Raw genomic sequence first — 69,044 nt, forward strand, 5'->3', positions numbered from 1 at the left:
TAAGTGAGTAAACTGTTCCACGACATCTAGTTTCACTCCAAAACATCAGTGCTGCGAGGCTCCAGCTCCCCCTGCCTGTACATGTTTGGGCTGCAGTTTCCCAGCTGTGGCACTGGGGCTGAGCACAGACTCGTTACAGATAAACATGGTAACAGGGACCCAGGACTTCACTTTGCTTCACGTGCTGGAGTGTTTGGCAGATGGTGATGCAACAAGCAAACAAATTGCCCACAGCCTGCCTTGCAGTCTCCAAGGCCAGAGAAACAAGGCTGGACAATGACACCTGGTCCAGAGAGGCATTTGGTGTAATAAACACCCACAACATTATCCCCCTTCGTAACTTGTGCCTTTTACCCATAAGGACTCCACTCATTCTTTGTACCTCCCCAGAGTTCAAGACATTTGAGTTGCTCTCTCACATAGAGCGCAACTCCTCCACCTCGCCAGTCACGTGAGCTGTCCCACCAAGTCTCTGTAATAGCAATGAGATCATGGCCCTGCAAATGCACATAGATCTCTAATTCTTCCTGTTTATTCCCCATGCTACATGCACTGGTGTACAGACACATTGGAGAAGTACACAAGCATGTGGGTTTTTCATGAGGGGTGCAGAAAGATCCACCACAGCCCTATGTACCCCTGAGGTGGTTGGCCTTCTGGTTCTTATCTTGGGAGGCAGCTAAGGAAAATTTGTCACTGCTCTGGTTGGCCTGGCTTATTCCCCAGTTGGACATGATGGGACCAGCATCACCACTTTGGACCCCACCCCCTAAGCTCGTCAGTTTAAAGCCTGCTTCACCTCGTTCCTCTCTGCTTGGTGTCTCATGCCACGGCATGTCACAGATGAGCCTGGTATCATCCCACTCCACCATCATGTCTAGTTTAAAGCTCTGTCAGTGAGCCCTGATAGCTTGTGTGCAAAGACCCTCTTCCCCTTACGTGTAAGGTGAACTCCACCTGACTGCTGCAAACCAGGTGCCGTGTAGGCCATCCCACTATCAAGAAAGCTAAAATTGTGTCAGTGACACCTACCACAGGGCCGTGTATTAAAATAGTGTACCCATCTGTTTCTTCTTATGTCACGGCCCACAGCTAGAAGGAGAGAGGAGAAAATAACCTATGCTCCCAGTTCCCTCACAAACTGCCCCAAGGCCTGAAGTCTCTTTTGATCGCCCTTGGACTACAGATCGCAATTTCATCACCACCTGCAAGATCATCGTCCCAGTATCAGAGTCTTTTTTTTCCCCTCCAAGCTGCAATGGCCTTTACTAGTGGAAGCAAGTTGGTCTGAGCTGGCCTTTGAGACAGCTCAGCTCTTTTCTTTTTTAACTGCATGCCAACGCTTTTCCTCTTTTCCATGTTTCCTTTCTTCCTCTGGTTGCATTCCCTCTTAAAGGTAATTATGATTTGGCTTTGGATAAAAGCCTCCCTGAATGTGTGCTGGATTCAGAGCAGTGTCATTGAGGGTAGAATTGGCCCCTTCTTTCTGAAGCAGAAGCAACTTGATTTGGCTCTTCCATTAGCAATCCCATGTAGTAAAACTTTCTCCTCTCACCCTACACACACAGCCCATCCTGCTCCCTCCAGTGCTGCAGACATATGGGGAAAAGTGAAGAAAGGAGAAAGAAAATCCTCTAGAAATGTTTTACTCTTGGGAACTAGTCCTAGCTCCAAATCTTTTTTCCTTCCTAAATGGCTACAAGCACACAGACTCCCTAGGCTGCCAATTTCTCTGGCTACATTTCACACAGATTTTCTTGTGTTTTCCCAAGAAACCGATGTGGCAAATTTCAGATCAGGTGGCAATCCAAACACTCATAATCAGAAAGGCTTAGCATCTCTAACTTCAGCAGATTTTTGTTAATGTACTTGCATTTTTTATCTTTTTATAAACATTGTTCTAATTTTTTGTTCCAGACTGAGATACCTGTCAAGTGCTAAAGACAACATAAACCTAGGGAACCACTATTTTTCAGGAGCTAACAAGATACCAAACATCGCTTGACCCGTGCTAGTACACAGATGCCAGCATCAAGAACTACTCCCTGAATACCTTTATTTTCTTCTTTCTGCTTAATAACATATTAGTGTAAAGCAATAGCAAACAAAGTGTGTTGCAGACACTGAGGTCCCTCAAATGGGGAAGCCAGAGCAACTGAGAGCTTTGGTCTCTCACTTCCTCCTAACATTAAGATCATGACACAGACCTCCTGGAAAAAACACCAAAAGGCACAAAGCACAAAGCATTTGACTGCTCTGCAGGTCAGGTTAGGGTATCTCTCATGCTGGCAACTGCAGGCACAGCAAATGGCTGTTACAACTGCTTCGCAACATGTATTCACATCTGGAGTAGGGTCATTTTTGTAGTGTTTGTTCAACAAGGTAGGAAACTGGAGTGTTTGCCCTGGCCAGCAGCTAAGCCCCCGCCAGCTGCTCACTTGCTCCTTTTCTCTCTGCAGTGGGATGGGGGGGAGGAAATAAAGAGCAAAAGCAAGGAAAAAATGAGGGTTCAGGTAAGGACAGTTTAATGATTCCAGGGCAAAAAAAGGAAAACGATGCCATAGCAACCACTGACTGGCTCTCACCAGCAGACTGATGCCCAGCAATCTTCTGGCAATGGTTATCTTGGAAAGACTCACCCTGGTACAGGTTTTCTTGCTGAGCATGACGCTACAAGCTATGGAGCATGATACCTGTTCAGTCAGCTTGGGGCAGCTGTCCTGGCTGTGTCCCCTCCAACATCCTGCGCACACCCAGCCAGCTTGCTGGGGCAGCAGAGTGAGAAACAGAGAAGACCCTGGGTCTGTGCAAGCACTGCTCTGCCATAGCTGAACATCAGAGTGCTGTCAGCACTTAAACCAGCACCACGCAGGCTGCAATGAAAAATTACCTGCATCCCAGCCAGGCCCAGGACAGAAACCCTTCTGCGTCTGCTCACAAGGCTTATTCCTACGAGAAACCCATGAAAAATAGGTCATTTAACTGATCAGGGAGTAATCTGAAAAGACTCCTGATCTGAGGCTGGCATCTAGCTTTCCTTGCATAACCCAGAAAGTATGCACAAGTTTGCGCAGTTTCTTCTGGACCATGGAAAGGCCTCTCTTGCCTCTGTTTCCAAGGAAAAACTCCCAGAAGTGGCACCACAGAGGTATTCTTCAACCCTGCTGAGAGCCCCCAGCAGCAAATTCTGCTTCCTAACATGAGGCCAAACTTGCCCTCCCCAGGCAGAAAAAGAAAGGGAATGAATGAAGGGACATCTGGAAAATAAGAAACAGAAATTCCAAATGTTCAAATGTCCATTCATATGATTATGTAAGCCCAACAGTATAAGAACGTAAGAATGCTGGATCAAAGAGAAAAATCACATCAGTTTTTCCCTCGTTGCATGTTTCTGCCGTGCAGCCCTCATGGAGGTCTGGCCCTGCAAGCTGGACGCCCCCAGCTCCCAATCAGCTGTAGGATGCAGCAGCAGGTGTGACAGGCAGCAGGAGCCCGGATGCTGTACAGTGCACTTCACAATGAGCTAAGGGCTCTCCCCAAAGCACCTGGAGCTGACACCTCAACATCTTATGCCCTGGGGAGCGCTGCTGCCCTCGCCCTCGACACACTCTGCGACCAAGAGCTGCAGCAGCTGCCAACCTCATCCGCACCCACTCCCATGTCCAAGGCTGAGGAAAGTGAAGCTTTGCTGCTCCTCCTGGAGATGTGTCACACTGTCCTCTGTCAGGGAGGACACAGCTAATGGAACTGATTCATTTGAAGAATCTGAGCAACACAACCTCCAAGTTGAATGACTCAGCTCCCTCTAGTTCTGCTGTAAATAAAGAGATGCTTGAAAATATTCTGGATGAAGAACCATCTTTTTCACCAGAGGAGAAGAGAATCAGCAACATGGTGGTGGAACAGGCCATCCAGACTGATGTGGTACCGTCTAGCCTAGATGTGGCTCATTCAGAACATCTTCAGAGCTCTAGGTGCCTGTCTTTTGATCCCACCTTCTTCACCAAAGGAATAGGGTGTATTTTCTCTTGGAATCTGCAGTGATTTAGTATCATAGTAGACTTCAAGTGATCCAAAGTCTGTCATCCTTTTGTCTCCTATGGAGTCTCTGTGCACAAGGTGGAGCGCAGAGTCAATGAAAACCATTTAATGAAAGAACCTGACTTTACAGAACCTCATGATGATGAAGCCTTTGGGTATGTCAATACTGTCTTTCAGCCGCGGTCTCCTCAGAGATTTGGCTGTAGCAGCCCCTGTTGTACCAACTCTCATGCGGGTTTTCAGTACTCCAAGAGTACTCCAAGATTCCATTTACAGGATCAGGGCATTGCTTTGTGGTTGTGGCCTATGGCCCCACCCTGTTTATGCCATAAACCCTTCAATATCAAAACCTGAAGTCCACTCTTTCCCTGGGCACTGGCTGGCTGAAGCAGAGAGAAAGAGGGATGAGACATCATAAAAAGTTACTGTATGTTCTGGCAGAGTCCATCATTTTGCACTTGGCTATTTGATTTGCACTATAAATCGGTTTGAAAACATGTTCCTTGTTTCAAAATGAAAAAGCTGAACCCTGTAGCTCTATGAGATGTTTTTAACTGGTGTTTCTAACAGTACTGCTGCTTACAGAAATAGTCCTCCTGCTCCCAGGCACCGTGTCCCTCCCTTGTGCTGGTGTCTTTGTGATGCCAGCACATCTGCACAGTGAACACGACCAGGGAAATCAAGGAGAATTACAGCGAGTGCTCTGTGTGTTTGTTGAATCAGTGTTCAGCTCCATCAGTTGTGCTGGCTGGTTCACTGAGCAAATGTATAAGTGCTTTGCACTGACTCAAGGGTCACAATGGGAACAAATGGCCAGAGAAAGGGAGGGTATTTCTTTAGGCAGCACTAACCTAAAACATCTGTGAAACTACAGTGCTAACTAAGCGAGAGGGAGACTCGTTCCCACTGCGGGTATCACTCATGTACTCCAGAAAGCATGCTAGCATGTTCCATTTGTTGTCCAAAATGGCAATTCAATTTAGAGGTAAAACGCATATTCCCCAGGCAGGTTCCAGCTCATTGTTCATGATGGTCTCACGCAGTGCTCATTGGCTTTGGTGGGATTGTGGTTCAGGTAACCTCGGAAGAACAGCACAAGAAAGGCCACCTGTACACAACTGCATTTCAAAGCTCCTTTGTAACTGCAGGAGACTGAGCTGCCACACTCACAAAATTTCCTTCCTTTTTCCTCTTTTGCCTCCAAGAGCACTAAAGATGAGCTACACAGTGCCTTGTAGAGCCAAAGAGTAAATCTCTAAGCATAAATGGCTGAGTGACTGCATCGCTAAATAATTTTAAAAAGAAACTGGGACTCCTGCCAGCCTGGTTCCAGTGATAACCATGGAGAAAGAAAAGAAAAGTAACCTCAAAAGTATTTGGTTTGTGTAGCAAGGTTTTAAGAGTAGGGGGACTACAGGAGTGGCTTCTGTGAGGAGTTTCTAGAAGCTTCACCCATGTCCAATAGAGCCCGGGCCAGCGGGCTCCAAGATCATCAGTGATGGTGGTAGCACCTCTGCGATAACATATTTAAGAAGGGCGCGGAAAACTGCTGGACAACAGCAGCTGGAAGAGAGGAAGGAGAACATGTGAGAGGAACTACTCTGCAGACACCAACCCAGGTCAGTGAAGAAGGAGGGGGGAAGGTGCTCCAGGTGCTGGAGCAGAGATCCTCCTGCAGCCCACGGCGGACCCCGCGGATCAAGGGGCAGCACCTGAAGGAGCTGTGACCCTGCGGGAAGCCTGCGTGGGGGCAGGGTCCTGGCTGGAGCAGGTTTGTGGCAGGACTTGTGACCCCGTGGGGACCCAGGCTGGAGCAGTCTGCTCCTGACGGACTGGACCCCCAAGACGGGCGCGCGGCGGAGCAGCTGGTGAAGAACTGTGGCCTGTGGGAAGGACTCGCTGACTCCGCACTGCCTGGCTGATCAGAGTTCATGCACTTCTTACTGTCTGCCCTGTGCTCCCTTACTCTTCTGTCGCTCCAGTTGCTCGACTGTCCTCCACGCAAGAAAACACAGTGGTGTTGCTGGTTCTTAGAACACGAGGCTTCCCAGATGCACAGGGGCAGGTCAGGGAGTTGCTGGGCCGGGACAGCTGCGGGGGAGCGGGCTGGGGGGCTCCGGGGCTCTGGGCTCGGGGGACCGGTGCCTGCGCTCCTCACGGGTGGGCCCGGCCCCACCTCGCCCGGGCCTCAGCTGGAGCACAAACTGTGTGTTCCAAGAGCCAATGGCGCCGGCAGCCCCGCGCCCAGGACTGCAGCTCCCGGCGTGTCCAAGCCTGCGGGGACACCCGCGGCCCCGGGGACAACGGGGCGGGGAGAACAGGGGGAGCTGGGCAGGGGGGCGGGAAGGAGAGTCCTGGTGAGGAGCCGGCAGAGGCGGGAGCGGGGCCGAGCTGGAGGGGCCGGCGCCAGGGGGTGTCGTGGCGTGACCCTGGTGAACACCAAACCCACCCGGATGCTCCAGCCCCGTCCGGACCCGCAGGGTCTGCGGAATCGTGTCCGTTCCTGGCCCTGAGCCCCAGGGCCCACAGCTTCCTCTGCAGGACTTGGATGCACTCTGCGTGCCAGGAGGAATCCTCAATTCCTGTGTCTGAACAAACATACGTTAAAAAATTGTTATTGTTTAACACCTTTTTTTAAAATATAATTTTCACAATCTGATGATGAATTTTAAATGTCATTATTCAACTATTTTACTACCGGCCACCTGTCACTTTCCCGAACAGGATATTTTCAAACGTATCAAAGATTGTGTCTCGTTTGACATAATTAGGGCTACGAAAACCTGTTGCTGGGAAGAGAGGCTTTTTACTTTTCCGGGCCTGGCCCAGGACCTGCGCCAGTGCTTTGCTGCTTGAATCCGTAATTAAGGCTCTGAAATTTAAGGATGATCTTTTAACTGCTCGCTGCCCACCACCTAACATTAATTTACTATTTTTGAATAGCAAACCAGAGTGGTTTCATGTTGAAGATGACAACAGTTGTCAGAGCAGGGCTGCATATTGCTGCCCCATCCTAGCTGGACCCACGCAATAGGAGTTTTGGGGATCTTGCCCCAAAATATGGCTCAGGGCTGTGTTTTTGCCCTGTCCCATTGAAACAAGGAAGGGAAAATAATTGGCAGAAACACTTTCCCTTGGAGATGCTCCTTTTCTCTCTGTCACTGCTGTTCCCCGGACCTTGCTAAAACCCTGTGCCTCAAATCCTTTTGAGGCTGCTCCCCACTCTGGGTGTTCCCTTTGAGTGCCCCCCATGTGCCTATGTGCCCCTCTGGGTGCCCCACATGTGCCTCCATGCCTCTTTGGATACCTCTCAGGTCCCTTTGGATGTCCCCCAGTCCCCTTTGGGTGCCCCCCAGCTCCTTCACACCCCTTTGAGTACCCCCAGCCCTCTTTGGGCACCTCATCCTCCTTAAGGGCCCCCGGCCAGCGCTGGCACCGTGCCCCAAACCTGATGGGCGTCCCCAGCTGCTGCTGCAATGGAGGAGACGTGAGTGCCCCCGGGGCTCCCGGCAAGCGCCCCATAGCTGGACCCCCACTGAAGCCCCACTGTTTCCCCAGGGTGCCCTCGGTGGAAGCCTACGAAGCAGCCATGGTGCTGAGCGGGGTGGGGGATGCTCTTGGGTACCGGGCGGGCCTCTGGGAGTACTGCACCTCGGGACCCCAGATCCACGCCGAGCTGGCTGAGCTGGGGGGGCTGGAGGCCATCACCCTCAAGCCCCCCGAGTGGCCCGTCAGTGATGACACCATCCTCCACCTCGCGACTGCTGAAGGCCTGGCCACAGGTGCGGGGGAGGGGAGCCAGGGTCTCCCCTGCACTGCACAGACACAGGCGAGGGTCCCCAGGGGGGTGGGGTCCCCACTGGATGCCAGGCCCACAGTGGAGTGTTCTGGGGCTGTGGGGTGTCCCTGTTACTCTTTGGGTTCCCTGGAGGGGTTGAAGATCCCTGTTATAAGCTTTGGGCGGCATGGTGGGGGTCCCTGTTATACCCATAGGCTATATGGGGAGGTCTCTGGGGAGGTTTGGGGGTCCCTCTTATACCTCTGAGCTGCTATAGGGGGTTCTTGAGAGAGTTCAGGAGTCCTTGTATACTTGGAGGGTCCCTGTGAGGGCTTTTGGGGGTCCCCAGCCAGCCCAGGAAGGGTGCTGGGGGCATCCTAATTCCAACCTCTTTTTAGGGCCTCCAGTGAGGCTTCCTATTTCCCCTCCAAAAAATCGGGGGCATCCCCATTTCCCCTCAGACGAGGAGGTCTTATTTTTCCTCACAGTTTGTAGAAATTTGTGTTCTGTTTCCTCCCATATTTGGTGCTGGGGTGGGGGGTGGGGGGGCAGTACATTTCCTCTTCCCAATTTGGAGGGCTCAGGGGCCAGGTTACCTCTTTGCAACCCAGTTTAGGGTTCTCGGGAGGATTCCCCAGTTCTCCTGAGTTTTGGGGTGTTGATGGATGTTGTCCCACTTCTCCTGTTGAGTGGGGGGTGCATGGGGGATGTCATCCTTCCTCTCCAGCTTTAGAGCACATGTTGGGATGTCCCCTTTTCCCTTCAGTTTTTAGGTATTCATGGGGGCTGTCACCCTTCCTCTCAGGTTTTGGGGGTCCATGGGGGTGTCCCCTTTTCCCTCCACTTCTGAATGTCTATGGGGGGTGTCCTCCTTCCCCTTCAGTTTTGGGTTGTCTATGGAGTGGTGTTCCCTTTCTCCACCATTTGGTGGTAGTGCAGTGAGGCTCCTCCTCTTTCCCTTCAGTTTTGGGGGGTGCATGGGACCTCTCCCTCCCCTCCAGTTCGGGTGGCCCAGGGGGTACTCACTAACCCCCCCCTCAGGCCTGGAGGGGGAACCCCTCCTGCAGGAGCTGGCTCGCTGCTACGTGGCTGCCATGGGTGACATGGAGGGTCGCAAGCCAGGACCCACCAGCATCCTGGGTGAGTGGGGTCCGAGGGTTTGCAGGGAGCCAGGCTGTGCCAGGAGGTCTCACACCCCCAACTTCCCCCAGGCACTTCGCAGCTGCGACCTGGGGAGCCTGAGGGCTATCGCATCCCCTTCAACCCCACCGGCACTGGCTGTGGGGCTGCCATGCGCAGCCTGGCCATCGGCCTCAGGTAGGGACAGGGACATGGAAAAGGACAGTGGCGGGGTGGATGGGAACGTGGGGGCACACATAGGGACAGCAGGACAGAGGTGTCAGAGATGGGAACAGGAAGGGGTTGGGGACATCAGAGCTGGAGGCATGTGAGTGTCAGAGCAGGTGGAATGGGGGCACAGGGGAGTCGGGGACAGGGACATGGAGAGGAAAGGGACACAGAGGGGCCAGGAACAGGGAGACAGGTGTCACAGCTGGATCAATGGAGACATGGGGATGTCAGAGCTGGGGCAGGGATAGAGACAAGGGGACAAGGGGGACAGGACTGGAGTGTCAGAGATGGAGAGATGGGGACATAGCGGGGCTGTCAGGTAATGGGATGTCAGGGTCATGGGATAGTCAGGTACAGGGACACAGGGGTTCTAGAGTTGGAGGGATGGGAGGGGACATAGGGAGATGGGGCCACGGGGTGTGGGGACATTGGGGTGTTAGAGCTGGGGGAGTGGGGACCTGAGGGCATCAGAGCTGGAAGGGACAGGGACATGGGGAGAACAGGGATTGGGACACAAGTCTCTCAGACCAAGGGGGCATGGGGACATGGGAGCCAGGGACAAGAGGGCATAAGGAGACATGGTGACAGGGAGACATCGGTGTCAGAGCTTGGGGGATAGGGACGTGAGGGTGACAGAGCTGGAGGGAAGGGGACATGAAGTGTTAGGGATGGGGTAACAGAAACATGGGGGTGTGAGAAGTGGAGGAGTGGGGACACAGGGGGATAGCGTCATGTGGGTGTTGGAGCTGGAGAGGACAAGGACCAGGCATTGGGGATATGGTGGTGCTGGAGCTGGGAAGCTGGAGACAATGAGGATGGGGGATCCAGGGTTGTCTGAGCTGGGGGACTGGGGACAGGGTGTCATAGGGGACAGAGAACATGGGGACATCGATAAAGAGGATGTGACATAGGGGTCACAGAACAGATGAGAGGGGGACATGGAGGTGGCAGGGCCAGGGGAGATGGGGACAACAGGGACAAGGACAGTAGGGACAAGGGTGGTGGGATGGTGATAGGGAACAAGGGATACAGGGACAGGGAGGGGACAGGAGAGGACAGAGACAGGGCTGATACCAATGCAGGTACCCGCATGCCTGGGAGCTGCCAACGCTGATCCGGGTGAGCATCGAGAGTGGGCGCATGACTCACCACCACCCCACTGGTAGGTGCCAGGCAGAGTGGGAGAGGGGAGGAGGGGACACTACAGCCCCCCTGAAATCCCTGTCCTTGCAGGGTACCTCGGGGCTCTGGCAGTGGCCCTCTTTGGGGCACTGGGGGCTCGGGGAGAGCCCCCAGAGCGCTGGGGGGCTGAGCTGCTGCGAGTCCTGCCCCTTGCATGGGACTACGTGGAGGGAGCTGGCATGGCTGTGGAAGACAATGCTGCTGCCTGGTCCTTCTTTGGGGATGCCTGGCACCGGTGAGGGGGTACTGGAAGGGGCTCAGGGGGTCACTGGTGTCACTGGTGCCTGCAAGGCCCTCTCTCAGTCCTGGAGATGCAGTGCATTGGTGTTAGTGCTCTGGTCCAGTGCCTGGATGTCTCCAGAATCCTCTGTCCCACTGTCACTGATGTCATTGCTGACCCTGGTGCCCAGTCTGTCTGCAGGGTTATCAGTGCCCATCCTGTCCCTGCTGCCCTCAGTGTCCCTGACAGTCCTGCCATCCTCAGCTCTGGGAATGTGGCCCAGGGCTACCCCACACCCGCACTGACCTCAGTGCCCCTGGTGCTCTAAGTTTCCCTCGTGTTCCAACTGCACCCACTGCCATGGTGCCCCCAGGTGTTCTAACTGTCCCCAGTGTCCCCACAGGTACCTGGTGTCACATAGGCTGCTGAAGAGCCGTAACCTGGTGACTTCCAGTGTCACTGATTACCCTGTAGTCACTGGTAACACCAATGACCCCGATGGCCCCAGTGACACCAGCGTAGATAGTGACTCCACTGTCACCATGTGTCCAGTGTCCCTGCTGACCCCAATATCCCCAGTGACCCCAGTGTCCCCATGTCCCCAAATGTCTCCAGTGTTCCCAGTAACCTCAATGTTCCCATATCCCTGCAGGTACCTAGAATCCCGGGGGCTTCTGGAGGGTCATGGCCCACCACAGGTGCCATCTCTTCCATCACCAGCTGAGCGGGATGTGGCCTACATGGGCTGGGCACTGGAGGGGTGGCCAGGGCGCAGTGGCCATGACGCACCCATGGTGGCTCTGGAGGCCCTGCTGGCAGCCGGTGGATCCTGGGGAGACCTGTGTGCCAGGGGCGTGCTGCATGGTGGGGACAATGATTCAACGGGAACTATCGCTGCTGGGTGCTGGGGTTTGCGGTGGGGGCTGGCGTCCGTCCCCCCTGGGCTGCACAGCTGTCTTGAGCACCGCAAGCGGCTGCACAATGCTGCCCACCGCCTTCATGCACTGGCCTGGGGGAGACACTGAGCCCCTACCCTGTCACCTGCTGTCCCCCTGCTGGTAAACACTCTGTGGGTCCCTTTCAGAGACCTTCATGGGGTCCTGGGAGGGCCTGGGTCTCTGGGGGTCAGCAGGGAGCTTCTTGGAGTGCTGGAGGGCTCAGGAGGGTCTGTGGGGCTCAGCTGTGACCTTCACAGGGTCCTTGGGCAGCTCAGGAGAGTCCCTGGGAGGGCTGCAGGGAACTTCACAGGTGCTCAGGAGGCCCCTGAGAGACCCTGGGAAGAAGCAGGGCCCTTCAAGGGGTGCTGGGGAGCTCAGGCAAGCCCCAGGGAGAGCACTGTAGTCACATCCAGGTGACCTGTTATCCCTCCACAGTTAGAGACCCCAGAATTTCCCAAGGAGCCTCAGTCTCCCTCACAGTAAAAAAAGTGTCCTGAATCACTCTGTGTCTGGATTTGTGCCCTGCACCTCTTGTCCTGTCACTGCCACTGCTGAGATCCCACCTGTGTGGGACTCCCTAGAGTCAAATGTCCAGGCTGAACAATTCTGGGTCACACAGCACTTCCAAGAGTCTCTCAGACATGAAGCATCTCAAGGACCTATTACTGGACTCTCTCACAGCCACTCACACTCTCTTGTACTGGTAGCTTGGGACTTGGATCCAGTGTTCAAAGGGTGGGCTTATCAGTGCTGAGAGGAGAGGATGACCCTACTGCCACACCCCTGAGTGCTACCCAGGATGGTGACAGTTTCTACTCATGTTGCCACTTATGGTCACCTTAATGCCCACAGACCAAGGTCCTTCAAAGCAAGAAGTGATGGTCATCCAGGGTGATGGGCCCCCAGGGTTAACAACCCCAAGGGCGATGGGCCATAAATGTGATGGGCCCAAAGGCTAAACCAAGCTGATGAGCCCGTGGGAATAACCACCCCAAAGATGATGTGCCTGAAGGGTGTTTTGCTCTGGCTTTAACTGCCCAAGAGCGATGGGCCCCCAGGGTTAACCACTGTAAGGTTGATGGGTCCCACAGTTAAGCACGCCAAGGGTGAAAGGCCCAAGGACTGATGGGAACCCAGAGTCAAACACCCCAAGGGTGATGTGCCCCAATGTCACCCACTTCAAAGAGTGGTTGTGCGCAACGATGTTGGCCCTGGAGGTTAACCACCCTGAGGGTGATGGGCCAAATATGTGATGGACCCCCAGGGTTAACCGCTCCAAGGGGTATGGGCCCTTGAGGTGATGGCCACCTGGGGTTTACCACCTTAAGGGTGATGGGGTCAAAGAGGCGATGGGAACTTGAGGGTTAACTAGCCCAATGGCAATGGGTCCACTCACTGATGGGCCCCCAATGTTAATGACAACAAGGATGATTGTTAACTACCCAGAGTGGGTTCTAGGGGTGATAAGCCCTCAGTGTTAATCAGCCCATGGTTGATGGGCTGCTGAGGTGACAGTCCCATAGAGTTATCCACCCCGAAAGTGATGGGCTGAAATGGTGTTGGGTCCCCAGAGTTAGCAACCCCAAGGTTGATATCTGCTGAGTTGTATCACACCAAGGGTGATGATGAACCTCAGGGCAGTGAGACCCCAGGGTTAACAACCTAAAATTTTAAGAATTCAGAGTGCCACTTCTCATAGAATCATACAATAATTTGCATTGACCAGGACCATCTTCACCAGCTCAGGCTGCCCAGAGCCCTGTCCAGACTGGCCTGGGATGTCTCCAGGAATGGGGCATCCACCACCTCTCTGGGCAACCTGGGCCAGTGTTTTACCACTCTCTCTGTAAAACATTTCTTCCTCATGTCCAGCCTGAATCTTTCCTCTTTTAGTTTAAAACCATTAATGCTTGTCCTATCACAACAAGCCCTGCTCAAAAGTCTGTCCCCATCATTCTTATCAGCCCCTTTAAGTCTGGAAAGGCCGTACTAAGGTCTCCCTGGAGCTTCTCTTCTCCAGCTGAACACCCAAACTCTCTCACCTGTCCCCAGCAGAGCTGTTCCAGCCTCGGGTCATTCCTGTGGCTCCTCTGGCCCCTCTCCAGCAGCTCCATGTGTGTCCTGTGCTGAGAACCCAGAGCTGGACCAGCACTGCAGGGGGTCTCACCAGAGCGGGGCAGAGGGGCAGAGGGGCAGAATCCCCCCAAACCTGCTGCCCATGGGTCTGGGGATGCAGATGTCCTTCTCCACCAAGTGGGATTAGGTTAACTCTGAATATGACGCGCACCCTGTGTCACCAGGTGAGATCAGGTGTGAGTTAACTCTGGGTGTTTCTGTGTGGTAATGCGAAGTGAAAGACAGACAATCCCTCCAGAGGTCAAATTCAATGATGAACTTACTAAAAGCACTTAGTGGAATACAAATGACAGCAATTAGTGTCTTGGCAAAAATATATTAATATACCACAAAACTTAACAAGACTTTAGCAGCAGAACTTACAATGATGTTACTTTTATATGTTCAAGAAGAAGGAAAAGAGAGAAAGAGAAGGAAAACTAAGATATCAGAGAGAGAAAGATATCACCGCTCCACAGGTTGACCGGTCCCATGATGTCCTCTGGAGAAGGGGTGGACTTGTTGAAGATATTGGTATATACCACCACCTCACGTCATGCGTGAGGTCATTTTATATGCAAGATAAGAGGGGGCGGTTCATCTCCTCTCTCTGTTCGCTCTTCATGCTAGTTAGGAAGACTCTTCTGGGAATGGGTCTGGGATCTTCAGATTAGGGGGAAGTTCACAGTACTGACCAGAAGTGAGTTGTTTTGCCCAAACCCTCCCTTCTGGGGAGTGCAACCAACCAGAAGCACGGTGAACAGGGCCAGCAAAGAGAGGTGAGGTAGTTAGTGCAGCAGTTTGCGCAGGCAGGGCAAGCAAGCAGGGCAAGGAAGCTCTGCAAGCTCCTGTGAATTACCGCACTTGTTTGTTGTCACCGTGCAGAAGGAGCTGACTATGGTTTCCACTCGGAGCAAAGTTAAGTATTTGGCACTCAACAGGAAAGAGGTGGCAAACCAGACACAGGAACATGCAGCCACCCAGACCTCAGTCTGCAGAGAACGTCAGAGCCTTTCACTGGTATGGAGCGGCAGTAAACAGCTCTGTGAGGTGTGAGCAGGTGGATGACCTGCTCAGCCCGGTAGCAGAGCTGAGGGAGGAGGTGGAAAGGATGAGAAGTATCAGGGAGCTGGAAAAGCAAATTGACCGGTTGGATCAAGCTCTGGCCTCCCGGGGGCAGGTAAGATCACCAGCCAGAAATGAAAATCAGGGGATTCTTGTATCCTCCCCTTGCCTGACTGAAGAAGGCAGGTCAAGGGAAAGGGATGAATGGATGAACGCCCACACTCGGGGTGGCAGGAGAAACACCCCCTCACCCATCCTGCCCTCTCAGATGCCTCTGTTCAACAAGCATGAGGCTCAGGATGTGGAATGCAGTGACTTGAGGAACAGGGGGAAATGGCAGCAGGTTCCTGAGGAGAGGCCCTACTGTGACCACCCCACCTGCTCAGGTTCCCTTGCAAAACAGGTGTGAGGCTCTGCAAGTGGAACCAAACAACAACGTTGAGGGAGGCAGTTCCACTAAGTTGGAGGTGCCGCAGAGGAGCAGTCACCCTGCACCCTCCATCAAAACATCTCCCACAAAGAAAAGAGACAGGTTGTGGTCATAGGAGACTCATTTTAAAGGGAACAGAAGCCTCTATATACAGGCCTAACCCACTTCTCAGGGAAGTCTGCTGTCTCCCTGAGGCCAGGGTTAAATACATGAAAATAAAATTTCCTGCCCTGGTTAGGCTCTCACACTGTTATTCCCTAATAATGATTCAGGTAGGCAGTGATGAAACTGAAAATGGAAATCTAAAGACAATCAAGAGAGACTTCAGGGCCTTGGGATGACTGCTCAAGGGATCAGGAGCACAAGTCATGTTCTCCTCTATCCCCACAGTTGCAGGGTAGGATGAAGAACAGTGCAGGAAGACCCAGCAGATCAATACCTGGTGCAGGACTCATGTCACTACACAGGATTTTTGTTCTTTTGATGATGGCTTGGCTTACATGGCACCTGGCCTGCTAGCGACAAATGGGATGCACCTGTCTCAAAAGGGGAAAAGGATCCTGGGGCAGGAGTTAGCAGGACTCATTGAGAAGGCTTTAAACTAGATTTGAAGGGGGAAGGGCAAGAAACCAGGTGTGGCAGAGGTGATCCCAAGAGGGGCATGCCAGCATTTGAGGGAAGTGCTGCCAAGGCCTTTGGGTCTGCTGTCCCAGTGGAAGCAGGGGATGGAGAGCCACGCAGTAAGAGAAATGCAAGAGTTATTGATGTGTCAGAAGCCGTGGAAGCACTTGATGATGGCCACAAAGGAATTAGGGCTTCTCAGCAGAAAAAGGTGGTGGAATCAATGGCCTGGCTGAAGTGTATCTATATGAATGCACACAACTTGGGCAACAAACAGGAGAAGCTGGAAGGCATTGTGAGGCAGAAAAACTACAATGTAGTTGCCATCACAGAAACATGTTGGGATGACTCTCATAACTGGAGTGCTGCATTAGATGGCTATAAACTCTTTAGAGGGACAGGTGAGGAAGTAGAGGAGGTGGGGTAGCCCTGTGTGTTAGGGAGTGTTTTGACTGTCTGGAGCTTGATGAGGGTGATGATAGGGTTGAGTGTCTATGGGTGAGAATCAAGGGGAAGGGCAACAAGGTGGACATCCTGGTGAGGATCTGTTACAGACCACCCAACCAGGATGAAAGAGGCAGATGGAATATTTTGCACGCAGCTCGTAGAAGTCGCTTGATCGCCAGCCCTTGTTCTTATGGGGGACTTCAACCTACCAGGTGTCTGCTGGAAATACAACACAGCAGAGATGAAACAGTCTAGGAGGCTCCCGGAGTGCATGGAAAGACAATTCCTGACACAGCTTGTCAGTCAGCCAACTAGGAAAGATGCCCCATTGGATCTGTTGTTTGTGAATAGAGAAGGACTTGTGGGCCGCGTGTTGGTTGGAGGTCACCTTGAGCACAGTGATCAGGGAGTGATTGAGTTTTCTGTCCTCTAAGGAAGGAGGGTGGTCAGCAGAGCTGCTGCTTTGGACTTCCGAAGGGCAGACTTTGACCTGTTTAGGAGGCTGGTTGGTAGAGTCCCATGGGAGGCAGTCCTGAAGGACAAGGGAGTCCAGGAAGGCTGGTCTCTCTTCAAGAAGGTGACCTCAGAGGTGCAGGAGCAGCTGTCCCCGTGTACTGGAAGGTGAAGTGGCGGGGAAGAAAGCCGGCCTGGCTGAATAGAGAGTGCGGCTGGAACTTAGGAATAAAAGGAGAATTTATAACCTTTGGAGGTGGAGCAGGCTACTCAGGAGGAATACAAGAATACAGTGAAGTTATGCAGGGAGAAAATCAGAAGAGCCGAAGCCCAACTAGACCTGAGCCTGGCCACTGCTGTGAAAGGCAACAAGAAATGTTTCTATAAATAGATCAGCAACCAAAGGAGAGCTAAGGAGAATCTCCATCCTATAGTGGATGCGGGGGCAACATAGTGACGGAGGATGAGGGAAAGGCTGAGGTACTAAATCATTTCTTCGCCTCAGGCTTTAATAGTCAGAACAGTTGTGCTCCAGGTACCCAGACAGGGATGGGGAGCAGAATGAAGCCCAAATAGTCCAAAGGGAAATGGTCGGTGACCTGCCACACCACTTGGGCACCCACAAAGTCTATGGAGCCAGATGGGATACAGCCAAGGGTGCTGAGGGAGCTGGCAGAGGTGATCACTAAGCCACTTTTCATTATCTATCAGCAATCCTGGCTAACTGGGGTGGTCTCACTTGACTGGAAGTTGGCTGAAGTGATGTCCATTTACAAGAAGGATCAGAAGGGGTATCTGGGGAATTACAGACCTTTCAGTCTGACCTCAGTGCTGGAGAAGGTCATGGAGCAGATCATGCTGAGTGCCATCACATGGCACATACAAGAAAACCAAGTGCCAGCTTAATATTAGCCAGCATGTGCCCAGGTGGCGAAAAAGGCCAACAGCATCCTGGCTTGTATCAGGAATAGTGTGGCCAGCAGGACTAGAGAAGTGGTTGTGCCACTGTACTTGGCACTGGTGAGGCCCCACCTTGAATTCTGTGTTTAGTTTTGGGCCCCTTATCGTAAGAAGGACATCGAGGTATTAGAGGGAGTGCAGAGGAGGTGACAAAGCTGCTGAGGGACCTGGAGCACAAGTCCGATGAAGAGCGTTTGAGGGAACTGGGGCTGTTTAGCCTTGAGAACAGGAGGCTGAGGGTAGACCTTATCACTGTCTACAACTACCTGAAAGGAGGTTGTAGCATGGAGGGTGCTGGTCTCTTCTCCCAGGTAGCAAGTGATAGGGCAAGAGGAAATGGTCTCAAGTTGTGCCAGTAGAGATTTAGATTGTATGTTAGGAAAAAATTATTCCTGGAAAGGGCTGTCAGGCATTGGAACAGGCTGCCCAGGGCAGTGGTGGAGTCACCATCCTTGGAGGTGTTTAAAACATGTTTAGACGAGGTTCTTAAGCACATGGTTTAGTGCTAGAGTTGGGTTATGGTTGGACTCGATGATCCTGAGGGTCTCTTCCAACTGAAATGATTCTATGATTCTATTTTCTGGAGTCCAAGCCTTTCTTTTTGTACCCACAGCCTGTTTTTAGGACCCACAGTTTCATTTTTAGGGTCCAAACCCTCATTGTTATGGTCCAAAGCCTTATTTATAAGTTCCAATATTTACACTTTGAAGGTGCAGAAACTCATTTTAGGACCCAGAGCATCGTTTTTAAGGGAACAGAGCATCATTTTTAAGGCCTGCAGTCTGATTTTGAAGGTCCAAAGCCTCATCTCTGGAGTCCTAAGTGTACTTTATGGTGTCCAATGCCTCATTTTTATTTTTCAAATCCTTATTTTTCAATTCTAAAGCCTCATTTTAGACTCCAAAGTCTCATTTTTAGGTTCCAAAATCTCAATTTTAGTTTGCAAAGTCTCATTTTCATGGTCCAAAGCATCATTTTTAGGATCTAGCCAGGCATTTTTAGGTAACAAGTCACATCTTGATTCACATCTTGTGTCCAAACCCATATTTGGAGTGTCCAAAGCCCTATTAGGGGGTTCAAAGCCTCAGGTTTAGGCCCCAAAGCTTCATTTTTAGGGTCCAAATCTCTGATTCTAGGATTGAAAGCCTCAGTTTTGTGGTCCAAACTCTCATTTAAGGGTACACACTTCTCACTTAGGGTGCAGAGCCTCGGTTTCTGAATGTCCAAAGCCTCATTTTTATCATCCACTTTTTAGGGTAGTTGTAGGGGTGGTAGTTTAGATGGTGCCTGGAGAGGTGCTGGTGGGTTTAGTGGGGGTGGTGGAGCTTGCGGTGGGAGTGGTGGCGTGGATGCTTGTGGTGGTGGGGGGGGTGATGGTGGGGATGGTAGCTGTGGTTATGGGAGTGGTGTGGGGGGTACTGGTGGTTGTGGGGGTGGTGGAGGTGATGGGGATGATGATGGTAGTGGGGGTGGTAGTCGTGGTTATGGGAGTGCTTGGGGGGGTACTAGTGGTTGTGGGGGTGGTGGAGGTGATGGGGATGATGGTGGTAGTGGGGGTGGTAGGGATGGGAGTGGTCATAGAGGTGGGGGGTTGTGGTGGGGGCGGTTTGTTAGTGTGGAGGGCATGGTAGGGGTAGAGGGGATGGTAGTGGTCATGGTGGTGGTTGGGCCAGTGGTGGTGGAGGTAGAATAGGTGGTAGGTGGGGGGTTGATGATTTGGGCTCATTGTGGGGGTATTGAGTGTTGTGGGGGTGCTTGTTGGGGTGTCTAATGTGGTGGGTGGGGTTAGTTGTGGTATTGGTGAGGTGGGGGTGAGTGTGGCGGTGATACTGGTGGTGGCGGTGCTGTTGCTGAGGGTGGTGGGTGCGGCGGTGGTGGTTGTGGTGGAGATGGTGGAGTTGGTGGGGGTGGGAATGGTTTGGGTGGTTGTGGGGGTGGTGGTGTGCGTGGTGGTGAGGGTGGTGATGCTGGTGCTGTTGGAGGTAGTGGGGGTTTTGGGCAGGGTGGTGGTTGCAGAGGTGTTGGTAGGGGTTGGTGATTGTGGGAGTGGTGGAGGTGATGTTTGTGCTGGGATGCTAATGAGGGTGGTGCTCATGGTGGTGGTGCTGGTAGTGAGGGTAAGGGTTGGTCTTGGTTGTAACAGTGGTAGTTGGGGGACTGGTGTTGGGGAAGGTGGGGGGGTTGTTGGTAGTGGCATAGGTGGAAGTGATGGTGGAGATGGTAGTTGTGGTAAGGCTTGTGGTGGGGGATGTGGTTGTGTTGCGGGGGTGGTGTGGGGTAGTTTTGGTTGTTATTGTGAGGGTGGTAGGGGTGCTGGTGGGAATGGATGTTGTGGTGGGGATGACGGAATTAGTGGTGGGTACTGGCAGAGGTGGTGGTGGGGATGGTTGTGGGGGGAGCAGTTGTGGTGATGGGGGGGACAGTGGTTGGTATGGTGCTGAAGGTGGTAGGGAGTGGTGGCAGGAGTAGTTAGGATAGTAGTAGTGGTGTTGTGGGTAGTGCTGGTGGTTCTGGGGGCGGTGGCAGTGGTTTGGGTGGTGGGCATGGTGGTTGGAGTGGTGGGAGTGGTGCTGGGAGTGGTGTGCACAGTAGTGGAAGAGGTGGTGAGGGTGGTATGGCTGGTGATTTTGCAGGGTGTGGTGGGGGGAGTCAGAGTTGCTGCTGAGTGGGTGGTGGTGGGAGGGGGTTGGTTATGGTGGGGAGTGGGGTGGCAACAGTGGTGGGGGCCGTAGGGGATGATGTTGCTGATAGTGGTAGTGATGATGGTGGTGGCAGAGAGGGTTGTGGTGCTGCAGCGGTGGTCACTGTGGGAGTAGAGGTGGTGGGGACTCGTGATGAGGGTTCTGGTGTTAGGGTTCCAAGAGCCACAAATCCTACAGCTCCAGGGACACTGGGGCTGCAAAAGGCATAGCAAGGAGAGCACGGCACCAACATTGCCCATTGGAGAAATTTCTCAACTGGGCCACCCATGCATGCTGGGTGCAATTAGGGGTAGGGTAGGGGAGGGATTCTGAAAGCCACAAATCCTACAGCTCCAGGCACACTGGTCTGCAAAAGGCATGACAAGGAGAGCATATCACCGAACCAACATCGCTCCCTGCGCACCTTTCTCATCTGGGACACCCATACATGTGGAGACCTCAGCTCAAGGAACGGGATGCCATTAGGTTAACAGTGTTAGGGTTCCGAGAACCACAAAGCCTGTAGCTGCAAGGACACTGGGGCTGCAAAAAGCACTCCAAGGGGAACATGCTCTCTGGTGCCACTTGCTCAGAAAGATCTGTTCCTGTTGCTCGAGGCCTGCACATTGTCCTGGTTTTGCTAAAAACAAGTTTTTCTTTCAGTGAATTTTGCCAGTCAGCTAAAGCCTTCGTATTAACTGCATTTTCCTGGAGAACCAGACACATGTTTTGGTAAACCTAGCAATGGAATGCAAATTTATTGATAAGCACGGATGGACATCTCGCGAGAGGGGCGACGAGAAACAAGAGACCAAGAAACTGACCAACTGTGTATAACATCCCATTCACGTGAATACTTCATATAAAGTGGGAGATCACGAGGATCTCGTCCCTTTTGCCCTTTTTTCCCTTCTGCTTATGGCCGACATTAGAAGAGGACCTTGCTAGTCGTCCCTGCGAACTGAGGCCAGTGACAGACTGAATCCAGCTCCGACTGGCTGCAGAGTCTAATCCAGGACTTTGGTTGCCGGCTCTGCAGTTGCTGAGACTTTCAAGATTGGTTTTGTATATTTTGTATTATTTTCTCTATTCTTATTAGTAGCATTAGTAAAACATCTTTAAAGGGGGGAGAGGGAGGGGGAAGAGGGGGGAGGGGGGGAGAGGGGGTTAACAATATATCTGCCAGGGTTTTATTGTCACCCCGCAATCTTAACCTTCGACACACATGCACAGCACTGCTCTTTGAACACGCTCTGTGCTGCTATCTGGTTATTAGAATTCGGTGCTGCATCTCAAGAGCTGTACCTGCGCAGTTGCACTCTGAACGTGCTGTGTGCTGTCACCTTGTGACTAAAGTTAGGAACTGCGCCTAAAGAACCGCGCATGCGCAAAGGCTCGGGTTTGCTGTGCTCTCTGCTGCCGCCTGTTGGCTAAATCTCGGCACCACGTCTGGATCACGGCTCTGTGAGGGTGCTCTCTGCTTCCCCCTGCTGACGAATTTCTAGTACTACACCTCAAACCCCCACCTGGGTAGTGTCATGTGTAAACATACCTGTGCTGCTGCCTTGTGAGTAACATCAGGTACAGCAGCTCACAAACCGTGCATGCACGCTTGCAGCACTGGTGAGGAAAGTGCGGTACTGCAGCTCCGCTCCACACTTTCACACTGGCACACCCGTGCTCGGTACAGGCCGCCTGCCCATACGGACCAAGCGGTGCTGCAGGGCCTGTGAGGTCATGTCGCTGCGCCAGCTGCTGCCTCTTGTTAAGGAAACACCACCACCCCCTCACGTGCCTCATGATTCTGCACATAGCTGTACGTGGCTTCACACACATAAATGCAAGAGTTGTCCTTGCAAACTTTTCTGTATTTGTACAAGCGTATGCCTTCATGTCTATGTTTGCAGACGCATGGGCATTTAGTTGGGTGGATAAGTGTACAAGTGCTGGTGTGTATTCACATGCGTTTGTGGAAACTCCTGTGCCTATGTGTAGGTGCACAATCAAGAGTGTGCATGTGGACAGATACTAGGGAAATATGCCAGGTAAGACTCGAACAAAAGAGCCAAAAAATTTTCCTTGCAATACCTTCAAAACCACATGAAGAAATATACCTAGCTGTGGGTCTATAAGACAAATGCTACCAAAGAGCTTTTATAGTGAAAGAAGGCAAGACTGTGGGTTCACAAGTTGGATCATGATGCAAAAGTGCATGCGTCTGTGAGAGTACAAATGTGTGAGTAATTGTTTTATACCTGATGAGGAGAAAGGCAAGAAAATAAAAGGCAAAGCAAAGAATATGGAAAGCAAAAGGGAAGGGGAGATAAGGTAAATGAAGGCAAGGGAAGGGAAGGCAAAGCAATGAAAAAGGCAAGGCAAGCAAGGAAACAGAAGGCAAGGGAAAAACGAAGACAGGGAGAAGGCAAGTAAGGCAAGTCAAGGAAAAGGCCAGGCAAGGCAAAAGGCAAGGCAACGCAAAGGAGAAGGGAAGCCAAGGCAATACAATAGGTAAGGAAGGGCAAGGCAAAAGGCACAGGAAGGGAAGGCAAGGGAAAAGACAAAGCAAATCAAGGTAAGAGGCAATGTAAGTCATAGGAAGGCAAAAGAATGCAAAAGGCCAGACATGGCAAAGCAAAGCAAGGCAAGACAAAATGCAAGGCAAGACAAAATGCAAGGCAATGCAAAGGAAGGAAACACAAGGCAAAAGGCAAGGCAGTGGAAAAAGGCAAGGCAACTGAAGGCAACAAGAGGCAAAAGGCAATGCCTGGCGAGGCAAAAGGCAAGGAAAGGCAAGCAGTCCTACAACAGAAGGGTCATCTGGGAGACCAGACAAGGCAGACAGCTGTTTAATGTCCTCAGTCTCTACAGCTGCTATACCAAAGGCCCACTGATACCCTTTTTGGTCCTTAAAATACCCTCTCCTGGGATAGTCTATACCAAATACCCACGGAACATCTGGGCCAGTCAAAACAGTGTGTTTTTCCCACTCTTTTTCCAGTTAGGCCCACTTCAGCTTCTAATAGAGTCAATTCCTCGGATTCCCCAGTCACTCCTTCAATAATGAAGGATTCTGACGCTTCATGATTCGGTGGCATCATGGTACCCTGTGTGTCAGTGTCTACCTGGGCTTTATACTCATATGGTTCTGATGTACCAGGCCATCAAATCCACACTGTCCAATAAGCTCGATTGTCATTGTTCCTCTCCTCCACTTGCCTGGAGGCAGGGCCTCACTGTCGAGGGTTAAGATTGCGGGGTGACAATAAAACCCTGGCAGATCCTGGTGATCTCCCACTTTATATAAAGTATTCACGTGAATGGAATGTCATACACAGTTGGTCAGTTTCTTGCTCACTTGTTTCTCGTCGCCCCTCTCGCGAGATGTCCATCTGTGCTTATCAATAAGTTTGCATTCCATTGCTAGGTTTACCAAAACATGTGTCTGGTTCTCCAGGAAAATGCCGCTAATATGAAGGCTTTAGCTGACAGGCAAATTCACTAAAAGAGAAACTTGTTTTTAGCAAAACCAGGACATTCCACCCCTTATAATATGCCATTCACTGAATGCTTAAACCTTATAAATACAATCTATCAATACAATCTAATTAATCACTACTACCATATATATATATACATATGTACATATATACACAGGAGTAATTAATCAGTGGACCATCCTTTAAAAAGTTCATTAAGTTCATTTTGTCATGACAGTCTCCCAGGGCACAATGGGATGCTTTTGCCAGTTTTTTCCAGTTAGGCTCATTTCAGCCTCTACAACAGTCAGTTCCTGGGATCCCCCAGTTACTCCAACAATATTGATGGATTGCGTTCCTTTATAATTAGAAGGAATTATTGTGCATTGAGCACCAGTGTCCACTAAAGCTTTGTACTCCTGGGGGTGTGTTGTACCAGGCCATCGTATTTGTACAGTCCTCTGTTATCCCTTTCCTCCACCTGGTTGGAGGCAGGGCACCTCTGATTTCTGTTTTGCACAGTCTCTGGGTGTGAATTAGAGGTTCCTTCAAGAGCATCAGAATCTCTTCTGCTCCTTTTGTAAACTGGAGCAGCCACCTTCCTAGGAGTTTTTCCTTTTATCTCACGTACTCGTTCTTGAAGTTCTGAGGTAGGTCTTCCATGCCGCTTATTCATGTTTTCTCCCTGCTCATGTAGGAAGAACCACAGCGAACCTCTTTTTGTGGGCTGCCTCTGTCCTCTCTCTCGAGATTGGAAACGCCTTTTCCTAATAGCTGAAACATAGGTTTGTGCAGGTCGTGAATGGTACGTGTCTTCTCTGAGTTCTTTGATTTCTTGCAATATCTTTTCAAACCGGTCATCAGATTTTTCACACAGTTTCTCTACAGCAGAGACACAAGCCCGTAGAGAACCAGCAAGGCTGTCCTCAAAGTTCCGGAGCTGCTCAATCACTTCATTAATCTCTTGTAGACCTCCAGCTGACCAGACCATTCCTGCCAATGACTTAGCATATGCAGGGGGTGCACTTTGTACAAATCTGCGCCACAGAGATCGTGTACAATTGATTCTATCTGGGTCTGTCCCCTCTTGGTTGTCTGATCCAAAACAGATGATCTCTCGCACAGCTAATTCTCTCAGGAACTGAATACCTCTCTCCATAGTATTCCATTTCCCCAACTTGGATATACAATCTTCCTTGTAGGGAAATCTTACTTTCGTAGCTGCCAGGAGTCTGGTCCAGAGAGTAGTGGCGTTAGACTCTCTTGAAATTGCCCTATCAATGGTGGAATCTCTTGACAGAGATCCCAGCTGCCTGGCTTCACCACCTTCCAATTCAATTGTTTCTGCCACATTGTCCCAGCATCGGAGCAGCCAGGTTAAAATATTCTCGCCTTCACGACGACTGAAGTCTTTTCGCAGATCTCTCAGTTCACCTGGAGAAAAGGACCGAGTGGTGGTCACTTCATCTCCTCCCTGTCCTGATGATGCACCTTGGGTTGATGTTGGCCCTGTGCCATCATCTGCTGCACAGGTAGTCTTTCTAGTGACTTTCTTACAACCAGCAACTGATGCTGATATGGGTTCACCATCATTTGATTTATTTCCAGAGTCGGAATGACTGTCACAGTGATTACTGTGGTTACAGCAGCAACAGTGTCCAGTGTGTGAAGAAGGGGGGGCTGCCTTGTTAGCCATTGAGGCTGGAGAAGTAATGTTATCTGCAATGACCTTGGCAGAGGAGCTCTGCGGAGGAGCTGTAGCTTCAGCCTGCGAGGCCGCCGTTGGGGGGGCAGTGGCTGCAGCGTCAGTTTTCGCTGTTTTGCTCTTTCTCGAGCGGCTCGGAGTGCTTTTTGCTAAAGCTTCCGAAGACGCACCGCAAATCTCAGGACAACAAAGAGACGCAAACCTCCTGTTGAACCCCATTTCTCTTAACAGAAGCACAAACTGACACACATTCAGCAAACCAGATAACACCATCACAGTTCTATCAAAACTCCAAGGATATTCAAAATTCTCTAAAACATTTGCGAACTGTCCTAGCGAAAAAATGAAAGTATTGTTAGTCAGCCTTTCTAAAGATTCGCTTGACCAATTAGCAAACACAGAGCCGTACTGCTCTTTAATCTCTCCTGGAGGCTTTTCAAGGTAAAGCAGAAGCGAGTAAAAATTCATTAGCGGCTGCAGTATAATGAAATAAACCAGTGACAAACCACACAGTATCATCATGACCATTGTCCAGTTCCTTGTTGTTATATAATGAATACTTCGATTTAAAAAGAAAGCCCAACACAGATATGGAATCAGTGAGCACAATGTAGAAAATAACTGATACAACTTATGCCATAACATCTTTAAATCAGTGTAATTCACTTTGCCTTAATACAACTAAATAATATCCAAAGCAAACGGATGCGTGAGTATCACAACTCTGTGAGTTGGCACCGTGCCAAGAAAACTGAAAGGTACGTCAGAGCAGTAGAAAAGCCAGAAATCTTCAAATTTACCCCTTTCTCTTGCCCCACGTTGGGCGCCAATTATCTGTCGAGGGTTAAGATTGCGGGGTGACAATAAAACCCTGGCAGATGTATTGTTAACCCCCTCTTCCCCCCCCCCCCACTTCCCCCTCCCTCTTCCCCCTTTCCACTAAGGAGAGGCGATTGGGAGGAAAAGAAGGGCAGAGTGAAGAGAGTTGGAAAAAATTAAAGATGTTTTACTAATACTACTAATAGGAATAGAGAAAATAATACAAAATATACAAAACCAATCTTGAAACTCTCAGCAACTGCAGAGCCGGCAACCGAAGTCCTGGATTAGACTCTGCAGCCAGTCGGAGCTGGATTCAGTCTGTCACTGGCCTCAGTTCGCAGGGACGAATAGCAAGGTCCTCTCCTAATGTCGGCCATAAGCAGAAGGGAAAAGGCAAAAAGGGGCGAGATCCTTGTGATCTCCCACTTTATATAAAGTATTCACGTGAATGGGATGTTATACACAGTTGGTCAGTTTCTTGCTCACTTGTTTCTCGTCGCCCCTCTCGCGAGATGTCCATCTGTGCTTATCAATAAGTTTGCATTCCATTGCTAGGTTTACCAAAACATGTGTCTGGTTCTCCAGGAAAATGCAGCTAATATGAAGGCTTTAGCTGACAGGCAAATTCACTAAAAGAGAAACTTGTTTTTAGCAAAACCAGGACACCCACTCTTTACTTGACTCTAGTAGGGAGACACAAGAATCCCTCCTACCCTGGCTGGAAAGCCTCCCACTGGTAAATGGAGCAGCTTTTCTCTTGAGAGCTTTCTTTTTCAACACACATAGTCATGTCTCTAGGTCAGCAGTGTGTTTTCCATGCCAATTACTCATATCTTCCCCCGGTCATGCAGGAAAAAACATAATTAACCTTGTGACGTGTTCTGTTTCTCTCAAGCTGGTCCTGCAGAAGGGCATCTTCTGTTAACAGCTGTGACTTGGGCCCATGCAGGTGACAAGTAGGATCTATCCTTCCTCTCCACAGCCAAGACACAGGCTTGTAGGGGAGAAAAAGGAGTGTCTTCATATGGTCACATAATGTTTTCTACTTCACCCACAGCTGATGGCTGATCTCCTACTGAAATGAAGAATAATCCCAAAGTGTGAGTATAAGTCGGTGGTGTGCTCTGCACAAACTCCTGCAGTATACCTGGGGTACATGGCACTTCATCAGGATCTATATTTGTCTATGGGTCACTGTAAATTATCTCTCACACAGCCAGTTTTCTCAGATACCTAACAGATTTCTCCATGGTGGCCCATTTGGTTGGGCAGCATACAATATAATTTTTTAAAGTGTATCTCATTTTTACGGCTGACAAGATTCATCTCCAGAGGCTTTGATTTTGTTTCTTCTTTGCAATTGCCTTATCAATGCCACCATCTTGGGCCAGGGATCCCAACTGACTGGCTTCATTGCCATCTAATTACAAACTATTGGCCCCATCATCCCAGCATCGAATCAGCCAAGTGTCAATTGGCTCACCTTCACAATGTCTAAAGTCTTGTTTCACAGTCCTCAGCTCCTTCAGAGATAAGGAGCGGTCTTTTAGCTCTTCCTATACTGATTGCTTTGCTTTAGAAGGACCCTCTCTTTTCTCCTCTGGCTGTTCTTCACCTTCACCTTGTTCTATTCCAGAAATAACCTCTTCCTGCTCTTCATCTTCCTTCATAATGGATTCCAATTGTGTTTTCTTTTGCCTCCTGCTTGAAGCAGCAACTAATACTGCCGAAGTCTGAATGGCCACGTCACATATTGTGGAGATTTGTGTGGATCCAGTAACTGGCATTGCAGTTGTAGTTGCCACGGCTACAGTGACAATTGTTGAAGTTGTGATGGCTGCAGTATCTGCAGTCAGCGTTGGTGTGGCTGCGGTGCCCGAGTTGCAGTAGCAGCATTAACTGTGGTTGGCACCGGAGTGACTGCAGTATCCAAGGCAGGAACTGGAGTTGCTGCAGCTTGTTGAGGGGGTTGCAGTAGCTGTTGTATCTGTTGTCAGAATTGGTGTGTCTGCAGAATCTGTCACAGGAGTTTAAGTGGCTACAGTGCACATTGCTGAGGTTTCAACAGCTGTAACATCTGTCGCAGAAGTTTGAATTGCCACAATCCTCCTGAGTAGTTTTACCACCAGCAAAGACTGACACACATTCCAGAGACCAAGTGATACCAACAAGTTTAACTCAATTGTCCAGGGATATTCAAAATTCCCAAAAGCATCTGTAATTTTCCATAATGAAAAAGGCAAAGGGTAGTTGAACAGCTCTCCTAAAAGATCACTCCTGCAACTGAAAAAAACCCAAAAGGTACAGTTCTCTTTAATTTCTTTTGCTTCTACCTAGGAATTCCAAAAATGCATACTCCTGAAGTATGACAACAACGAATAGAAATATACCATCAGCTTAACTGTCACCACAAAATGCAATGCTACACAATCCAGCAACAAAGCCATTAAACCAACTTTATCGCAACTTCCAGAGATGATGTTCTGCACATAAACAGTAAAAAGAAGCATCAATCCCAAAAAAGGCATTACTGAATACAACCAAGTTAGCAAATAAGACAAATAATAGCAGATTTGCAACAACATCCTTTAAATCAAGATAATAACTGCAATCTGCTTTATCATCACCAAATGACCTGTAAAGCACACAAGATCTATCATTTTCTGAGGTGTCCTCCCACCAGAGGATTAGAACTCTGACCACTCAAATTGGGAGTCCAATGTTGTCTCACTTGCCCTACCCAGGAAGCTGTTAAGGCAAATTGTCAGAGACCACTCTTAGCCCTTCTCACTCAAGCCCCACCCTATTTGGTGCAAATAAAGCTGTCACCTTCTACTGCAAGGTGACGATAAGCTGTGGCAGATGCTCTCTGTTAACCCGCTACCGTCTCCACTAGGAGAGGTAACAGGAGGAAAAGGAAGAGAGACTTACAAGTTATAAAAGTTAAAAATGCTACTAATAAATAGAGAAAATAATACAAAATATACAAAATCAATCTTGAATTTCCTGGGATAGTGCAATTGCTCCAGCACCTGCAGGGCAGGTACCTGGAAGTCCTGGGCTGGATTTGGCAGTAAACTGGAACTGGATTCAGGGATGTAGGCTCTGGAACCAGGCCTCAGATTGCAGGCATGACAGGCAGGATCCTCCTTAGATGCTGGCCATGGTCGAAGAGAGCGAGACCCTCATGATCTCCCACTTTTATAGGGTGTATGATGTGGATGGGATGGAATACTTAGGTCAGTTTTAGTCACCTGTTCTGTCTGCCTCTCCTTGCAAATATGCCTCTTTAACTTATGGGATATGCAAAATTTATCAGTAACCTTTGCTGCCATAACAATAGGTCTAAACATGGGGCTCTTCTGCATACCATTGCTACTGTCATCAGCTCTGGAGTAAACAGTGTCTGAAAAACACGCAGACAAATTTAGAAAAGTGCAGTTACTTAGAAGAACTTAGCTGAAAGGAAAATTCACTGATAGAGAGCTGGTCTTGTTTTTAATAAAGCCAGGACAGTCATGCATGCTTTCAGTAAGAGGAACGATCCTCCAGCCATCTGGTCACTGCAATAAAGTGGCTGCTTTTTAACACTTTCAAAATAGTGATAAGGAGCCTTTTTGCCAAATTTCAGTATCACCTCCCTCCTGATCCCACCACACATTGGCAGGATTGTCTCTGGGCTGACTCATGCTACGTGGGGACGAGCCACAGAGAGCAGAGCCTGGTTCCTGCAGGCCATAGCCACCACAGGTGGTCTGTGACACCACCAGCTGGGATGTCGTTGTGGCCCCCATGCACCTCCTCTGATCTGGGCACTGGTGATCTGCAGGTCACAGTTGGCCACCTTCAGCTCTGACCCATGCAGCACCGTGTCTACAGCAGAAGGACCCTGCATTGCTCCTTTCATGCAGAGCTTCTCCCTGCAGCGCAAGGGGATCTCCCCGGGCAGGCTGAGCGCTGACCCTGGCAGGCGGCAGAGTCCCTGCCCTGTCACAGCCCTGGGGTGCAGGGACCCTGCTCTGCAGGACAGCCCTGGGCACCCCTGGGTGCAGACTCTTGATTCACAGCTCTTCAAACCTGCCTGACAGGAGCCCTATCCTTACAGATCCTATAAGCTGTGGCTGTGCCAGTTTTAGGAGGTGCCTCCAGGAGCTACAGCTGCGTTGCCCTGCACCCAGAGACTTACCATGTCAAGGACTGCAGAGATTTCAATTCCAGTGATCTCTCAGCTTCCTCCCAGCCCAGACTGTGTTTTCCTCTCTCTGCCTGGCTCCTCTGCCCTCGGTGCTGCAGGCAGAGCCCTCAGCCCCGCTGCGCTTTGCAGAGGAGCTGCTCCTGGGCAGAGCTGTCTCTCTGCAGTGCTGCCGCTTGCCATGAGCTCCCTCTGTCCCAGGAGCCCAGCCCAGCTCAGCAGCACAGCAGCAGCACAAGGCACTTTAATGACCTCTCTGGCGGGTTTGGTGCTGAGTCCATGAACATCAGATGGTGATAAGAAGTTGAAGAATCTCCTCAAGAAGTCAAAGTCTGATGCAAACTCAAAAGTTTCTTGTAGTGTTAATGGGTCCCAATGTGGGGCATCACTGACATGGCTTGTGTACTTGTTAGGGGAGAAAACTGGAAGCAGTGAGGACAGTTAGATACAAGCAATGTGAAGGTGGCTCTGGTGTGTTAATCTGGATGTGTTACTTAAGACAAAGGTCCAATCCCTGATCCAAGCATCTGAAAAGGCAGATTGTGTTCCCCACTGTGCTGGTTTGACTGAAAATTAGTTAATTTTCCTCATGCAGTTAGAAACCTTTCTTTTTCATAGCTAGCATGGTCATTGTTTGAACTTAGTCTGAGAACAAGAGGATAACACCCCAGAACAGAGTTAATCTTTTTCAGTTGCTCTGGTCTGGTCTGAGAGCCAAGGACATTCTGAGCACTCTGCCCACAGGTGTGAGGCATTGAGGAAGAGGGGGCATGTATGGGGCAGAGCTTGACTGACACCCAGATTGATCAATACTAGTATTCTATCCCATTAGTGTCATGCTTCATATTTAAGGAGAGTTGGAATCTTCCAGTCTCTCTCTGGCTCTTCTCTTCGGTCTTGGTGACCTGTTCAGGGGAGTTATGTTTGGGACTTTCTTTCATTCAGGGGTCGAGGAGGGGGGTGAGTGAGCAGCTACCATGGTTATATTTCTAGCTTGGGTTAAACCATGGCAACTGGAGATAAGTAAAGGAACAGAACAGCATCTAGTAGAATAATGTTTTGGCTATTACCAAGAACTTATTTTCTCCAGCTGTGGGTGCAAAATCACAACTGAAGGTCAGAACTTTACTTGACAACCTTCCTGACAAAAATGAAGAGATCCAATAAAGAAAGGGAAGACCCCAGACTCTAATTTTGCAATTAGACACAAGAGGGGTGGGTGCTTGGATCTGATCTGAAACGCTGCAAGACAGCTGAGTTATGACAGGGGAAGACTTTCTGTTTTGCACTGAGTCAGCATTGGTGAAGCTTTTCTGTATCTTATGGAGCCAGCTCAGGTGAGTGTATCTGCAACGGCCAGTGAAATCTGCAGTGGCCTCTGTGGTGGCCTGTCCATCTGCAATGCTGTCGGCAGCAGCAAAGATGGCTGTATCTGCAGCTGCATGGGTGATACTGTGAGTGTCTGCAGTGGTCTCTGCATCTGCAATGGCACCTGCATCTCCGATTGTCTCTGCACCTGACTGCCTCAGCAATGGTCTCTGCAGTGATTTCTACAATGGTATCTGCAGCTGCAGAAGAAGCTGCATCTGCAGCACCTAAACCAACATCTGTAGCTGCAAGTGTATTGGTTTGGTGTCTTCATCTGCACCATTATCAGGAATGGCATTGTGACAGATGCACAACCCCCCTGCCAGCCAAACCTGCAGCAGTTTGGTCCAGTCTTCAAAGAAGGGGAAGGCCTGCGCTGCAGATGGGCCAAGAACTCCTGTTGGGAAACCCACAAAGAAGCAGAACTGCAACTGAATACTGACAAGTTGGGGGTGCAAAGAGTCTTGTGTAGATCTTTCCCACTGTGTGCAATTTGACTATGAAACAACCACGTTAATCCATAAATATGACAATCTGGGGGAGCTACTGTGAGCTCTTTGCCAGAGAAGTGTGGCTGTATGGTAATGATCTATCAACAACATCTGCAGCTAAATGAAAAAGGGTCTATCTGAAGACAGTGAAAGAATCCAATGAGAAGCAAGAAGACCCCAGACTCAAATATGGCTATTGGACTGGATCAACATGGGAGGTGCTGGTAAATAGTCTGTAAAGGTATAATTACCCAATGACTTCTATGCTTGAATTGGCACCTCTGCAAAGGCACAAGCCCAAGCTGACTCTGCTGCTGTACTACTCCATTAAATTGTTTATTTCTATGAACTGCAATGCTTGAGAGTTTGCCTCAAGAGACTTGGGAACCAGACTTCAGAGCAACCTGACACCAGGTCCCTAGAGGGGAGGTAAGCAGTTTGAGATGCAGAATGATGAAAATTTAAGAATCTAGCTAAGCCATATAAAGAATTGACTGTGGACACTGCCCTGTTTTCCCTGTGTTTCTTAGACATGAACTGTTGATCAAATCTGGGGCTACGTTTGGACCCAGCTGCACCTGGACTCCTCTCTGAGAAGGAGTTCAGAAAGCAAGGGGGTCCATTCTGGACCATGTGACTCAACGGCAGGGCCTCCCTCTGCCCTTTTACATTTTCTGTCCCCATAGAAATCACAGAATCATAGAATGTTCTGAGTTGGAAGGAACCCACAAGGATCAAGTCCAGCTCATGTTCCTGCATAGGACAACCCCACAGCTCACACCACGTGTCTGAGGGTGTTGTCCGAAAGCTTATTGAATCCTATCAGACTTGGGGCCGTGACTGCCTCTCACAGAATCACAGAATGGTTGGGGTTGGAAAGGACCTCTGGATATCAGCTAGTCCAACCCACCTGCTAAAGCAGGTACACCTAGAGTAGATAGTACGGGAATGGGTCCAGGAGGATCTTGAATGTCTGCAGAGAAGGAGACTCCACAACCTCCCTGGGCCGCCTGGTCCAGGCTCTGGCACCTCAAAGTAAATAAGCTTTTCCTCATATTCAGATGGAACCTCCTGTGCTTCAGTCTGTGCCCATTGCCTCTCATCCTGTTGTTGGGCACCACTGAAAGGAGTCTGGCTCATCCTCTTGACATCCACCCTTGAGATATTTATAAACATTGATGAGATCCCCTCTCAGCCTTCTCTTCTCCAAGCTGAACAGATCCAGTTCTCTCAGTCTCTCCTCATAAGAAAGGTCCTCTAGGCCCCTAATCATCTTCGTAGCCTGCCACTAGACTCCCTCCAGTAATTCCTTGTCCTTCTTAAACTGAGGAGCCCAGAACTAGATGCAATACTCCTTTCTCTTTTGATTCTCTCCCCTATTTGGGGAGTGGGAAAGGGAGTGAGCAAGCAGCTGTTGTGATTATATTGCTAGCTCGGGTTAAACCACGACACCCTCTTACTGAGTGGATGGGAAGAACACGACTTGTGCTCCTGGTCCCTTAAGCAGTTATCCCAAGGCCCTGAAATGCCTCTTGATTGTCCTCAGATTTCCTACTGCAACCACATCTCTGCCCACCCGAAACATCAGCAGCTGATAATAATCTGAGGGTCTTACCAGGGTGGGAAGGTTTCTCTTCACATTTTTAACCCAGCCCCAGGGATGCAGCAGACCTCCCTTAGAAGTGGGTCTGGTCTGCGTATTGACCACTCTCCTCTGCATTCTGGTTATTTCCCCCTGGCCTGATGAAATTCCCCATGACTTTTAGTCGTGTTTAGAATTTTCTATCTATCTGCAAAAATACTTCTTGTGTAGTTCTTCCTTCGGGAAGATGAAGCTCGTTGGAGCCAGCTGGGAATTGGCATAGAGCTGTGTGTTTGATCTTTTTGGTAAATCCTATCATGTCTTACTTTTGCATGTTCAAAAGTAAGAAAAATATTTTTGTGCCTGTTTGCAGCCAGCTCTCTCAGGAGAGCAGCTGGGAATTAGTGCAAGGGGCTTTAACATCCAGCTGCAGACTTCAGTGGAGAAGTCTGATGTGAGGAAAAGTGGTGTAAGTCCCAGGTGGCCAATGACAGAAATAGTGGTGTTGGGAGGTGGGGATCAAGGCTGTCCATACAGTGTCAGACCTCAAGGGACTGTTCTTCCAGTCTGTCCAGACCTCATCCTGGACATCCTGGATCAATATCAATTAAAATGTCTTGCTGCCACATTATCCATAAACTGAAAAATAATGAAAAAAATCCCCAAATATTAAAAAAAATTAAATGCTCATAGAAATTCTCACCTTTAACTAGACTCCCCCAAACCTCTCTAATTAACTGTACAAGTCTTGAAAACTTGAAGAAATTGTAGTAGAGACAGGGCTCATTAGAGCTTTCTCTACTTTTATGAGCCACATGTTGTATTTGGTGCTTAGCCCATGAACATCAGATACTGAGACGAGGCTGAAAAACCTCTCAAGGATTTAAAGCCAGAAGTAAATGCCAAAGTGTATTGGAATGGTACTGAGCCCAGCTGAGGGCAATTAATGACAAAATTTCCTCAGGGACTTCTTAGAGCTCTCTTTGCCTTGCTCGTCTCCCTGAGATGCCCAGGCAGAAACCTCAGTCCTGCTGCACTTTGCAGAGGAGCTTCTCCTGGGCAGAGCTGTCTCTCTGCAGCGCTGCCGCTTGCCATGAGCTCCCTCTGTCCCAGGAGCCCAGCCCAGCTCAGCAGCACAGCAGCAGCACAAGGCACTTTAACGACCCCTCTGGTGGGTTTGATGTGGGGTCCATGGACATCAGATGGTGATGGGAAGTTGAAGAAACCTCTCAAGAAGTCAAAGTCAGATTGTAACTCCAAGATGCAAACCCTCCTGAGGAGGAGGGCTCTGTCCATCCTCCTCCACAGCCAAGAAACTGAGAATACCATCCTGCCAGATCCTGTCTCCTGCAGGATGTGCCAGCTTCAGGAGATCCCTCCAGGAACTGCAGCTGCATTGCCTCATAGCCAGAGACTTACTGTGTCAAGGACTGTGAAGATTTCTCCTTCCATGAACTCCCAGCATCCTCCCCACCCCACATTAACTTCTACCTCTGTCTGCCATGGAGCTCAGTGCAGACCGTCCATGTGCTGTCACAGGGTCCCCAGGAGGTACAGGAGCTGCCCGGCCCCATGTCTGCAAGGCTGAAGGAGCAGCCCCTGCAGCCCTGGCTGCAGCCGTCAGGCTGGGGGTGTCTCGGGGGCACCACAGGGATGTGCCGGGCACGGCGCCAGGAGGAAACCACAGACTTCCTGCCCGGGTGCCACGGGGGGAGCGCGGGGGCTGTGGTTTGTGCACCTGCAGGCTGCAGCTCTGATCCACCCGTGGGGAATAACGGCCCCTCGGTGACACGCTGACAGTCAGGAACACGTCTGAGCCTCTGGGCTGCACGTCTGCTGCCAGGACAGGGATGTGTCCCAGCTCCAGCTCCTGTGAGGGACCTTCCATGGGCTCTCCATGGAGCGGTGGGTGAGACAGCGCTCCTGGGATGGGGCTCTGCCCTGGGCTAAGGCCCTTTCCCAGCTGCTGCTCCCAGCACAGTGGGCTCTGTCGCAGGGACAGGGGCTGCTTCCTTCCCTTCCTGACACAGCCCCAGTGCAGTCCCAGCCCCCTGGGTCTTATGGCACAAGAATGGTTGGACACTCACACGTTGGGCTCTTGGATGTGCCTGTCACAGGACGTGCTCGGTGCTCCTGGTCCATTCCACAGTGCTCAAGGAGTGAAAAATCTGTTTCCCCCAATACAGCTGGTCCTGTCCTGTGATGCTCCACCACCACAGTGATGTGACACCTGCAGCGGAGCCGTCCCTCATATATGGTCATAAATGGTGCTGGAGAAGTTCATTGGAGGACCGGGCTGTGTCAGAGGGGAGATAGCTCCCGATAATGTCTAAAAAGGTGTCGCTGCTTTGATTGGCTCCTCCTGTAGCTGGGCTGGCATCTACAGACATATATTGCCCTCCCATCATCATTGTTCCCACGAGTCTCTGGAGCTGTGGCAGGGAGCACGGCACAGAGGGATGTGCCATCAGGGCAGGAGGCTCGGGATGGGCACAGAGAGACTCCTGTCCCCTCAGACACTGTGGCTGCTCTTCTGGGTACAGCTGTGCCAGGGTAAGTGTTGACTCCTTTGTCCCACCACCCAGGGCCAGTGGGTACAAGCGTGGTCATGACGACCTGTCTGGGAATGGGGTTTTTTTGCAGGCATTACTGAGACAAGGAACAGAAGGTACTCAAATCCGTGGAATCTGTGCCTTTCTCTGTGCCCATCTGGGTGGGAGAGAGTATCTCTTTTTCAAGGGCTCCAGTGTTTAGGGCAGTCTGTGCCCAGCTGGGCTGAAAAACCCCCTGTCCTGGGGTACCCTTTTTGGACCCCCTATTCCCCAACACTCTGCCTCTGGAGCAGGCCTCACTGGTGATGGCAGCACTCAGAGATACCCTGGGCAGTGCCAGCCAGTGGGGTGCCCCAGAAGGTTTGTGTGCTGCTCACCACTCCTTGTGCCAGGGGAGACTTGACCCCACGAGGGTAGTTTGTGCCCCACAGAGAGAAGAGGACAGGGACATTCAGTAGAGAGATGTTCTTTGTGAGGGGCCTGGCTCAGTGCAGGGGCTGGGCTGATGCCAGGACAGAGGAGGGGATGTGGGTGGGAGGATCCTCTGGATGGTCTCAGTGGGAACAGAGAAAGCCCTGGGGGTGGGTTTGGATGGTGCCAGGGCATGCAGTTTGCATGGGAAGCTGCTGGCCTGGGTACATGGGGCTGTTGTGGGTGTGCGAGGCTGCAGAGGAGTGGGTGCCCAGTGCAGAGCTGGGGAGTGTGCGGGTGGGCTTGGGTGCCGGGCAGGCGGCTGTTGGGGTGGGAAGACGTGCTTCGTGTGGTGGGGTGGAGAATGACCCAGCAGTGCTGGAGGGCACCCCAGCCTTGCAGAGCTGTGGGGACAAAAGGGACCCTCACACTGCACTGGGGACAGACTTGGCCCAGGCAGGAGGTTCCCCAGACCTCCAGCACTGGGACTCGACACTCCTGACTCATCCCTTGTTGGTGTTTGAAGGTGCCGTGGAGGTGAGGCTGGCGGATGGTGGCGGGCGCTGTGCTGGGAGAGTGGAGGTGAAACACCAGGCACAGTGGGGGACCGTGTGTGATGACTACTGGGGCATGAACGATGCTGCAGTGGTTTGTAAGCAGCTGGGCTGTGGATCTCCTGTTGGAGCTCACTGGTTTGGCAAATTTGGGCCAGGATCTGGCCCCATTTGGATGGATGATGTCGGCTGTAGTGGTACCGAATCTACCTTGTCTGACTGCAAACACAAAGGATGGGGAAATCACGATTGTAGTCACACTGAGGATGCTGGAGTGACATGTTCAGGTAATGGGTCAGCATTTTCCCCACTTTGGGACTGTGCTGGGGGAAAAGACTGGGCTGTGCTCTCAGGGAGCTTTAAATATGCTGGAGCAGGGCTCAGTGTGACCAACCACACTGTGAGCTGGGACTATAACTGCTGGTGTAACCGATCGCTGGGGAAAGCTGTGTGAGTGCTGCAAGGACAGGACACCATGCAGGCAGTGCTGACCAGCCCCTCCTGCCTGCCCGCAGCTCCTCACACTGACCCATTAAACAGGGTCTTTGCCAGCACTTACTGACCCTCTGAGGCAGTGTTAGGGGCAGGGGGACATGCAGGTGTCCTGCTCCCCATGCCTGGCCATTGGTCTGGGACCTGTGCACCTCTGGGCAGACAGAGCACGATGTCCCTGGCTGAGAACACCCCACTCAAGCAGGAATGGGAGGGGTCTGGGCAGGCACCAGCTGTGATAACAGCTGCTCCATTTCTGTGCTCTGGGACTTCCCCCACCTAAAAGGAACCCCCCAACACTCCAGGAACACCATGGGATCAGAGTGTGCTACTGGTTGCACCGAGGTGATGATGGTCCTGCCTGGCTCCAGGGTGTGCAGGGGCTGAGCAGGCTGCATCAGTTGTCATCACCTGGGCCAGTTCTCCTGGACCCCAACTGCTCACACTGCTGCAGTGCTGGGTGGGCAGTGCCAGGCAGCGCAGAGAACCTTGTGTGGGAACACTTTGCCTGAGCAGTACCTGTGGCTGAGTGTTCGGCAGACACATACCTTGAGAGCTCAGATGGTGTAGGGAAGGGGTGCAGGGGTCTTGGAAGTGTTTGTGTCACCAGCACTCCCCAACAGCTTCCTCTGGGATGTGCAATGGGCAGTTTGGCCACAGCATGCTTGGAGGTGATGCGGGATGTGGGCACATAACTGCCTGACAGCTCTGGGAACTCCCAGATTTTTGTTGTTTTTATTCTTTTTTTTTCCAGGATTTGTCCGTCTGGTGGACGGGAAGAGCCGCTGCTCAGGACGTGTGGAGATCCATGACGAGGACCAGTGGAAAACTGTTTGTGATTCACACTTTGGCCCCAAAGCCGCTGACGTGGTCTGCAGGGAGCTGCAGTGCGGCGTGGCCCTGCCTACGGCTGGAGGAGGTCACTTTGGAGAAGGGGCTGGTCCCATGTGGGGTGGAGAGCTGCAGTGTGTGGGGAATGAGTCCCTCCTGTCCTCCTGCCCCAAGGGGTCCCCCAGGGACCAGGCCTGCACCCAGATGAACAGCGCTGCCATCACCTGCACACGTAAGGACTCAGGGTGGGGTGTTGAACACTGGGGTGAGCCCCCACCTGAGCAGGGGACGGTTTGTGCTTGTGGAGATAAGGGAACTGGAGCATCACTTCCCACAGGCTGGCAAAGGGGTGACTTTCCTGGGGGATGATTTACAAGGACGTGGCTGGGCTGATGCCCCAGGACCAAGTGGGATCATGGGCTGGGAGGGCTCTCTGGGATCATCATGTTGCTATATGGGAGATACACAAATGCCTGAGATGATGAGCTGTGAGGTGCCCAGGGCAAACTGTGCCCCAGGGGAGCTGGGGGTCCTGGCGACAAGCACCAGTGTGTGCTTGGGAAACCCATACAGGCCTCTTCCCAGGGTTCTGGCTGGGGAGGAGTGGATGCTCTAGGTGGGCCTGGGCCAGGAGCCAGTCGAAGGGGCTGTTAGGGTAGAAGGAAGTGCTGAAGGCTGTGGGGACACAAATGACCCAGCACTGCTGTAGCTGGTCACCCCCAGCCATTGCACAGCTCATGCGGGCAGAAGGGACCTCTGTACCGCCCTGGAGACAGACTGGGGGTGGATGGGCTCCCACCCTGACACCCACAGTGCTAGTGCTTGATGCTGTTCTGACTGCTGCTGTGTCAGTTTTCGAAGGTGCTGTGGAGTTGAGGCTGGCGGATGGTGGCAGGCACTGTGCTGGGAGAGTGGAGGTGAAACGCCAGGGACAGTGGGGAACCGTGTGCGATGACAACTGGGGCATGGAAGATGCTGCAGTGGTTTGTAAGCAACTGGGCTGTGGATCTGCTGTTGGAGTTGACCAGGATGGCTATTATGGGCCAGGATCTGGTCCCATTTGGATTGATGGTGTTGACTGTAATGGCACCGAATCTGCCTTGTCTGACTGCACACTCGGAGGATTGGGTAACTATAGCTGTGATCACATTTATGACACTGCAGTGATGTGTTCAGGTAAGGGGTCAGCCTGTTCCCTGCTTTGGGGCTGGGATGGGGGAAGGGACCTGGCTGTGCCCTTAGAGAGCAATAAGCATAAGCCAAAGCACGTCCCACTGATGCTAGTCGAACTGCTTAGTTGTATTGTCATTGCTCATGTCCCCAGTCCCTGGGGAAAGCCCAGAGGGTGCCTACCCCAGGGTGAATTAACCCTGCCTCAGTGTCTTAGCTCTGCCTCAGTGTCTTGGGCTGCACCTGAATCCTCCATCCTTGCCCTGGGGTGTTCACTGATCTCCACTAGTCCCCACCCATTCTTCCAGTTCCGAGCCAACAAGGCTGAGGATCCCCATGCTGGAAACACCACGAGGGGACTTGCCCAGTACCCCACACCTTGGTGGAAGAGAATGAGCTGTCTGGTCAGGCTGGGTTGTTCCCCCTCAGAGACATATGTAGCTTGACAGCCCTGGAGGGACTTTTCAGAGAGCACGAGTGCTGGGCCCTGGGAAGTGGAGCAGGCAGCAAACAGCCTCTCACTGCCCATCCCCAGGGTTTGGCTGTGTGGTCCTGCACCGTGAGGCTTAAGGAGCTTGGCAGTTGCTTGATTCTGTCTGCTTCTCCTGCATCACCACATGCACAGGCTGGTACTGGGATGTCCCTGGGGAAAGCTGTGTGAGCGCTGCAAGGACAGGACGCCATGCAGGCAGTGCTGACCAGCCCCTCCTGCCTGCCCGCAGCTCCTCACACTGACCCATTAAACAGGGTCTTTGCCAGCACTTACTGACTCTCATCTCTCCCTGCTGTCACGCTCTGAGGCAGTGTGAGGACACATGCAGGTGTCCTGCCCCATGCCTGGCCATTGGTCTGGGACCTGTGCACCTCTGGGCAGACAGAGCACGATGTCCCTGGCTGAGAACACCCCACTCAAGCAGGAATGGGAGGGGTCTGGGCAGGCACCAGCTGTGATAACAGCTGCTCCATTTCTGTGCTCTGGGACTTCCCCCACCTAAAAGGAACCCCCCAACACTCCAGGAACACCATGGGATCAGAGTGTGCTACTGGTTGCACCGAGGTGATGATGGTCCTGCCTGGCTCCAGGGTGTGCAGGGGCTGAGCAGGCTGCATCAGTTGTCATCACCTGGGCCAGTTCTCCTGGACCCCAACTGCTCACACTGCTGCAGTGCTGGGTGGGCAGTGCCAGGCAGCGCAGAGAACCTTGTGTGGGAACACTTTGCCTGAGCAGTACCTGTGGCTGAGTGTTCGGCAGACACATACCTTGAGAGCTCAGATGGTGTAGGGAAGGGGTGCAGGGGTCTTGGAAGTGTTTGTGTCACCAGCACTCCCCAACAGCTTCCTCTGGGATGTGCAATGGGCAGTTTGGCCACAGCATGCTTGGAGGTGATGCGGGATGTGGGCACATAACTGCCTGACAGCTCTGGGAACTCCCAGTTTTTTGTTGTTTTTATTCTTTTTTTTTCCAGGATTTGTCCGTCTGGTGGACGGGAAGAGCCACTGCTCAGGACGTGTGGAGATCCATGACGAGGACCAGTGGAAAACAGTTTGTGATTTACACTTTGGCCCCAAAGCCGCTGACGTGGTCTGCAGGGAGCTGCAGTGCGGCATGGCCCTGCCTACGGCTGGAGGAGGTCACTTTGGAGAAGGGGCTGGTCCCATGTGGGGTGGAGAGCTGCAGTGTGTGGGGAATGAGTCCCTCCTGTCCTCCTGCCCCAAGGGGTCCCCCAGGGACCAGGCCTGCACCCAGATGAACAGCGCTGCTGTCACCTGCACACGTAAGGACTCAGGGTGGGGTGTTGAACAGTGTGGCTGGGGAACAGAGCAAGGACCATGTGGCCAGGAGTTAGGGCAGGAGGGATTGTAGGACCGTCTGCAGCATGAAAAGTGTGAAGAACCAGAAGAAAGACATGGTGTCCTTCTGGGCTTTCTGCCAGCTACCAAGAGTACAAAAGCACCAACCCACCCTCTCTCCTCCTCTGTCCCCAGAGTACACAGGGTTCAGGCTGGTGAACGGCAGCACAGCGTGTGCAGGGAGGGTGGAGGTCCAGGTTCTGGGGACCTGGGGGACCCTCTGTGCCTCCCGCTGGGATCTCTTGGATGCCCACGTTCTGTGTCGTCAGCTCAACTGTGGGTTTGCTGAGTCCATTCCTGGAGGAGAGCATTTTGGGAGAGAGACTGGCCTCATCTGGAGAGAGTCCTTCCACTGCGATGGGACTGAAGCCCACCTGGGACAGTGCCCAGCAGTAACCTTGGGGGCCTCACCATGCTCTCACGGCAATGCTGCTGCTGTCATTTGCTCAGGTGAGTGCTGGGAAAATGATGCATTAGCTCCATTTGCCCTTTTTGTGAGACATGTCCACCCAAAGCAGCAGTCCCATGGCAGCACCAGGCTGAATTTCTCCCTGGAGGAGCCCTGGCTTCCCCAGGAGTGGCGTGGAGGGCCTTCCCTGCTCAGACTGACCACGCTGCTCTGGGAGAGCTGAGGTGTCAACAGAGGCAGGCGTCTGCCCCAGGGCAGTGGCTTAGGCTGCGGCACCACTGCCAGGCCTGGGCTCTGTGGGATGAGCCCAGCACAGGGCTGCAGCTCTCTTCTCCATCCCTGCAGCTGCAGACAACCGCATCCCATCCCCACAGAGAGCCCTGCTGAGCCTCATCCCACCACCCAGGCAGGAGCTGCCCAGGTGCCCCCAGCAGCAGCAGACCTGGGTGTGAGCTGCAGAAAGGGTCTGGGCTTTGCCCTCACTTCTTGTCAGCAAAGGGCTCAATCTTGTCCTGTTTGGTCGGACAACCCCCCTTGCCCTCCTCCCTGAAGGCTGCTGTGCTGCCCGGTGCCACTGATGGCTGTGGCTCCTCTGCTCTCCCCAGGCCCAGCCGACTCTGCATCCCTGCGGCTGGTGGGCGGCGGGAGCCGGTGTGACGGGCGAGTGGAGATCTTCCAGCGCGGGACATGGGGCAGAGTCCTGGACGACCAGTGGGACGTGCGGGAGGCCAGCGTGGTGTGCCGGCAGCTGCGGTGTGGAGAGGCAGAAAAAGCCTACAACCCCCCAAAGTCTGAGCGAGGGATGGGCCCCGTGGGGCTGCGAGGGGTCCGGTGCGCAGGGCACGAGGCCAGCCTGACCCTCTGCAACACCTCCCTGCCCGGGAGTGCCCTGCTGGGAGCGGTTGTGGAGGACGTGGGAGTCATTTGCTGGGGTAAGCAGTGCTGCATGGGTCCCCAGAGGATGAGGTGGGGGAGCAGCCACCCCCTTACAACAACTGGGGTTTCTTGCCACTGCAGGGAGCCGGCGGGTCCGGCTGGTGAACCAGCCCAGGCGCTGTGCAGGAAGAGTGGAGATCTACTACCAGGGCAGCTGGGGGACCGTCTGTGACGATGGCTGGGACCTGTCTGATGCCACTGTTGTGTGCCACCAGCTGGGCTGCGGAGGGGCGGTGGAGGCGGCCGGCTCCGCTTGGTTTGGGGAAGGCTCCGGGCAGATCTGGCTGGATGGCGTGAACTGCTCCGGGGCTGAAACTGCTCTCTGGGACTGCGCTGCCAGGCCCTGGGGGCAGCACGACTGCGGGCACAAAGAGGACGCGGGCGTCATCTGCTCAGGTCTGTGCTGGGAGCTGTGCTGGGATGGTTCCCGGGGAGGCCAGGATGCAGGGAAAGCCAGGCATGGCCAAGGCTGTCCCTGGCTGGGTCCCTGCCTGAGCCTGGCCTATGGACACCCATTCATGGGTGCCCTCAGTTCACTGGGGTCCCTGGGGAGCTCAGCTGTCCCCCAGGGTGAGCGGGGAGAGCAGGGGCTGTGTCCATCAGGGACTTCTCTCTGCACTGGGTGCAAGGGGGACTTGCTGGCCCTGCCCTGCCTGGCTGGGGGCCTGGGGAGTGCAGAGGTGTCCTGGCTCCCACAGCCCAGACCAGCCTGTTCCTCTTGCTGTCTCTTTCCTTCCAGAGTTCGTGGCCCTGAGGCTGGAGAACAGTGATGGCTGCTCCGGGCGCCTCCAGGTTTTCTACAATGGGACATGGGGGAGTGTTTGCTCTAGCTCGATGACTCCTGACACGGTGTCACTGGCGTGCAAAGAGCTGGGCTGCGGGGATGGAGGATCCCTGGAAACAGGCCTGCCCTATGGCAGGGTGTCTGGCCCTGCCTGGCTGGATTATGTGCAGTGTGGGGAGAGAACCAGCTCCTTCTGGCAGTGTCCCTCTGCTCCCTGGGACCCACGGTCATGTGATAACCTGCAAGAAGAGACCCACATCACCTGCAATGGTAACTCTGAGACACGTGGGCACTGGTGTCACCCCAGGTTCTGCTCCCCTCTGGGCACTGCCAAATTCAGGGAAAGAGCTTGGAGGGGCTTTTCCTTTCCACGTCAGATTCCTCTGCTGCCCGTGGCACAAATGTGACCACAGCTCTCAGAGCCCCACATGTCCAGCAACAGTTGCCACCCAGCAGTTCCCAGGGGAGGCAGAGACATCTCCTGAAGAGACCAGATAGGCTTCAGAGGAACCTCCCCTCCATGGGCACCCTCCTGCTGCTCTGTGACCAAGATAGCACACAGAGGCACAAGCAGAACTCAGCACCACTCTCTTCTGCACAATGCCCTGAGGCAACCCGTTCACCACAGTGTTTCCTTTTTCAGGAGGACGCCCAGAAATGCCTCCAGAGCCTTTGACCCCGTGCCCCAACTCCAGCAGCTGCACAGGTAGGGAGCTGCTCCTCCCTCCTCCGTGTGCTCCTCTTGCCTGGCAGGGCTCTGCTGTCTGAGTGCCATGGGAGCTCTTTGCCCTTTCCAGACAGGGAGAAGATCCGTGCCATGGGAGGTGAGGATGGCTGCTCGGGCAGAGTGGAGCTCTGGCATCGTGGCTCCTGGGGGACAGTGTGCGATGACTCCTGGGACATGCAGGATGCCCAGGTGGCATGCAGGCAGCTGGGCTGTGGCCCTGCGGTGTCTGCCCTGCATGAGGCTGCTTTTGGGGTGGGCCAAGGCCCCATCTGGCTGGAGCGGGTGGAGTGCCAGGGGACGGAGTTGTCTCTGCAGGACTGCTGGGCCCGGCCTGGGGACGGACGTGCTTGCCGGCATAAGGAAGATGCTGCTGTGCGCTGCTCAGGTGAGCGGGGGGCTGGGACCCCTTGCTTGGGTATTGGAAGGGAGCTGGGGAAGGCCTTTCACCCGCTTGGTCCTGGCACGGCCCTTGACCTGCCGAGACCAAGAATGTTCCTGTGGTTCCTGTGGCAGCCTGGTGCCGAGCTGGGTGCAGCCTTGGTGGAACTGGGTGTCCTTGGGCCACTGCCCGAGGACACCTGCAGCTCCAGGACCATCCCCTGGGCTGCCTGTGCCATCCTGCCTGCCACCCAGAGCAGAGGCCCTGGGCCCTGTCCTTGCCTCTCTTTATAGCACTACAGGAGGGGAAATTTGGGTGGGATGTATCAGGGATACCTACAGACACACATATGGTGTGCTGGAGAGGAGGGTCCCTGGTACGTGCACTCCCACCCTCTCAGCCGAGCTTTCCTTTTCCTCCTCTGCAGCTACACCCAGGACAGCAGCATCCCCACCAGGAGCAGGTAACTTGTCCTCCCCCCAGAGCTGGGTATCTCTGGTGCCAGGCCCTGACCCACAGGTAGATGGAAGGGGCTCCTTGCTGGAGTGTGAAACTCCCAGAAGGAGGCACTGGAGTGGTTGTGAGGAGGCTGGGGAGGGTTGTAATTCCCTCAGCAGGGTTAAAGCTTCTCCATCACGCCCCTCTGGGGCCATCTACCCCCTGCTGCCTTGTGTGATGGGGGTCAGGACTGATGCTGCCCCTTCCATGTTCTTGCCTATGCAGATCCCCCTCGGGGCCGTCCCACTGCCAGCGGGAGAGTCTCAGTGCCCGTCATCATCTGCATCATCCTGGGGGCTCTTCTCTGCCTGCTCCTGGCCCTTCTGGCTGGGCAAGTGCTCAGTGCCAGGGCTGGGCACAGAGGTGGGTCCTTCCACGGAGGTCCCAGGAGTGATGCCTCCTGGAAGGGCTGTGGGTGTCTGTAGGGGCACAGGCAGAGCTGAGGGGATGAGACTGTGTGCTGCCACTTGTCCCACACACCTCCACATTGACTGTCTGGCTACAGGGCACCAGCAGCAAGGGGTGGAGAGAGCCCAGAGGTGATGGGAGCAAGAGATGGGGCAAGGAGAGAAATGGCAGAGCAGGACAGGGGTAGATGTTAGCCTGGGAGAGATGTTAGACTGGGGGAAATGTTAGCTTTGGGGAGATGGCCAAGACTGGCAGTGCTCTGGGTAGTAATGGAGGGAGCTCTGGGACAAGGGAGAAGACGGGAGGAGCACAGGGCAGCAGGGTCCATCCCCATGTCAGACTCCCCGAATGACCCTCTGCCCAGCCCTACTCAACCCCTGGCAGGGCAGAGGCCATGCTGTGGGCTCATGGGACAGACAGGGGTCAGTTCCAGGTGTAGAGAAAACATGGGAGCTGCTCTGGGATCAGACATAGGGGGCATGACCCAGGGGCCAGAGGGGCATGAGTGTTGTCTCTGAAGGGATGATGCAAGGGTGATGCTGCCCCAGGTAATCTCCACAGCAATGTGGCCCCCACTGGGGATATGGCAGCCATTCTGGGACAGCACAGTGTGGCTGTACTGTTGGAGCAGTCCTGGGATGGGCCAAGGAATGGGTTTAGGGGAGCACAGTGGGGTCCCACTGCCCCTCTGTCTGTCCCTGTGCCAGCCCTGCCTCTGTCCCCAGGCTCCAGGAAAGCCCAGGAGCTCTTCCCCGAGGCTGTGTATGAGGAGATCGGTTACAGCCCAGTGTGGGAGAAGCAGAAGAGGTTTGGTCGCTCAGGTGGGTGTGGGTCCTTCCTGGAGGCACATCTGCAGGACCCTTTGCCCTGGCCCCAACCCAGGGCTGATCCCCTGATGCCTCCAGCCCGTGGTCCCTGTGGTGCTGGGGCTGTGTGGTCTGTGGGTAGAGCACCCAAGTCCTGGGCTTGGGAAAGGAGCTTCTTCCCAACCAGCTTTGCCCATCACAGCTGGACAGCCCCTCTCTTCCTGCCCCTGAACCCAACGTGATGCCTGAGGAGTGAGGGAAGAGTGGTCCTGGGGTAGCTCTGGGAGCACCTCTGAGACAGGGCTTGTCCCAGGGAAGCAGGATGAATTCCAAGAGCTCCTCCCCATGCAGCCCCAGCTCTGTGGGTCCCCCTTCCCCAGCAATGCTGACCACAAGCCAGATCAGTGGGCTTGCTCCGTAACACCCGCTGCATATCTCTCCAGGCTCCTCTTCAGAGCAGTCCCTTTCAGAGCAGCCCCTGACCCAGCTGCAGCTCTACCCTGGGCACCATGAGGAGGAGCATGGTCTGAGATCAGCACCAGGTAATGGAGCAGGAAGGGGTTGATCTCCCTGCAGACAGGAGATGGACAGAGTTGTCACTAAGTGTCATTGTCAGAGATGGGGAGCACTTGAGCGTCTCTTGTGGTGCTGCCAACACCAGTGTCTCAGTCCTGTGTCCCTGTGCATTCTCTTGTTCTCTGTTCTGCAGGATGTATCTTCTCACTGTCACCAGCTCCCCTCTCCTTTCAGATGTTATTGTTCTGCCCGGGGATGACCCAGCAGATGGCTATGATGATGCCAGGGAGGTTTCTGACCCTAGGGAGGACGTTGCCCCTAGGCAGGGAGCTTGGGAAATGCCCAGGGTGCCAGAGGAGGAAGCAGGACCCAGGGATGCACCCAGAGGTAAGAGAGAAATTTAGCGCTGCTGGTTCCTGGGGTGCCATCCCTGCCACCATAGTTGCTGCTGTGCTGAGACCTAAAACTCCTGGGAAGGGGGAACCTGCCCCCAGAGTTCTCAGTGGAGGGACTGAAGGGTGGGAGAAAGAGCTGAATATGGCGAGGAGCAGGGAGGAAGGCGATGCACAGACCACAGGGGACAAACTGCAATGTCCTGCCTTGCTGCTTGTAGGGGGCAGCCTGTGCTCCCAGAGAAATGCCGAGGTCCCTGGAGCCGAAGGAGACACCTCGTCTTTGACCCTGGAGAGCATGGGCTATGATGATGTTGAAGAGGACTCTCTGGCACATCCTCATGAGGACAGAGCTGCAACAGAGCTGGGTGCACAGCAATCCCTGAGCCCCCGGCCAGGAGAGCCCATCCCTGTTGTGCAGCTGGGTGCAGCCAGGAGGGAGGAGAGGTCTGTGCAGCTGGGAGACCCATGATCACCAGGGAACCATCTACCTTTGCCCATGGTCAGCATAAACAGCCCAGATTTTCCTTGTTTTTTTTTTTTTTTTTTTGTTTTTTTTTTTTCCCGCTTTTACCCTGTGCATCGTATTTGTTTTTATTAAAAATCTCAGGAGCCTTTGACCCGGAGCCAGTCCATCTCTGCCCAAGTGTCATGAAATCTTCCTGAGTTTGATTAGGAGGAGCAGAGAACTAAGACATAGTGGTGGGGAACGGGCATGTCTCAGTGATGGCAGGCTTGGGGTCAGGCTGTGAGGCTGCCAGAGCCCATAGTCCCTGGTGAATAATTCTGCTGATACAGATGTCTCCATCCTGCTTGCCATAGGCAGTTTCTAGCCAAAATGTCTCTCTAATAGGTCCCATGATGCACCTCAGTGCCCATTTCTTGACTCCAAGATCTCCCAGCTACTCTTTCCCCCAGATCCTGCCTGGGCCATCCTGGTCCCACAGTGCAGTGACCATGACAGAGCTGCCGTGTCAGGGTGAGTCTTGGGCTGTGACCCCATGGGAGTGAACTGTAAGGTGGTCACAGTTCCCTTAAATTCCAGATGACCCCAGAGGGGATCACGGCCCACAAACCTCTTCCCACAATGGTCAGGAGGCAGCTCTGCTCCCTAGTGCCCCAGCATGGGGTGCAGAGCCACTTTCTGGGACACAGGGCTGGGATACCCTCTCCTCTGGCTCTGCCAGGGCCTCAGTCTCCATGGGCTGCTCCTGCAGCCTTGGGCCATCACAGACAACGAGCATTCTTGTCACAGCCACAGAGCTGCTTTCTTCCTGAGCAGGGGCTGTAAGGCCCCACAGCAGCCCTGGGACCCCCTCGTCCTGCTCACCTCCAGCTTCTGCTGCCTCACCAGGGTGTCAGCATGGGTTTGTGTCAGGGCAGTACTTGTATGCAGGTACAGGAGGGGTGGCAGCAGGTGGGATGGGGGCACCTTTCCTCCAGCACTATTGGAAGGCCAGGATGTTGGAGAAAGTATCCCCAGGAAACATGAGCTGCAGCCCAAAGCTGTGATCCAGCCCCCTGGCCTGGAGAAGGGCTCATCTGGGAGAATGCTCATGTGGTCACATTTCCATGACAGAGGATGTTTTGTGTCCCACCTCTGCTGGGAGCTGGGCCAGGATCCCTCTCCCTTGGCTGGGGCTTTCACCTACTCCAAAACCCATGGACAGAGAAACCTCTCACACAAGTGCCAGGTGGGGAGAAGGGTGGCACGCTTGGGCAGGACTTGGAGTTCAAACTGGGTCTCCACCCCCCTATGGTTCTTTTCTGAAAGGCTCCTCTGCTGTGGGCTGGCAGGAGCATTGGCTCCCTGTGAGGAGCTGCTGCAACTCAGTACTGCTGCAAACAACAGAGTCTGACCCTAGAGTAGAAGATGTGAGGAGATGGCCGTGACAAACATCCTCTCCCGCTTCAGCATTGCCCTGTTCCCTGCTGGGAGCTCCTCCACCCATGGGGTGACCCTGGGGGGACAATGGGGGAGCCCAGGCTCACACATGCCTCTGCCAAGCACCCTGGGGCCTTCCTGCTGCCAGCCCCCATGGGAGAGCTGCATTCCCAGTGCAAGACCCCCATGGTGATTGGTGACATGCATGTGTACTGCAAACAGCCTCAGTCCCCTGGAAAACTCCCACTGGGGCAAGCTCCAGTCCTGCATCTCAGAGAAATGAAGTATAAACGTGAAGCAAAGAAGAAGGGGAGAGCATTATTTTCTGAACACAGGCTGGTGGGGGCCTACGGGCAATAGGAACACTGACGTACAAACTCAGTGTGCCCCAAGTGGGGACTGGGAAGAAGAGCCCAGTGCCTCTCCCGTGCCACCTTGCTGGCAGCTCTGCCCTCCCACAGTTGTAAAATTCCTCCCTTACTTGGGCACCTGGCAGAGGTTTGCCTCCTCCTCCTTGGGGAGATGAGTCACAGGTTCTCAGTGTGCATGAGGGGCAGCACACCCGAGCAGAAAGAGCCCGTTACCTGGCATTTTGGGACTTGAACAATCTGTTTTTGGGGGCTGGGGCTGTTCTCTGCAACAAAGCAGGATCATGACCACGCCCCAGATCTGTGGTTGCTCCTGCTGCTCCCAAGGACCTACCTGAGGATGGACATGATGAGACCTCAACCCTCAGCACTGCTGTCCCACTCCAAGTAGAGCACAGCTTTGGAAAGCCCCCAGGAGACCCACCTTGTTTCCCTGAGTCTGGGTTCACTGTTTGCAAGTGCTGGGCACCCTGCAGTAAAAGCCCGTGTCTCACACCCCGTTTTGGTTGTGGGTGTTTTTGCCAGGGGAGCAGCTGAGGCATCTCCTGGTCCTCAGTGCCTGTGCACGGCTGTGGACAGGCCTGTGCCTCCCCAGTCCCATCAGCATGGGACAACAAACACCCCAGGAACAGGAGGTGGGCACCAGTGTTACCTCTGCAGGGCTGGTGTCTGACCTCAGCATCTCCAGGTTCCCTGCTCTGCTCAAGCCAGTGGTGATGGTGGAAGGAAAAGGACTCAGAGACATGGTAAGGGCAAGAAGTGTCTTTCCTCCTGTTGGGAGTCCCACAGCCCTGCCCAGGCCTGTCCAACTCAGACACCCCTACCTGCTGGCACAGGGAGGTGCTTCCCAAGTGGTATGTATGGGTTCTCCACCTGGGGACAGGACAGTCTCAGACCCTTTTCCCTGGAAAGCCACCATGGAAGTGTGGCTCTGGTCTCAAAGGACACCTGAGCTGGACCAGCACTCTCACACCACATCTCTCAATGCAGCCAGAAAGGATTCCTAGTGTGCTGCAGATGCCCATCCACTTGCTGAGGCTGCACTGCAGGGAGCTGCCCCTTCAACATCTCCGCAGGGCAGTGCGGCAGGAGGAGGCTGCACCTCTCCCATGCTCTGGCCCACCAGTTCTGCTTTGCAGGTGTTGTCATCGGAATCAGACTCCCTGGCTGTATCCTGGCTTTCAGCCTCGGCGATATCTGGAGGGGCATGCTCAGGAAATGTCCACTTGGGAAAACAGGAACATTTCTGCTCTCATCCTGCAGCCCTGCTCCCCTCGGATGAACTGCAGGTCCCCAACCTGCAGGAACATGCAGGGCTAGCGCTGGTGCAGCCTTTCACAGGGTCTTGTCCATGAGAAGCACGGACGATTGCTTTTTGCTCCAGTTTCTTCCTTCCTCTGTGAGTGTTGAAACTTCTCTGTGTTCGATTCCAGGGTATAGCATTGTCAGCGTTCATCGAGCTTCTTGGCTGTATCCTGGTTATGAGCCTTTGGTGCATCTCAGAGGTAAATTGTCATTGTTTTTCGGCTTGAGGGAATAAACACTTATCTTTTAATAGGTTATTCACGTGCAGTTTTACCAAACATCATCTTAAGGACTTCCAAGAGCTTTTTGTGCCTTAGGGGTGTTGCGCAGATAAGTCATGAATATTCCTTTACCAAAAGAGCTGCTAGGTCTTGGCAAAAAGGTCACCCATGTTCCTTTTATCTGTGGGAACCTACACCTTTGTATGTGTCCTGTGTCATTGCCCCACTCCCTTCCAGTCACTGCAGGTGACTAAGAAGTAGATCACAACATGCCCTGGAAACTCCTTGCCTGTGTTTGATTCCCTGTCTGGTTCCTGCAGTTCATGGTGACGAAGTCACTTGGTGGAATCTTGTTCCTGAGCATGGGGAGAATCCCAGAGATAAGTGTTCAGTCTTCATTTGCTACTGACCTTTTGCATTTGTTAACATTTGGTTTGTTATTTGTTAACATTTTGTTGGGACAGTTCCACCTCGCAGTGGCCAGCAGGCTCTTCTCTACAAGAATTGTGAATGATCACTTTTTCCTCTGGTGCTACATGCTCCCACTCCAGTGTGGGTTTCCTTTTGTGTGTGTGAGAGGCCTCCTGCTCAGAAGGCCCTGAGAGGCCCCATATTTGTCCATCCGCTCCTTGAGGAGAGTGCCACGGGTGGCTCTGCTTTGCGAAGCTCTTTGCCAGCTGCTTCATCCTGCGCTGCTCCCAGTGCCACTGCCAAGCCAGAGGCATGCTGGGGTTGAGTTTAGAGCTGGAGGAGCTCCAGGGAGTCCTTTCTCCCGACAGCTCCAGGCCTGGTGTGGGGCCACTGCGAGCACCAGCAAATGTCTGCAGAATGCTCCTGGGAAGATATCTCAAGTTCCAAAGGAAATGCTGAAAGACCTGGAGAAAGCGACACCTGGTCAGTGTAGTTCACTCTGTAACTGTGTAACCTGGGCAGCTGAGCTTTTAGATTCATGTATGGATGTGCTGTAGACTTGACGGCAGGGGGGGGTCAATCAGCGCCTCACTGCAGTGACATTCGATTTCATGTCTGGCGTGGGCTGGCAGCCACAGAGATGGTCCAGCACAGGGTCTGCTACCAGCTGTGGTTCAAGCTGAGTCCCAGGGGCAGCTGCTGCCCCATCTGTACCATTACTGGCCAGAGGTGCTTTGTGCAGACACTGGTATCCAGAACCAGTGTGTGCTGCATTCATGTTCAACTCATGCACAGGCCAGCTGTCAGCTGGGCAAGTTCCAGTCAGGAATGAGGTCCCAAGAAATCTTGGCTGTCCTTTCATAACGTTGGAAGTCAGGGGCAGATGCTGTTTCTGCAGCATTTCTCTTTGGGATCGATTTTCATCCCGCTGGTACGGCAAGGTGACTGGGCTTCAGGCAGGATTGATCTCCTGGGTAGGATTAGAGCAGCCCAGTCTTCATAGCCTGGTCCAGCCCAGTTACTCTCCTGGGTGTCTGCAGGATCTCAGTGTCATCTCAGGGTTGGGGTGGGTTGGGGCTGGACACTCGTCTTGAGGCTGGACACTGATCTTTCAGGCGGCCTTGAGTGGTACCTTCATTTAATACAGTCTTGAGTGGTTTCTCTCTCTGTTTCTAGTTGCAATTCCAAAAACTTGGCTGTGGTTTTCCGCTTGTTTTGGGGGACAGTGGGCTCTTCAGCACCACTTGTGAAAGTGCCTAGAACATGTTTGGAGGACCCTGGGATTCGGTGTCCCGTGTGTGTTATCCTTCCCGTGTGATGGAGTTGGCTTGGTGGGACATGCTTCTCAGATGGCTCTTTCTCCAGATGAACTGGCTGAAGGTATGATGTTCCTGATGAGGAAGTTACATCTCATGAAACTGTCCCACTTTCTTTCTAATGAGGTGGACCATGAGACTGAGCAGAAGAGCCTTCCGAAGCGAAACAGTCACACAGTGCCAGTGTCCACTGAAGAAAGAAAGACAATGCCAGCAACTGGCACGCCAGGTAATTGCTGTCCTGTGGTCACCCAGTGTCACCAGTCAGAATTACTGTGTGCCTGCAGGCTCTTCCCCAGCTCTTGCACAACAGGCTGGTGCTGCTGGAACAAGCGCTGTCATGGCCACGCTTCCTTTTCCTGTTGCTCCACACTTCCTTATGGGGAAGAGAGAGCCCTGATAGGCATGACAGCTGTCTGAGTCATACCTTCCTCTGCATCCACATCTTGGGTCCTCCTCAAGGAAGTTCTGGAAAGAAAGAATAATCTGAGAGGTCCAGAGTTAAGCCCATCCATTCTTATGCCCAGGAAGCTTGTCTGTCTGTGCTGTCTGGCCTGGGGCCTTTTCACAGGAAAAGCCCCTTCCCGCAGCTCCAGCATTCAGAGCACTGGAGTGAGCAGCCCCCCCTTTCTGATCCCATTAATCACAGCAGAGCAAACTTGAGACGCTTCCAGATAATTTGGGTGTTCCTTCCATCTGAGATGGGCCTTGTCCCGATTCACCTTGGCTGGCCTTGCATGGGGAGCTGCTTGCCCCATTCCTTTTCCTTCTAACAGGCTCTCCTTTGTGTTCCTTCCCAGGCTGTTCAGGAGATCATCATTCAAGCCCTGGACAAGCTGGAAGAAATGCAGGTCCCGATGCCTGATTATGCCCTCAAATCAGCAGGTGCCGTGACATTGTACATACAAACCAGTTCCAAAGCGCTTCGTGTCCAGATTGGCAAGATGGGCATTGGAACATGCCTGGGGTAGGAGAGAAGGGGCGAGAAGTCAAGTTTCACCTCGTGCCCTAAAAGTACCCCCACTGACAGAGCAAGACCCCATGGGAAGAACAGAAAGGCTGGTTCACAGTCTTGCCTATTTCAACAGCCAAATACAACAGTTTGATGACTCCTTGCTATGTGTTCCAGAGGGGTTGTGCCATCAAGACAAAGGGGAATCCACTGTAGGACATGGATGACAACTGAGAAGCCTTTTCCAAGTCAACAGTGTAATATTCCTCCTGACTCTGCCTGGTGATCATGCTCATGTTTTAATTTCCAGGGGCTGCCGTCGTTGTTTACAGAACTTCTCCATCCCTCCAGACTGGCAAAGCAAAGTTTTTCCTATATTCCCTGCCGAGAATGGATTACATGAGGACCCCTGAGCTGATTCTGCAGGTAGGAACACCAAGAAGCAGTAAAACAAATGTCAGGAGAATGAACTACACATGCTGCTCAGAGTTGCCTTCCCCCATCTTTGCTCCTCAAAGCTTCTTCTCCTGCCTCATTCTTGCATGGACCTGCTCTCCTCCTGTGTCTCCTTGCTGAGTGTTTCTTGTCCTTGCAGCCAGAAAATCATCCTGGCAACTGCTGGCCCTTCCCAGGAAGTCAAGGACACGTGTTCATCAAGCTGTCCATGCCGGTCATTCCCAGAGCCGTCACCATGGACCATGTCTCTGGGACAGCGTTCCGTGGAGAAAGTATCTCTGGAGCTCCAAAGGACTTTGCTGTCTACGTAAGTGACTTCTCTAGAGTGGGGGGCTTGGGGTTGCACAGCATTTCAAAGCAGGGGATGAAGATGGGTCAAAGATTTTGGTGGCTTAAGCTTCCTCCTGTCTCTCAGAAGAAACAGGCTCCTTGATGTTGCTTCCTTCACATTGTGTTCCTCTTTTATTCAATGTACCACTCAAAAAAAGGCTTCTGGGGCAAGATGCTACTCCTGGAGCCACAAGGAAAAGGAGCTGGCACAGTGCATGCTCCTAAACCTTTTTGGCTTCCAACCCCAGTGGTATTTGCGATCCTCAGGTTACCTCCCTCTCGCTGGGAGTGTCTGCTCCTTTTCTGACTGCCAGCTTGGACTCGTTGAGTAGGCAAGTGTGGCGTGCTGCCCACCTGTAGCTTCAGGTCTTTTCCTTGCCCTCATCATCCTTGGACTACATAGCTGAAATAACCCCGTACTTCACCGACTGAAGTTCCGTCTTCCATGGTGCACAAGACGCTCTTGTTTTCTCCACCCCATCTTTCTGTAGGGCTTCAAGGAAGAACATGAGGAGCAGGGAATGTTCCTGGGACAGTTCACTTTCCTGGCGGCACTGAATCCCAGTCCTTTAGACCTTCCAGCTGAAGGTATGGGGACAAAGAGGGAGGAGAAATGCGGTTGAATGGGTAGAGGCTTCCCTGCCAAAGGGCTACAGGCAGCCCTGTCCTCGAGTGTGTGCCACGCTGGCCTTTCTTCTGCTTCAACTTCCTGGTGGCGGATGCCTGGGCTGCTGGTCTTCTCTTTCATTTTGGATTTGATCTTCAGGGCCTAGAAGCGCCACAGTTGAAGCTGGAATCAGCTTGACTGTCTAGACCCCAAGTGCACACAAGTGGCCACATCTGGTAGGATGCACGGCTGCTGTTTTGCCAGTTGAAGACCAGAAATACTGGGCTTCCTGAGGATTCTGTTGGTGCAGGAAATGACCAGTGTTAGGGAGGCCATTCTGTTTCCGTTGCTTTCTAGAGAAGGCAATGAGACATTATACTGACCCCAGCACTGGATCTTCTGACTGTGGAAGCCTGTGGCCCAAAGCAGGCGAGAACTTTCCAGTGTATTTGCTGAGGCATCTGGTAGCTGCTTCTTCCTTTGCTGTTCTCATGGCCCAATGAGGGAACATCTTGACCATGACAGGTCAAAAGCCCCCGTGGGGCAGCAGGAAGGAAACTGTTGAACAAGGCCGTTGCTGTGGCACTTCTGTCAGCGCTCACGTGCCAGAGAGGAGAAGGCGACTCCTTTCTTCTTGTCATTGCAGAACGAGCTCCCTGGGGTTGTGAATTACATCAGGCTGCAAGTGCTGAGCAACTGGGGCCACCCGGACTACACCTGCCTGTATCGGTTCAGGGTGCACGGTGATCCACCCAAAGATGGGGAAGAGGTTCCTGTTTCACCTGTCCATAAATTCCATTAATGTTGACCAAGTCGAATTCCAGTCTGCTTTGCCTGTGATGCTGCCTGGTCCTCCCTGAGCTCACTGGAGCTCCCCGTCCTTCTCTAAACCCACCAGCTTATGGGAGACTTCAGGAGTACACAGCAAGATTTTCCTTATTAAGAGAAACGGGAAAACTCAGTTACAAATCTGCAGAAAGCCTGACATCCACACACTTGCTGCCTACACAGAAACATCAGCAAGGCCCTGCCTGTACACCAAAGATTAGATTAATGGACAGCTTTCCTGTGGAAGAAGCACCTAAGGATCGACTGAGTGGAACCATCTGTTGTTTTCACAAGAGGCAGATGCTGTTTCAGCTTCCATCTTTCAGTATGTTGCCAATGAGAAAATGGAAGTTTGTGTTTTTGTAAGAAAGAAACCTTAATAGGAAAGTTGGTTCATGGACTTATTTGCCTCTCTGGGCAGATATCGTGTTTATATCCCAGGAAACATTACAGAGTGATTAGCAAAGCAATCCCAGGACACTTAAGAGATCCTGTAACCACACGAGTTTGTCTTTTCTTTTCACCCGGGTTCCCCAAGCCCCAAGGCAGGAGCAGGCAGGGCAGTCGTGCGCTCGGGCCGCACCAGGGAGGAGAGAGCAGGAGAAATTTGTGCTCTGAGCTGGGGCTTAGTCCATGTACAAGCCCAGCACGGGTCCAGATACCAAACTGAGGGTGTCGGTTCATTCCCGGTGTCACACACGCAGCACCTTCTTCCATTGCCTCCTCCTGATGAGCTGTTTTCCAGCCCCTTCCAGCTCAGCCCAGCTCAGACGCCTGCACTCTGGATCAGGGCTGCCTGGGGCTGGTGACCCTCGGGGCAGCAGCATGAACCGCTCTGACCCTGGTTGTGGGGCTGTCCCTGGGCTGAGCCCTCAGGCCCAGGGCTGCTGAACTGGGCCCTGGTGGGGGTGGACAGGTCCCCCCGGCCTGTCCATGCTGGGATACACCTGCTCCTGCAGCACCCCTGGTACTGATCCCGAACCTGGTCCAGCCTCATCCAGAAGTACACTTTAGTTTGGTTTCTTTTTCTTAAAACTGAAATAATTCAGGTGGAGGCAGAGCCTGTTTACAAGTCTGTGTATTTTGGGGACAGAGGCCAGTTGGGGGCTGGGACCCTTGTGGGTGGGGGATCTTTCTGCCATGTGCCCTTGGCCTGGCGCTCACATCTGGGAAGGGACTTTCCAAAATGCTGCCGGGAGGAGCCAGATGTGGCCACCCCTGGCACAGCCTCAGGGTCTGCTGCCAACCTGCCCTCAAATCATCTCTGCCCAGCTGGACATTGCCCAGGAGTCACTGCCAGTGTTGCTGTTCTCCTTGGGGCAGCGTGGTGCTCACCAGGCACAGCCAGAGCTGTTGCTGTGCCAGGAGAAGACTTCACACAGAGCCTTGGCTGATGGTGACAGTTCCCACCAGCCCTCCAGCTCTGGAAGGTCCAGGTGCCCCAGAGGGGGCACTGACTGGTTGTCACTTCTCTTGCAGGAAAAGGATTGAACAGCAGGAGGGAGGCAGGACCAGAGGGTCCATGATGTCAGAAAGCACATCAGACATCTGGTATAGTCATGGTGACAGCAGAGGGAGAAGAGAAAGAGATGCAGTGACCTGGCTGGGTCAATGCTTCTGATGTAACACACGCCACACAAACACAGAGACAGATACATCACCCCATAATGCAGAAGGCAGAAGTTAGAATAAGTGAACCACCATGGATCAGCTAGAAACTATGCAAATTACATGTGGGAATATTGATATACCTGGTTACAGAATGTCATCTGTCAGAGGATGTAACAGGAGAGCACTCGAAAATGAACAATTAGATAATGTGGAGCAGCAGCTGACCTAACAATATCAAAACTAAATACAAAAGCTGCAATATAGCAATGTAAACTGGGAGGAGCTGAATACCCAATTTGGTGTCTGATGTTGGAGTGGGTGGCCTCAGCATCTCTGGCTACTTCTCAAAAAGAAGCATTTACTACTCTATCATATGTCAATGGTGGCTCGTCAAGTCCCCAAACTAGACCTCCAGGATTCAGCTGGCATGTGCCACAGGCAAGAGCAATGTTTTGTTTGCAGAGCCTTATGGAGTGGGCTATGGCCGTCCCTGTCCAAATGTGACTCAGGTGCCTTTGGAATGTCCAGGAAGAAAGTGAAGTGCTTGGAGAGATTCTTACCAGAAACTTATGTGCTGTCAACTTTTGTGTGTCACCAGACTGAAGACAAATATGTAGCTTTTGTAAGCAATTGCTTACGCTTCCATGCCAATACCATATTTATGTCATACTTCAGGTGACTGTGCTCTCTTGTGAAGCTGGAACTTGTGTGCACAAGCTTTCCTGTCCCTGGTGCAGAATGGTCAGAGAGCATCAGTGCTCGGGAAGGCTGAACAGGCTGTTGAAGAGGGACAGACAGGGCAGGTGAGGTGGGGGAGTTGCAGTGTATGTAAGGGAGAGGTTTGACTTGGCAGCCCTTACGGTTAGGAGCAATATAGTTGAGAGCGTGTGGGTGAGGATTACTGGCTGGAAAACAAAGAAGGTTCATTGTGGGTGTCTCCTATCAATCAGCCAGGCAGGATGATAGCACTGGTGAGTTCTTGCCTAGGAAATGAGGAGAAATCTCTGGCAATGCTATGGGTGTGAAGCATCCTGGGACACGTGCACACAGACTTGTGAGCCAAAGCACCTTGTCAAAGCTGCTGGCAAAGAGCATGGCACAAAAGGTCCTGAGCTCCTGGTGGACCCCAAGTTGAACAGGAGCCGGCAAGGTGGGCTTGGCCCAAGGAGGCAGCCAGTGGTACTCTGGGCTGCACGGGCAAAGCCTTGCCAGCAGCTGGAGGGAGGAGACCCTTCCCCTCTGCTCAGCGCTGCTGAGGCCAGGCCTGAAGTGCTGTGCCCAGGGCTGGGCTCCCAGTGCCAGAGAGACATGGGCATATTGGGGAGAGCCCTCAGTGCCCCTCCCCCAGCACTGCGGTCACAATAGGGGGTTTTGTTGACCCGGCGCTGTCTCGGCAATGGTTCTGTGCCAACACGGAGTGTCAGGGGAAGAGCTCTTGCCCCGCAGCGCGACTTGGCACTGGGACACCCTTTGGCAGACCTTGTCCATCCGTCTGGTCAGCACCTTGTGCCCCACAAGCGTGCCCTGCGGGAGGCTTCTCTTGGCTTGGTCGGGATGGGCCAGGTGAATTGCTGCCGTGGCTCCAGGTAGGCTCCCCCCATGCACAGCTGGGAGACAGCCCAGAACAGCCGGACAATGCAGCAGCAGATTTTATCCTGCCCAACACCATCTGCTCTGCAGGGACGAGCCTGAGCCTGAGCAGCCATGCGTGCCCATCCCATAATATGCATGATCCCTGCACCAAACCACCATGACACAGCCTAACTAGATCTGCAGCTTTTATGTTTTTACTGCCAACAGATTGTGAAAGTACAGTATAAAAACCATCATTATTGAGAGATCTTTGCATTATACGCTTATTCTAAGTGTCTCAGGTAGTTGGGGTTTTTATTAAGGTCTAGTCTAAAACGTCTGATAGCTTTCCTCCTTATCTAAAGTACAGTGTGGTATAAAATATAAATACAAAAACCATTCTTTTGGAGGGATCTTGGTGTTTTAGGCTCAGTCTAAGTTTCCCAAGTAGTTGAGGTTTTTTGTTTTACTCTTACATGAAAAATATTTTACTCCTTGTGCATTCTCAAAATGTCTCTTTGGTGTGTGGAAATAATAGAAGTGTGATGTTACGTATAAAATTTTGCATTTGTATCTGTAAAGGGATTCTCATGTTCATATACACTCATGAATTTACTGATTCATTTTTTCTTTTCTGTACTTCTGTTGTTTTCAGAACACACAGATGACAATGCACCAGTCCCTAAGAACTCACCAGAAACTGTTGGAGGAATCGCTCCTGGCAAAACACACATTTTGTACGTATTCCTAGGGCTTTGTAGAATATAAGGTATATATTCCTGTCAAATACTTTAATACTTTCTGGAAGAGAAAAAAAAAACCAAGCAAACCAAATCTGAGAGGAAAAAAACTGGGGAGTGTGACTGCTTTGAAATAATGTAATTATCTTTCTGTGTTGTGTTTATTTAAGGTCCGAGTCTCCTTGTAGTGCTCTGTCTTACCCTAGAAGTTCGTATACCTACTGCAAGTCATGATCAGGCTCTTCCTGCACTCACTCCGACTCTTGATCACGAAGTTGTTCATGTTCTCATTCCTACTCACCACTGCTGCCATCTCCAAGAAGAAGCAAAGGGAAGAGTCCTAACTATCGTTCTAGGTCAAGGTCACATGGTGATCGCCACCCAAGGTCAAGGTGTTCTTCAAAAACATCAAGCGAGGAGAAGCCAGTGCCAGCACTGAGCAACTCTCAAAAGAGCTCTGGCCCCTCTTTGACTCTGTCGGATCTTGTCGGGCTCTTTCAGGCTTTTTCATGCTCTGTCAGGTACTGTTGGGCTCTGTTGGCCGCTGTCAGACTCTGTCAGGCCCTGTCAGGCTTTGTCGAGCCTTGTCAGGCTCTCTCAGTCTTTGATGGGCTCTGTCACGCACTGTCAGGCTCTATAGGTTTTTGTCAGTCTTTATTGGGCATGGTTGGACTTAGCCTCTGTCAAGCCCTGTCAGCCTCTGTTGGGCTCTGTCAAGCCCTGTTGGGCTCTGTCAGGCTCTATGGGGCTTTGTCGGGCTTTATTGGACTTTGTCAGGATCTGTCCAGCCCTGTCAGACTTTGTCAGGTACGAGGGCAAAAAATCATGGACTCCACACAATTCAATATGAATTCAAGCGAAGCCATTTATTACAGAAACAAGCCTCCTTATATATGCAGTTATTTCCTGATCACGCGTCCACGCTCCAAGCATGCATTAGCTGATTGGATATTGTCCATGTTCATGAACTGTCCACGTGCCCAAGTCTCACTGCTAATAGGTCTGTTGATTTACATCTTGTTGAGGCCTTGTTATTGTAGAACTACCTCACTCCCACAGCAGGTCCTGTTTTCAGCTTTCCAAGCTGGCCTTGAAATTCCTTTGGGCCTGGCTAGTTCAGTAACAAATCTCCATCTAATAGAAACCCATCCACACATTAACTTCAAGAAAATCCCTCAAATCTCCCACAGCCAGGCTCTGTCAAGCCCTGTTGATCTCTCTCGGGCTCTATGGGGCTTTGTCGGGCTTTACTAGGCTTTGTCAGGATCTGCCGGGCCCTGTTAGGCTCTGTCAGTCTCTTTCGGCAAAACCCAACAGAGCCCAGCAAACCTTGATAGAGACTGGCAGGGCCCAACAGAGCCCAATAGAGCCTGACCAAGCCAGACAAAGACCAACAAAGCCCAACAGAGCCCAATAAAGCCTGACAAAGACCTATAGAGCCTGACAGAGCCAGAAAGAGTCTGACAAAGCCCAAAAGAGCTTGACAGATCCTGACAGGGCCCAGAAAGCCTGACATACCCCAATAAAGTCCGACAAAGCCTGACAGAGCCCAGGCACTATAGGTCTTTCTTTGGCTCTATTGGGGTATGTTGGGCTTTGTCGGGCCCTGTTGGGCTCTGTCATTCTCTTTCAAGCTCTGTCAGGTTCTTTTGGGCTCTGTCGGGTTCTTTCAGGCTCAGTCAGGTTCTGTCAGCTTTTTCAGGCTCTGCTGGGCTCTAAAGAGCTTTGTTGGCCTTTATTGGGCTTTCTCAGGTTCTGTCTGGCCCTGTCAGACTTTGTCTGGCTCTGTCAGTCTCTGTCAGGCTCTTTCAGTCTCTTTTGGGCTTTGCTTGGCTCTGTTGGGCTCTGTTGGGCTTTGTCAGGCTCTGTCAGGCTTTTTCAGGCTTTGCTGAGCTATATAGGTCTTTGTCGGGCTTTACTGGGCTTTTTCAGGCCCTGTCAAGCTCTGTCAGTCTCTTTCGGCAAAGCCAAAAAGAGCCCAACAAACCTTGAAAGAGACCTACAGGCCCTGACAGACCCAAACAGAGCCCGCCAAATACCAACTGGCCAAACTGGAAATAAATAGGATAGTTAGGAGCCTTGGCTCTCTCCCAAGTGGAAGTAGAAAGTCCAGCCCAGCAGAGCTTCCCTGGTCCCTCCCGGCCCTGGCTGAAAGCTCAGGTGGCGTCCACTGCCCCACGCGTTGGTGTCCTTCATGCCTCCCCAGCTGCACTCTCATCCTCTCCTTTCTCCAACAGAGAGGAAAAGGGAGGAAATAAAAACCCATCTGAATTAGTTGGAATACAATAAATGCAATTTACATTAAAATTAAGACAAAAAATAAAAAACATGTAAGAGACACATAGTATTTGACCTCAGCGGCAAATCCAGATCCAGACCGTTTACCAGTCCGGTATTTCCTTGTGTTTCTCATTTATATAATATTTTAGCAGCAGAATGAGGGTATTTGCAAACCTGAAGAAAAACATCACCCCTTTCCCAAATGTAAATTCATAGTTGTGTAGCAATGTTATTTAAATTCATGGCAATCTATTAAAGACATTTTTGTACTCCAAGGGGCCCCAACCAAATCACTGCAATTACACAGTTTTAGGAACAAATCCCCAAGCATTGAAGGACGCGACAAGGAATCACGGAGCTGCACAGAGCTGTCCTCACAACAATGGCATGACTCACTTTTTACATTGTTGAGTCCAATATTTACAATATTTACTGGAAAATACTTTATGTTAACAAGTGGAAAACTCATACAAGGCTGCGTTGGCTAAAATTTGGCATGGTGTGTAGGAAAAGGGGTGAGATTATGTTTTTACATACTGCTTTTGATGTTCTGCTCATTGGCTCCTTGTGACTTCTAGAAGGAGAAATAAAGGTGATCAGTACTTCAATAAAGCATCTGGACCCAACAAAAAGCAGTGAAACCAGATTCTAAAACCTGAACATCAAACTTTATGTTCTGATTGCCTAAGGAATGTAGAAATTTATTCTTATGCATAAACTCTTCTCTCCAGGTGCATTCAGTGCGACTGAAAAATAAACCAAAACAAAATTACATTAGTATTTGGTGACTAATCACTCTAATTAGTCATCTGAGGAAAACACAACTGAAATCTCTTTCGAAGAGTGTTTCTTTGTGGAAGCCCAAGCACTGTGATCAGGTCTCTGCCATGTTTAGCCACAAAAGCACCAAAATACGAAATATGTCATAAAACATATGCTATATTGACTAAAAATAGCAGTAGAAATGTCCTTTGAAAGCAGCTACAAGGGGTTTGTGTTATTTCAGAGCCCTGCAATAGACAAAAAAAAAGAAAAAAAGATCTTAATTGCCAGAAACTGCTTTAAGTGCTTTAAAGTAATATTGAAAGCACTGCAATATCTTAGGAAATATTTATGACACTTGAAAACTTGCTGATATTCCACATACTCATTGATCTTTCACTTCATTTTTTCATGTCTTTGATCTTTTTCTTTAGTGTGCAAAACACTCAGATTTGGTGCCTATGAATACCTGTTATATACCCCCCTCACCCAAATGGAAGAAACAGTCAAACACTGAGAATGAGCTTCTTCCCAGATGGGAACAAATTCAACGTTTCTGTTACAATGTCTTTACTATAAAAGCAAACACATAAACAAAGGAATATCTCTGTGCCCAGGAAATGGGATCTACACTTGGGTCTCAGAACAACCAACCCCAAGAACAAACCCATTTAAATAATCTGAAGAGTCACTGCTGTCAGAGTTTGAAACTTACGTCCTAAAAATGCAGGCCTGAAAACGTAGGCTTATATAATTTAAGCCTAAAAATGTAGGCCTAAAGTTTTACGCCAAAAACTGTGGGCCTAAAAACGTAGGCATAAAAACATAGGACGAAAAATCTGCTTTGGGTCAGATCCATTCAAATCCACCCCATCACAAGAGAAATTAACAGCGGCTTTAATAAGCAAGATACAATCTGAATGCCTGTGTAAACTAATCTCCATAAAAAAGGTTAAACCACACTGAAATGCCTCGCAAAGAATACAAAGCCCTAGCAATACTTACAAAATACTTAAAAAAACCCGCACAACTCCTTGGGAAACTTAGACTGAGCCTAAAACACCAAGATTCCTCTATGAGGATGGTTTTTCTAATTATATGTTATACCACATTCTTCTTTAGATGAGGATGAAAGCCATCAGTCCTTTTAGATTAGGCCCAAACAAAAACCCCAACTACTTGAGACATTTAGACTAAGCCTAAAATGCAAAGATCTCTCCATAAGGATGGTTTTTACACTGTACTTCCACAATCTGTTGTCAGTACAAAAAAAAAAAGCTGCAGATCTACTTAGGCTGAGTCATGGTGGTTTGGTGCAGGGATCATGCATATCATGGGAATATTTCACCATTTCTGCTCTGGTTTTCAGTGTATTACACCAAAACACCCACCTGATGACATCCTTTCAAGAGCTAATCCAGCAATTTGCAGAATTCCGCTTCTTTGGGGAACTGAGAAATTGCTGAGCTGACACCAAGTCCTGCAGTGTCCCTGTCACCTGCAGAGTCACCACATCCTTGCCACGGTAGCAGGCATTGTGACAAAGGTTCTATGTCAGCTGGGTGTGGCAGCCGAGCGCCCCCTAGGGGAGGGGGAGCCTGTCAGCTGCGGGCCTGTCACTGCCTGGTGTCCCTGCTGTCCCTCCCTAGGCCTTTAAAACTGGCCAAAAATGGGCAAAACATCTCCGTATTTGGGGCTAAACTGGCCCAAAGATTCAAAGAGAAGAGACAGGAAGAATGATATGGGACAGAGGGAGAAAGCGAAGGGAGCAGGACAAAGGGAGGGAAGAGGAAACACTAGTGCTGGGCTGCAGGACTGAAATGGAGGAATTGAAATAGCCAGGGAGTAGGACAGTGTGAGAGAGAAAAGGAAAGAAGAGAGGGAAGAAGAGACATCCAACCAGACGAGGGGTTAGTGAGAGAGGATGGGACAAGGATGGGCATGAGAAGTGGGGAGAGAAAGGGAAAGGGAAAGGGAAAGGGAAAGAGAAAGGGAAAGGGAAAGGGAAAGGGAAAGGGAAAGGGAAAGGGAAAGGGAAAGGGAAAATGAAATGAAAGGAAAAGGTTTCCTGGAAAGGCACCATCTTGGCAGGGCTTCAAAGGGGCAATACCCTCACCATCTGGAGACAAATTTCAGTGTTTCTGGGCATGGTCTGAAGATTCAAAATGACTCTGAGCAGGGGGAAGGATCGGCTGAAGCAGAACCTGGGCCTGAAACATGGTGGCCTGGCAGCCCCAGAACTGCAACTCCCAGCACTTCAACAAGATGTGAAGTTCCCAGCCTGGCAGCCTGGGATCTCCTGCAATTGTTGCAGAAAGATCCACCCCTGCAACATGAAATTCAGCTTTGTAACCCCCCGACGCTCGCAGCAGCGTCCTCAGGAACAAGCTTTGCTCAAGGTCAGGGCTGAAATTTTTAGGGTGGCCTCAGGGTGGTTCCTCTGCCCAGATGCTGAAGGTGACCCTAAGCAGAAACTTCCCATCAAGGCCAGTTTGGTTCCTGGGTGGAACAGAATGGATTTGGGCAAGGATATGCTGGGTAGCAGCAGGGGACACGAGTGCCGTAGTGCTGGGACTGGAGACGGACCTTATGCCAGTGTAGGTGGCACATGTGGTGGCCAAACAGCAGAGCTTCCTGGAGGATTGCATAAGCAAAGCTAGAAATGGGATAGAAATTGTCTAATGTGGAAGATAAATAGAATAGTCAAGAGCCCTGGCTCTTCCCCAAGTGGAATAGAAAGTCCATCCCAGCAGAGCTTCCCTGGTCCCTCCCAGAACTGGCTGAAAGCTCAGGTGGCCTCCACTGCCCCGCATTGTTGGTGTCCTTCATGCCTCCCAGCTGCACTCTCATCCTCTCTCCCACAGGGACATTCAGATCTTGACCTCATTTCTCTGAGTGCCCACTGGCCCTTGATGCCCCAGAAAACAGGTTCCTGTCTATAGTGACCATGGAAAAGGTCCCTCGGTTAGAAAAGGTCCCCAAGGACAGCCCCTCAGATGTCCCCACTTCCAGCGTCACTCTGGGCTGATCTCAGAGCCAAGGCCAACTGTGAAACCCCTCTCCACGTTCCAGGGAAGGACTGTTGCTAACAATGGAAAAAGTCAACACTTTTGCAACTTTTCCTTTGTGTTTTTACTCAGTTCTTTCCCCAGCTCCTTGTGTCCCAGGCTGAGCTTTGGAGATGAGGGACAACAGAGATGCTCTCAAGGATGTTTTTGAGTAGTGATACTATCACCAATAACAGTGCCAAAGATGAGGGTGAACTAAAGCTTTTTAATTTCATTGCCAACAGTCATTCTAGCTTCTCAAAAGGGGAATTGTTTCTTTTGGCCAAAGAAAGCCAAGGAACAGATGCCAGGTTGGTGCAAAGTCATAAAGGAAGACAGAAATTTTATGTGGTGTCCCCTGACACACACCATCACCTGCTTTTCCAGTCTCTGCAGTCCCAAATGTGCAGCAGAGTCTGGAGTTCTGAGCTGCCTTCATCTGTCCTGCGTGACACATGTAAAATAAAACTACCTCAGTCAAAAAGTTGGTTGTGATTCTCTTCAGAGCCTGAAGCACCACGTGGGTCAGGAGACAAGCCAGGATCCCCAACCAGGACTCACATGCTCTGCACTTAAAGTTCAGGTGTTCCCAGGAATCTCAGGTGACAAGGCGTGCTGATTGCTGGGTGCAAGGACCCGGTCAAGAGCCTCATCTCCATTTCTGTAATGGTGGCTTTGCTGCCTGGCTGAAGTGCAGACTCTGTACATGGATGCTGACACCTGTTGAGCAACCTGCTCTGAAAGGATTAACAAGGTGGGCATGAGGATGTAGCAAAACAGAAGCAAAACAGGGTGTGGTCAAATGAAAAGGGATGCACAAGATGTGGTCAAGGCTGCTTGGGGGCAATTGTAAAGCAGCCCTGGACAACATGTGGATTAAGCCTGTGCTCGGGGAGAACCTGAGAGCTGTTCCTATATTGAAAATATGCAATGAGTTTGAAAGGACAGTGTCATTCAGGCTGGATGAGACCTTGGGAGGTGTCTTGACCAAACTGCTGCTCAAATCAGGGTCAGACCAGATTACTCAAGGCTTTATCCAAACACATCTTGATCACTTTCTGGGACAGAGTGGATGCACACTCCTGGGAAACAGCTTCCAGTGCTTGACTGTCCTCATGAATGGAAAGTTTCTCCCTTTCTATAGCACCTTTCCAAGCCCAGCCATCCAGATTGCTTTTTACCCGTGTACTTCCACACTGAGATAGACCAAAATGTCCTATCTTGGACACAAGAATATTGTGGGGGATGATGCTGAATGCCTTGCTGACTTCCAGGTAACAGACCACCACTGCTCTGCCCACGGCCAGCAACCCCGTCCTTTCCTCACAGAGAACAAAGAGGATGGACAGACACAACCTGCCCTGGGTAAAACCCATCACCTTCTCTTTCAGACACCCAGAAATGGGGTTCCAGTGGACATGTTCTGGGGCACAGCCCTTGGTTCCCCTGCTCACCCACTGGCCATTTTTGAGAAGTGCACACACTGTGTGAGAGCTGCCAGTGGTCAGGGAGTCCCCCCAGTCTCCATGAACTTTCCAAGATGATGGAGAGTGGCCTCACTGTGACGTCGTCCTGCTGTCTCAGCTCCTGGGGTGCTGCCCCTCCTGTCCCATAGACTGGAAAGGATTGTGTTAGTTCCAGTGATCCCTGACTTGATCCCCATCCACTGCTGCTTGTTCTGCCTCCAGTCACAGAGGCCTGAGAGACCTTGCTGGTGAAGATGGAGAGCAAGACACACAGGGAATGTCACTTCCTTCCCTTATTAAATTCGTCAGTGGCCACATGTTGTCTTTGTTTCTCCTTTAACTGTTCCTGCAGTAGTAACAGCTCATTATGGGGACCTTCAATTGCCTTACAGGTCTAGACTGAGTTCTGATCTGGACTGCTGCTGTGCTTGGAGGCTGCTGTCATTGAGCACCAGATGAACTCACTCCTGCCACCCTGCCTGGCAGTTTATTCCATCCGTGTCACAGCTCTGTCTGCAGCACTGACAGCTCCAGCCCACCCCGTCAGGTCCCTGGCTGAGGACATTGCCTCACATCTGGGCTGAACCACCCCAGCTGTGGCACCAGCCCGGCTCTGACCTGCCACAGGAAACCTGGTACCAAGTGTCCAAGACCGCATGTGTGCAAAGGCTTTGCCTCAGAGGATACAGACATGACATGGCCACAGATTGTTGAATGTCTCTCTACACCTAGGACTATAAAACCAGAATAAAATGCCTGAATTCATTCAACTGAAGATGCTCCTCCCCCAGCTTGGAGGAATTAGATCCTTTGCTGTAACATTCCTGGTGTCCTGTCTAACGATGGGGCAAGAAAATCTGTTTCTCATGCCAAAATTATTTCTTAATATGAAAAAAACTACTGCAGGAAAGAATTGTCTCTGTAGTGGTGAGAGAAGAAACATCACTGATTATTTCAGACTTTTTCATGGGCCATTCCTCTGGAGATCCAGGAAGAACACAAGGGAGCCCAGAGGGCACAGAGAAAGGGACCTCATGGGCTGCTGCTGTGCTGCTGAGCTGGGCTGGGCTCCTGGGACAGAGGGAGCTCATGGCAAGCGGCAGCGCTGCAGAGAGACAGCTCTGCCCAGGAGCAGCTCCTCTGCAAAGCGCAGCAGGGCTGAGGTTTCTGCCTGGGCATCTCAGGGAGACGAGCCAGGCAGAGAGAGATTAAAGGTGGTCAGGACTGGGAGGAAGACTGAGAGCTCACTGGAGG

At 51.8% G+C, this 69,044-nt stretch overlaps 3 protein-coding genes across 6 annotated transcripts; 2 read left to right on the forward strand and 1 right to left on the reverse strand.

Moving 5' to 3' along the window:
* The first annotated feature begins 7,410 nt into the window (after positions 1 to 7,410).
* On the forward strand, positions 7,411 to 12,010 carry LOC102084426 (ADP-ribosylhydrolase ARH1). The gene is made up of 7 exons (XM_013370383.3): positions 7,411 to 7,528; positions 7,600 to 7,823; positions 8,861 to 8,959; positions 9,031 to 9,136; positions 10,252 to 10,331; positions 10,403 to 10,586; positions 11,224 to 12,010. The coding sequence occupies exons 1-7, from the start codon at positions 7,518 to 7,520 to the stop codon at positions 11,594 to 11,596; spliced, it is 1,077 nt and encodes a 358-aa protein (XP_013225837.1). The 5' UTR covers positions 7,411 to 7,517; the 3' UTR covers positions 11,597 to 12,010.
* Positions 12,011 to 18,876: 6,866 nt separating this feature from the next.
* LOC135575985 (mucin-2-like) lies at positions 18,877 to 25,721 on the reverse strand. Its single transcript, XM_065038220.1, has 3 exons — positions 24,989 to 25,721; positions 20,316 to 20,496; positions 18,877 to 19,835 (listed from the first exon to the last, which is right to left on the reverse strand). Exons 1-3 carry the CDS (start codon positions 25,679 to 25,681, stop codon positions 18,877 to 18,879), a joined length of 1,833 nt encoding a protein of 610 aa, XP_064894292.1. The 5' UTR covers positions 25,682 to 25,721.
* Positions 25,722 to 33,992: 8,271 nt separating this feature from the next.
* LOC102084614 (scavenger receptor cysteine-rich type 1 protein M130-like) lies at positions 33,993 to 48,180 on the forward strand. Of its 4 annotated transcripts, XM_065038205.1 has the most exons (17): positions 33,993 to 36,470; positions 37,407 to 37,721; positions 38,681 to 38,989; positions 39,610 to 39,933; positions 41,394 to 41,702; positions 41,914 to 42,228; positions 42,793 to 43,119; positions 43,205 to 43,519; positions 43,863 to 44,177; positions 44,551 to 44,613; positions 44,705 to 45,019; positions 45,441 to 45,476; positions 45,737 to 45,874; positions 46,645 to 46,740; positions 47,169 to 47,267; positions 47,476 to 47,628; positions 47,855 to 48,180. In XM_065038205.1, the coding sequence occupies exons 1-17, from the start codon at positions 36,377 to 36,379 to the stop codon at positions 48,103 to 48,105; spliced, it is 3,774 nt and encodes a 1,257-aa protein (XP_064894277.1). In that variant the 5' UTR covers positions 33,993 to 36,376; the 3' UTR covers positions 48,106 to 48,180. The 4 variants fall into 4 exon arrangements, with proteins under 4 accessions (XP_064894277.1, XP_064894275.1, XP_064894278.1 ...); XM_065038203.1 differs by having other exon boundaries at positions 33,993 to 37,721; XM_065038206.1 differs by lacking the exon at positions 47,169 to 47,267.
* The last annotated feature ends 20,864 nt before the right edge of the window (positions 48,181 to 69,044 follow it).

This window comes from Columba livia, chromosome 21, assembly GCF_036013475.1.
Source record: "Columba livia isolate bColLiv1 breed racing homer chromosome 21, bColLiv1.pat.W.v2, whole genome shotgun sequence".
Taxonomy (NCBI): Eukaryota; Metazoa; Chordata; class Aves; order Columbiformes; family Columbidae; genus Columba; species Columba livia.

Bases quoted from the DNA above. Each gene is read 5' to 3' on its own strand.
- LOC102084426 (XM_013370383.3), top strand. The intron at 7,824-8,860 runs GTGCGGGGGAGG...CCCCCCCCTCAG, and splicing joins TGCTGAAGGCCTGGCCACAG to GCCTGGAGGGGGAACCCCTC. The intron at 10,332-10,402 runs GTAGGTGCCAGG...CTGTCCTTGCAG, and splicing joins GACTCACCACCACCCCACTG to GGTACCTCGGGGCTCTGGCA.
- LOC135575985 (XM_065038220.1), bottom strand. From the start codon at position 25,681: ATGGGGTTCAACAGGAGGTTTGCGTCTCTTTGTTGTCCTGAGATTTGC. The intron at 20,497-24,988 runs CTCCTGGCAGCT...TGCCTTTTGCAG, and splicing joins CCACTACTCTCTGGACCAGA to CCCCAGTGTCCCTGGAGCTG. The intron at 19,836-20,315 runs GTTGCCACCCCA...CCCCACCACAAG, and splicing joins CCCCTACGGCCCCCACCACT to CCTTACCACAACTACCATCT.
- LOC102084614 (XM_065038203.1), top strand. From the start codon at position 36,932: ATGTTCTTTGTGAGGGGCCTGGCTCAGTGCAGGGGCTGGGCTGATGCC. The intron at 38,990-39,609 runs GTAAGGACTCAG...CTGCTGTGTCAG, and splicing joins CGCTGCCATCACCTGCACAC to TTTTCGAAGGTGCTGTGGAG. The intron at 39,934-41,393 runs GTAAGGGGTCAG...TTTTTTTTCCAG, and splicing joins CACTGCAGTGATGTGTTCAG to GATTTGTCCGTCTGGTGGAC.